The sequence below is a fragment of the Periplaneta americana genome, chromosome 1, assembly GCF_040183065.1.
Source record: "Periplaneta americana isolate PAMFEO1 chromosome 1, P.americana_PAMFEO1_priV1, whole genome shotgun sequence".
Lineage (NCBI taxonomy): Eukaryota > Metazoa > Arthropoda > Insecta > Blattodea > Blattidae > Periplaneta > Periplaneta americana.
In genome coordinates, this window is record NC_091117.1 from 58,686,307 (window position 1) to 58,747,500 (window position 61,194).

Consider the following 61,194-nt stretch of genomic DNA (forward strand, 5'->3'; position numbering starts at 1 on the left):
ACGAACTTAATTTATATTCCAATTTTCATATAAATCGGTTCAGCCATTATCGCGTCAAAAGGTAACAAACATCCAGACAGACAGACAGACAGATATAGGAACAAAAATTTCAAAAAGGGATTTTCGGTCACAGGATGGTTACATGTGAACACAGGCCTTACATGTGAACACCAATGTTTTAGAAAAGCGAAAAGTACTAGAAAAATTTTGGTTATCTATTAATTTTTTATGTATTTATTTATTTATTTGTTTATTTATTTATTTATTTATTCTGGTGTAGTTAAGGCCATCAGGCCTTCTCTTCCACACCACCAGAAATACAAATACAATAACAGAAATAAAAAGGGGGAAAACACTATAAACAAATATATTACTGTATTTTAATGTACCGAAATACACATGATATTTCCATTCAGATATTCTGCGTCATCATACGATGAAAGAGTACTGGAACGGAGAAAAATTCTCTCCAGCGCCGGGATTTGATCCCGGGTTGGACGCCGGGGTGGGTATCCGTTGTGGCTTAGTGGATAAAGCATCAGCACGTAGAGCTGAAAACCTGGGTTCAAATCCCGGCGCCGGAGAGAATTTTTCTACGTTCCATTACTCTCTCATATTAGGCCTATAAACAAAGTAAGGCCACACAATTATTATTAGTATAGATGATATTTACCTTCACTTTCTCCAAATAGATACGTATTTTCTCATTCTCGGTTAAAATACAGCTACTGATGTGGAAACCGCTCCTTTATTCACAACTCTACTTCCTTTCGTCATAATTGCAATACTGCGCTGCGACTTCACCTGCCCCGCCACGCAAGAGAAAGTCCGGTTTGGTTACACCACAGTCCGGTATATGCAGTCACGAAGCTTGAATTGTGAGGGTGTTAGGAACAATACACTGTGATGGTACTATTTCGCATTGTCTGTAATGAGGCGATATTAGCGATCCTAGTGGTGAGCAACTATCTGTGGATGCATATTTACTACGTATTGAGCTTCGTGGCTATAACTTATATACTAGACTACGGTTGCATTGAACATAGGTTCCACATTGGAGGAACTGAGTGCCCTTCCTAAATATCAGTAAGGTGTCCAATGCTGCTTTAAGGTATTGTCCTCCTTCAAAGACATGGGCAGCTAAAATTATCTCATATGACGAACTATTACATGGAAGATGTTATTCTTCTGTACGTAATGCTGTTCCGAAGAGTAGATCTTTTGCTCGTTGATGAAATTAAATATTAAAAATATTCTACTTATCTTGCTATATACTATGAACAACAGTCAAGGTTGCCTTATATGTTCACGAAATATGTATTTTACTCGTATATTGCCAACCTTATGATTTTGTGTTAGTCGTTTGTCCCTTTAAAATTATTATTGATTGTGAAATACCAAACATCAGTATGGGAAAATCCAGTTACATACCAGAAAGAATTTTAATGAAATTTATTAGAATATCATAAGTCAGAAATAGAGATCTAAATGATTTCAGCAACAGAGTAATGATACAGTTTTGAATCATGAATAAAGAAATAGTTTGAACGAATAAGTAAATGAAGGTACAGATGCATAATATTTGTTAGATTTAGATGTAACCAAATATGTCGCCTTTCTCACGAATCAACGCAGGTTCCATAGACCATGAACCCTAAGTGAAATCTTCAACTTTTCTACATACTTTGTTTCCGTTCATAACAAGGCTGAATTAGTTACCAGCTTCACTTACTCCCTCCTGCAGTAAAGAATTAAATTTGGGTTAGCAATGTACTATAAAATGGAAAAGAACTTGGTCAGTTATAAACAAATGAAAATATTTAATTCAGTGCAATCACTTTGAATGTACACACAATATTGCCTATTACAATAATCACACATAGACTATAAAAAAACTATAGATATATGTCAAAATTGATCAAGGATTGATAATAAATTCTAAATGTATGGATCTTTTCAGCAAACAATGGTGTCTTATACTAGAGCGAGATTATAATATTTATACACAGAAAAGTATACATTCACTCTTACATACAGTAAGGCATTGTAACTATCACTTGTATGCTGACGACCTTCAATGCTACATCTCTTCACGCTTAGATCGAATAAATGACGCTATAGATAAATTGAACAAAGACATTGACTCGATTGTGACATGGACAAAGAAATTCCATCTTAATATCAATCCTGGAAAGACACAAGCAATCATATTAGGACACAAACGGCAAACCGACGCTGTAAAGCACCTCGACATTTCCCCCGTTAAAGTAAGTACAGTGCATATCCCTTTCAGTTCTTCGGTAAAAAATCTTGGCATTCACATGGATAATAATCTCAACTGGGACATGCAAATCACAGAAACCTGCAGAAAAGTATATTCTATTATTCATGTGCTAAAAAGGATAAATGTTCATCTTCCCTCTTGCTTAAAAAAATCCCTTGTGCAGACCCTTGTATTTCCCCATTTTGACTATGCTGACATTTTACTGACTGACCTTTCCAGCGACAACAAAATGAAACTTCAACGTGCTCATAATTTGTGTGTACGTTTTGTAAGCAATGTTCGTAAATATGATCATATTACCCCATCCCTGGAAGCAATAGGTTGGCTTAAACTAGATAAGAAAAGAAATTTACATTCACTTCTCTTTCTCTTCGAAATCTTGAACTCTTCTATTCCTTCGTACCTGTCGTCTCGCTTCACTTACCTTTCTTCCCACCACAATCTGAACACACGCTCTCGCCATGAAACAATACTAACAATACCATCCCATCGCACCTCCTCATACTCATCCTCTTTCACAATAGCCCTGCCAAGACTCTGGAATTCGTTACCTGCTAGCATCAGGGACTGTCGAAATAAAATTCAATTCAAACGCAAACTTACTAGGCACTTGGTCAGTAATTGAGACTCGTTCAGACATGGTTTCTTGTAAATAGTTCTTTTAATCTACCACAAAATATCTCAATATCCGGTAATTTCATCACTATAGAATTTTGTTATTGTAGGTTTAATTTGTAATTTAGTAAATACAAAAATATTCTTTGTTCTTAACTTCTATGATAAAATGTCTAGCTTTCATTAATCAGGTATTCTTGTCGTACTTTAATTTTTATTGTAATTGTAATTGTAAATTTAATATTAATTGTAATCTTATTGTTCATGTTATAGTTGTAATCCCCTGGTAGAGGGGCAGAGAAGGCCTGACGGCCTTATCTCTACCAGGTTAAATAAATAAATCTAATCTAATCTAATCTAATCTAATATAGGCTATAATATTAATATTTTCTTAGGTTTGCTGTTATACCTAACTTGATTCTGAATATTGTGACAGCGACGTGAGAATCGAACTCACAACCAGCGTCCCGCAAGAAAGCAGATCGCACAGGCTCCACGGAACATTCAGTGACGTCGCGCGGTGGAGAGAGGGTGTATTACGTCACGCGACGAGTCTGCGCGCGCAGCTGCTACGCAGTGGATGTGGAACGACCTTCCCGATTATTCCAGACGTCTGTCGATGTAGAGATATTGAGATAATTCTCTACACACCTGTAGAAGGTTCTCGCAACTATGATTTTGCTATAAAAGAGCAGGCGCCAGCGAACTAGACAGAGTTTCAGAGTTTTCAGTTATTCAGTCAGTGAGAAAGCCAGAGCAAGCAAGCCAGCCGGAGTTCGACTCGAGTGTGCGTCCGCATCTGCGTCAGCATCCGAAGGCCTGAGTTCGAGTGCAGTGGACCGCAGTTGGAGGGACCTGAGTTCGAGTGCAGTGGACCGCAGTTGGAGGGACCCGAGTTCGAGTACAGTGAACTGTCTCTGAAGGTCTGTGGTTCGAGATATTGTGAACTCGAGTGACTGAGATAGAAGAACTGTGAACTGAGAACTGGTAGTTGTGATTTGTAAATAGTGCTTTGTAAATATTAGTTAAGATTAACAGTTCATTGTTGTGCGTAATAGTCCAAGTAAATTGTCATTGTCGTCGGTGGAGTGCTATAACGAATACTGTGTTGAGTGAAGATCCAATTGTTGCCGAGAGCGTTTAAGGCGAATTGTAGAAAGGAATTATTGTTGTGAGGAATAAATTACATTGTTGTAACTAATAAAAATCACACTGGTGTCAGAACCGGGATATTATCGACAATGGAGAACCTACAGCAAATCCTGCAAGCCATCGCGGAAATGAAAGCTGAAATGAAAAACGACATAAGTGCAGTAAAAGCAGAAATGAAGAACGATATCAGTGAAGTAAAAGATAACATGAACGACATGAACAGGCACATCAGTGAGGTTAAGAACGACATAAGTGATGTTAAAACGGAGATGAAAAGTGACATAAGCGAAGTGAAAACAGAGATGAAAAGTGACATAAGCGAAGTGAAAACAGAGATGAAAAGTGACATAAGCGGAGTGAAAGGCGACATAAGCGGAGTGAAAGATGACGTCACTACACAAATCGAAAGTGTTTCGGCCCACGTAGATGGAATTGTCGCCATTGTGAAAGACGAACTTAAGGCCGATCTGGATAAATTAAACCAGAATTTTACAACTATAAACGAGACAGTAGCCGAGTTGAGACAGGATGTAGACCATTTCGACGGAAAAATCCGCGATCTCGAGCGTCGTCAAGAGGAAACGTGTGTGCTGATGGACCAACATGCTGTAGAAAACAAGCACATCCTCGCGTTGGTGGATCGCCAGGCTAGAGAACAGAAACAGGTAATTGCCGAGGAAGTTCAACGGGCCGTGGAAAGATCGACGTCAGAATTGAGGACCTCATGTAGTGGCCATGTGGAACCATCGCCCTCAGCCAGACATCACAACGTCAAGACGCCAAAGTTCGACGGTACGACGTCTTGGGCGATATTCCGTCGCCAGTTCGAGGCCATCGCAGAGCACAATGGGTGGACGCCAGCAGAGAAAACCACTCAGCTGCTGGCTGCGCTTCAGGGACAGGCGTCGGAGATTCTTCACAGCGTTCCAGAAGACGGGACAGCCGCTGAGATAATGGCGGCCTTGGAGGGACGTTATGGTGACCATCAACTTGCTGCAGCATTTAGGACCCAACTAAAAACGAGGGTCCAACAGTCAGGCGAGTCCCTGCAAGAATTCGCGATGGCGGTGGAACAACTGGCCCATAAGGCGCTCAGGGGCCTACCTAATGACTTCATCGCTGGAGAGGCGGCCTACACCTTCGGCAGCGGAGTTCGAGACCCGGAAATAAAGCAACAGCTACTCCTGGCAGAGCATCGCACCATCAATGCAGCTCTGGCGGCGGCCCTCAGGATGGAGGCAGCCAAGTTGACGGCGAACGTCTCGGCATCGCACCGGATTAGGAGCGTCGCGGCGGCCGACGTCGAGGAACGTCAACCGAAATCACCCGAGCGACGAAGACGAGGAGTGCCCACCTGCTGGTCCTGCGGCGAGCCTGGACACCTGAGGAGGGACTGTGACCGATCTGGTCACAAACAGGAAAACTAAAAGGGGCCGATGCGATGAGGGGCACGTCGGCGCCGTCATCACCATCCCCTCGGCTGATCTTGAAGACGGTTAACAGAAGATGCGACGATGGGCTGATTGCTGACGGATGGATAAGAGGCCGCCCATGCAGAGTACTGGTAGACACCGGGGCGTCGCTCACTATCGCCAGACCGGAAGTCGTGCGTGGACTACCTGGGAGGACGCCGCTGCGCCGGTATGAGCTACGTACTGCCTCAGGCGAGAACCTGCCCATCCAAAAAGAGGTTTTCCTGGACTTGACCTTGGGAAAGAGGAGACTGGAGATGTGGGTGTTCGTCGCCAACATCACTGAAGACGTCATCCTGGGACTCGACGCCATGCGGATCTTCGATGCAACGGTGGACGTCCGGCGCCGTATCCTCCGTTTTGGTCAGGATGAAGTGTTCCTGAGGGACGTCGAAGACCAACCCATGGCCGGCAGACTCACCTTGGAGAATCAAGTGACAATCCCAGCAGGCTGCGAGATGGTGGTGACGGCAAGACTGGACGGACAACCTAAGAGAAACCTGCTCCTCGATTCGCAAACAACTCCGATAGATGGGGTTTATGTGGCCAGATCCCTACTCCCGAATCAGAAGGTGGTACCGGTGAGGGTCCTGAATGTCACCAATCGGGACAAGGAGGTGCCTAGTGGAACTGTACTAGGTAGCGTCGAGCCGGTGGTGTCTGTGACGTCGCTGGCAGAAAACGAGGAGTGTCACCGACCACATCCAGATCTAGACCCATCACTGAAAGAGCTGGCTCGAGAATTGCCGGCGAATTTAAGCAAAAGAGAAAGAAGACAAGTCCACGATCTACTGACAGAATTTCAGGACGTGTTCAGTCTGTCTGAAAATGACTACGGGAGAACGGAGAAAGTTCATCACCGCATCGACACCGGAAATGCTCGCCCAATCAGACAACCTCCTCGACGCGTCCCTCTAGCTAAACAGAGGGAGATTGACAGCCAACTGGAGGGCATGAAAGCAAGAGGGGTCATCGAGGAATCCGACAGCCCTTGGTCATCACCTGTGGTGCTGGTGAAGAAGAAGAATGGGGACCTGCGTTTCTGCGTGGACTACAGAAGACTGAATGACGTCACCAGGAAAGACTGCTTTCCCCTTCCACGAATTGACGACACCTTGGACACCCTGGCCGGAGCAGAGTGGTTCTCGACGTTGGATCTCAAGTCAGGATACTGGCAGGTGGCGCTACATCCGGAGGATAAGGAGAAAACGGCATTCTCTACAGGCCAAGGACTATGGCAGTTCACCGTTATGCCGTTCGGCCTCTGCAACGCCCCGGCTACATTCCAGAGACTAATGGAGTCCGTAATGAGAGGCCTGACATACGACACCTGTTTGCTGTACCTTGATGACGTCATCGTGGTGGGCAAGACTTTCGGCGAACAGCTGTTGAACCTGAGGAAAGTGTTCGAGAGACTGCGACAAGCCAGACTGAAGTTGAACCCGAAGAAATGTCATCTATTCCAGAAGAAGGTCAACTACTTGGGACACGTAGTAGGGACCAACGGAGTGGCCACGGACCCGGAGAAGCTACAAGCCGTCAGAGGATGGCCGAGACCGAGGGACAAGCAGGAGCTGCGCCGCTTTCTCGGCCTCTGCACTTATTACAGAAGGTTCGTAGCTGGGTACGCCAACATCGCTAAGCCTCTAACCCAGCTGACCGAGGAGAAACGACAATTCCAGTGGACGGGCGAGGCGGAGTCATCCTTCCAGTCACTGAAAGAGGCGCTCTGCACTGCTCCTGTACTGGGATATCCCATCCCTGGAAGGAAGTTCACGCTCGACACGGACGCTAGCAACGTAGGCATCGGCGGAGTACTCTCTCAGGAACAGGACGGGCAAGAGAGGGTGATTGCCTACTTCAGCCGAACACTATCCAAGGCTGAGAGAAACTACTGTGTGACGCGTAGAGAACTTCTTGCCATTGTGGAAGCCCTGAAGCATTTCCACAAGTATTTGTATGGCCAGGAATTCCATCTGAGGACAGACCATTCTGCACTCACCTGGCTATTGGGCTTCAAGAATCTGGAGGGGCAGACCGCCCGTTGGGTTCAACGTCTGCAGGAGTACAACTTCACCTCTGAACACCGACAAGGGAAGAAACATTCCAACGCTGATGCACTGTCACGACGTCCGTGCCCGGATGGCTGCAAACACTGCCTGAAAGTAGAAGAGCGGGATGGCGCCCACGCAGTCCGAGCAATTGCCGCCCAGCCGAGCCCAGGATGGGATAACGCCGCCATAAGGAGGGAGCAGCTGGAGGACCCAAACATTGGACAGCTACTACGTGATGTGGAGTCCGGGCAGAGACCAGTATGGGCCGATATCGCCAACCGTAGCACCACTTACAAGAGCTACTGGGCCCAGTGGGAATCCTTCACTGTCAAGGACGGTATCCTGAAGAGGATTTGGGAGTCGGCCGATGGAAGGACCCGCATAGAACAACTTGTCCTGCCCAGGAGCAAGGTGAAGGAAGTGCTGGAGGAGACTCATGCTGGAGTGACTGGAGGCCACCTGGGAGCCAACAGGACGCTGGACAAGTTAAGGCAGAGGTTCTATTGGTTGCATCAGAGAACCGACACGGAACAATGGTGCCGAAGATGCGACACCTGTGCAGCCAGTCGCGGACCAAGGACCCGCAGCAGGGGAGCCATGCAGCAGTACAACGTGGGAGCTCCTTTTGAGAGGATCGCCATCGACGTTGCTGGACCGTTCCCGGTCACGGATCGCGGGAACCGCTACCTGCTAGTCGCCATGGATTACTTCACAAAATGGCCAGAGGTGTACGCGATTCCCAACCAAGAGGCTTCGACGGTGGCCGACGCGCTCCTTGACAACTTCATCTGCCGATTCGGGGTGCCCCGGGAATTGCATAGCGATCAGGGGCGCAACTTCGAATCCAACCTGATGGGAGAATTGCTCGAGCGTCTGGGGGTGCATAAAACCAGGACCACTCCCCTCCACCCACAGTCCGATGGTATGGTGGAACGCTACATCAAAACCTTGGAAGAGCATCTGCGGAAGGTGGTGTCTAACCATCAACGAGACTGGGATGCCAGAGTCCCACTGTTCCTCTTGGCCTACAGAGCTTCGGTCCACGATACAACAGGGATGACACCGGCAAACATGGTCTTCGGGAGAGAGCTGCGCCTTCCCTGTGATCTGCTGTTTGGCACGCCACCCAGCGCCGACCAGCCAGCAACTGACTATGTGGCAGAACTCACCGAGAAGTTGAATGGAGTTCACCAACTGGCCAGAGAACACCTCAAGATGGCCAGCGACAGGATGAAAGTGCGCTACGACAGATTAGCCAACTCTGCAGGATTCCAGGAGGGCGACCTGGTGTGGCTGTATCGACCTACCAGGACCAAAGGGAAATCACCAAAGCTGCAGCGTGCCTGGGATGGACCATACCGCGTGGTGACCCGGATCAACGACGTGGTGTACCGCATCCAGCGACAACCTCGAGGGAAGATGATGGTGGTGCATCTGGACCGATTAGCCGCCTACCAAGGGACTGCCCGGGACGAGCAGCCCTAAGGAGGGGGCAATGTGACAGCGACGTGAGAATCGAACTCACAACCAGCGTCCCGCAAGAAAGCAGATCGCACAGGCTCCACGGAACATTCAGTGACGTCGCGCGGTGGAGAGAAGGGAGAGAGGGTGTATTACGTCACGCGACGAGTCTGCGCGCGCAGCTGCTACGCAGTGGATGTGGAACGACCTTCCCGATTATTCCAGACGTCTGTCGATGTAGAGATATTGAGATAATTCTCTACACACCTGTAGAAGGTTCTCGCAACTATGATTTTGCTATAAAAGAGCAGGCGCCAGCGAACTAGACAGAGTTTCAGAGTTTTCAGTTATTCAGTCAGTGAGAAAGCCAGAGCAAGCAAGCCAGCCGGAGTTCGACTCGAGTGTGCGTCCGCATCTGCGTCAGCATCCGAAGGCCTGAGTTCGAGTGCAGTGGACCGCAGTTGGAGGGACCTGAGTTCGAGTGCAGTGGACCGCAGTTGGAGGGACCCGAGTTCGAGTACAGTGAACTGTCTCTGAAGGTCTGTGGTTCGAGATATTGTGAACTCGAGTGACTGAGATAGAAGAACTGTGAACTGAGAACTGGTAGTTGTGATTTGTAAATAGTGCTTTGTAAATATTAGTTAAGATTAACAGTTCATTGTTGTGCGTAATAGTCCAAGTAAATTGTCATTGTCGTCGGTGGAGTGCTATAACGAATACTGTGTTGAGTGAAGATCCAATTGTTGCCGAGAGCGTTTAAGGCGAATTGTAGAAAGGAATTATTGTTGTGAGGAATAAATTACATTGTTGTAACTAATAAAAATCACAATATGATTATTATAACATTTTATAAAATGTTAATTGTGATGACTATATCCTATGCAGTTTGTTACGTAATATGTCTGACGTCAGCGAAGTATAAAACTACTTTGAACAAGAGACCCGTTTCCATGCAAGTTCTACAAGAAAGACGAAGAAGCATATCATATGCCCAGCAACAAGCAAAACGAACACTGGCATCAAATTAGAAAGCGAGAAAACAAAATATAGTTTGTTTTCGTAAGCACTAGTTCTCTTCTCGCTGGTGAGAATGGCTATGTGTTTTGTCTCCTCCCAAAGCTTATCTACCAGTCCACTTTCCAAAGTTCGTCTAATGTAAATATTTAAACGTGGAAGCAAAGGACTTCCTTTGGGCAACAAAGCAATACCTCCCGCGAATACTAGTCTCTCTTCCAAGAAGCACACAGCTCTAGTTTCATCATTTAGTCCCAAAGTGCTTGCAGTGTAGTGAGCAGCTGTAGGTGCACTTATCGTAGCGACATCTCTCACAAGAATCACTTTCTTCATACAATTCACCATATCATTGCAATCAACTCTTCGTGGCGATGGAATTTTATTGTATTCTGTATAATCTGTGGTGGCTACTATCAATTCCAGAGTGTCAATATACCCGTACTTAAGGTTCGAGCGAAGAAGTTCGTCAAATGTCTCCAGATTCTTCCCGTATCCAGGTTCAACGAGGAAAGTTACAAAATATGCCTGGAATATAATACTCATAACAAAGGAATAGCATACATAAATGAAGAACATTATCCTCCGTTTTGTTGTCTTCGGCATTTTGGGAACAGATACGCTCATGAAAATAGCACAAACATCGTAGAAAGAACGAGAGACAGATATTTCGTTATATGATTCACTTGAATATTTTGAAGCATACAGAGAAGACGTAAACAAGAGAGTAATTAACAATTTTACTAACAAAATAAGCAACCAGACTGGCAGTGAGAACATGGACAAAACCTTCTGTATTCTCCCAGACTGTGATGGACAAGGAACGAACCATTTTATTTCTGTAAATTCATATGGTATCGAGAGATCAAATCTTGAAGCATATAGAACAGGAAATAAAGGAATGATTCCAATGAGAATATCGGAATATCCATCTAAAACACCTCCTATTTCTCGGAAGTATGCATCGATGTTTGTATCTCGAGTGGAGGGAAGGAAAATTGTATCTATATTCATTTTCTTAATTGGAATCACAACTTTGTCAACAAGAATGCCTCCCATTGTATACACTCTCGTGTCATTTTCTAGTGTATAGTTCTCTACGATCGACACATAAGGATCAAATCCTATTGTTGCTACCTTTATTGAACAACCTTTGAAATCTGTGGGAATTTTTTCAGGAAATAAATCGGTGTTTTGAATAAAGCCAGAATGCTCGTCGTAACAGACATGGATTAAAACCACATCTTTCACTTCTCCGCAACTTTTGTTTTGATATGGGAAATATGTGTATAAGTGTATAAGAGATTTCTTCTCATCAACATTGTGGGCACCGTTCTCATGGGAGCTGTGATAAACCTCTTCAACCAGAACTATAACGTTCACTATCTTACAGAAGTTCCACAAAATCTCGACAATATTCTTAGCTAACATCTGAGATGATTCGTCCACATGATCAGTAACAATGATAATGAACCGACCTCGAGGATTCCAGGAAGTAAAGAATTTAAGTGTATTCAACTGATCCTCAAGAACTTCATATATGTCCGCTTCATCGTGTGGCCAAATAAAAATAACGTAATTGCAATCAACATACATCACAAAATTTTCGGGAATTTCAATGTCAGAATACTGTTGAAACAATAGTGTTGACCATGTGGAATTCTCGTTGATCTTCTTCAGCATTAAATTCACTAAATGTGCAGCGTCTCTCTGATCGCTAAGTGGCTGAAGGGACTTCTGATTGTCATTTAATCCTTTGTCTGGAATTGCAAGGTGAAGAGTTTTCGTGTGTGAAAAATATTTGTGCATGATATTCAACACACAAGACGTTGTATGGTGCTCACTGGTGCTGATCTGAGATTGCCATGCTCCTGTCCCTGCTGCCAGAGTACTTCCACATAAAAGAATTAGGAGCACTGTGATCATTTTGTGTATAATATTGCAGATTCTGAAACAATAATAAATACAGTTTTATTTCAGAACGTTTCTTTCTTGTTCTCTACATCTTGCATATTAAAAATTTTGACCATTTTTGGGAATGTATAGAGTAAAGTAACTTTGCACTTGACGTACATAAGAAAATCGCACACAACAAAAGCATATTTCCTAATTTAATATAATTTATCTCTAATCCACTTCGCTTTCATTTGATAAACGAAGTCGAAATGTCAGTTTAACACCTAAAAGTGTTTGAATCGAATATAAGATAATTCAAAATTCATGTAACGATTTCCGAATACGGCGTTCCGAAAAATCTAACAATACTGTTGACAGTGATCATTACTTCGTCAACAAGGACTGAATCTGAAATCTGCGGGATGTAGGTACTATATGAAATTTTCACTGGTTACCTATCAGGAAATATTTGCTGTAAACCACCTTCCTGCAGTACAGGATTTCTTTGTTAGTAAAACTTCAAAGCTAATAATAATAACTCTTCTAGTTATCACGATGATAAACATAATAATCATATTAATAATCATTACTTGAGAGTAATAGGGTAAACTACAGGCAATAGCCATTGGCATCTGTAAAGTGATTGGCAATGTTTTGCTTCCGGGACTTATAATAAGGATTTTATTTTAATGTTGTACAACTGATCAGTGACATGTGCGGATTTTGTTTTTATTTTGATACCGGTACCTGAATCACTTGCGTGCAGCGCTCTGTTTCTTGTCATGGTGGCTTCATATCCTTCAATGTGGCGGACTTCTGATTTGATAGGCCTATGCTATTTCTATAGATGAATGTTAAGGAATTAGTTCCAGTTTTCTTGTTCTGGACTATGTTAAAAACAAACAACGTTTCGATACAAATGCTATAAATAATGTTTACCTCTCCGTTTATAGTAAAAAATTATACTATTCGACCATTGTTTGTGCGAGTAATAGAGGTGCCAATGCTTTTAATATAAAAATAATAATTATCAATTGTTGGAACACGATGCCAGTAACTGAGTTTAGAAGAATTTTGAATATGATCTTTTCGTAGCCATTTAGTCATTATTGTTCAATATACTCATCATATTTTTCCCTTGAATTTACAGTTTAATCAAAATTAATAGTAATTGCCATGGAAACCAATGTTACTTCTGTGCGTGTCTGTGATAGGATAAGATAGTTTTCGGCACTGCCAAGCGTTTCACATTAATTTGTAATTTATTTCTATTCAGATCACTTAGAATGAATAGAAATAGAGGAAGTGAAGACAAAAGGATAACGGAGAAGAAAAGAGAAGGGTAGAATCCAGTTGAAGTTCTGGCAGCCCTTAATGCCATCCTTCATGGAATGTAAAAAAGGCGGTTTCAAAGAATTATGAAATTATGCTCAAACCTGAAAATTAATCTCATAGCACCATATCATAATGCCACAAGAATAAGGCTATTCAGGCAGTCGAAGTAGCTGTATTCAAGTCACTGAAGATGACCTGGAGGACTGCAGTATTAGAATGGCACAGGGGAAATGCTGAGGCGGTATTGACAAAATAATTTTTCGCTTCTGTCCTAGAGGCAGCAACGAGCAAATATAAATTAGAAACTGCAGTTGTTGAATGGTTGAAAACCTGCGGTCTGTACCGTCGAAATTCTAATGACATTGCGTTTTGAAAGTACTTCGTTAAAAAAAAAAACCATCCTGAAACCCAAGAAACAAGAAAATATCTTTCATGTCAAATATTCGAGGCAAGAGTGGCAGTTCCTTACGTAGAAGATCTAAAATCAAGAGAATGGACAAATTGATTATGAAAAATAAAATTTTAAAAGCCCTTATTGTTGTGTGAAGAAAACGTTGCTCAGAAAGGTTAAAGTATAGAAAATAAAGAAGTGTAGAATGAAAATAGTTAAAAGTGAAAGAGTAAAAAGTAAAAATAGTGAAAAAGTTAGATGCCATTCATAATAAACCACTAAAACATGTTTCCTTAAGCATAAATGAGTTAAATGTTAGCACAAGAACAGAAAATTGAATTTCAAAGTTGCAAGAAGCACATGGAGAGGACCGAAAGACAAGTAATGTAAGAAAAGGGAGCAAAGACGTTTCTTCGCCCCTCCAAGAATTTCTGTATTTGTTTTTTTGTAATAATCTGTAAATCTTGAAAAAATGACGCCAATTAATGAGGATAACAAATAAAAACTTATTGGAAACATCTTAATGTTGCCAACGACTGTACAGTTCACCCTATAATATGCAGTATGTATGAAATCTGATGTCGAATATTATAGATACCCATACACATTCCTTCGACGAATTGTTTAACGATGTGCATGTAAACATGTTTCTAGGACTTCCAACTTTTTGAATTAGGAGGAATTTCATTGCAAGATATATACAGGAGGATATACCGTCCCTTACATAGCTTATTTCCGAAGACATTTTGATAAAAAAGTCATATAAACTTGTGTCCTAATCTCAATATTTTCAGAATTACACTAATTTGAAATTGTTTGTAAAATACCATTACTCTTGAGTTTTAAGGGTAAAAGACTATTACAGATAAAGAATGAAATATTCAGGAGTATCATTTCAAGAGTGTTAGAGAAGGCCGTATGGCCTTCAGTCTGTCAGGTTAAATAAACCATTATTATTATTATTATTATTATTATTATTATTATTATTATTATTATTATTATTATTTCTTTAATTAGCTAATATTCTGAAGCAAGAAATGTGTTGTGAATTCCGTAGTTGCTTCGTAAAGAATTTTTTTTTTCGATTTTTAGCTACAAAATTTCATTTTTTTACGCATTTATCACAAGTGTTACAAATGACGCCACTCTTGTAAATTCTTTAAGACTGTACATTAGGATGCAAATTAAACTGTAAATAATCAAGTTCCTGAAGTCGTATTATTTGAAATAATTTTTGTGATAAGTGCGTAAGAATAACGTAATGTTTAGCTAAAAATTGAAAAACAATACTGTATCTCTACAAAGCAATTATACACTATTTTTTTTATTTCTTTTAATACATTCTATATCGCCCTTCAATCTACACAGTTCTATCACTTCCGGCCTGTATAATCGATGAAATAAATTTGTAATACTTTATGAAACACTCGTATAATATACGTAGAATATGTTTATGAGTATGCACTTTAATGTTTTAAGACTGATATGCATTTATATTAACATCGATTCATTGATGTAATATTGTTGTATTGGACGAATTATATTTTAATTCTTATATTTTATAGGAATAAGTTTTCTAATTAGTAACTATTTCCTAATAGACTGATTATTTAAATGTAAAAGTACACAAAAATAATTATTTAACAATTCTCACCTAGAGAAAGATGATCTAAGCAGAAGGCTGATTGGAGTAATTTCTTAAACACGAGTTACTTTTCGATTCAAATGTCCTTAAGCCTAAAATACCCCACGAATTAACAGACTTGCTAGCAGTTCACGTTAAGTGGATGATATCGTTCTGTGGTGTTCACTAGAAGGGGTGTGAGGAAAAATACGTCTTCAGTAAGACCACGCTACTCGACCTATAACGATTTTGTTGTCGTGGTTACGGAAAAAACAGTAAAAATATCACGCAATTTAGTCAGCCCCTCACCTTTATCTAATATATTATTTATGCTGTATTTATTTAACCTTCCCTTGTGTTATTGTTTTAAATATATTTTTGTAATTCACTGCTTCACGGACTACAGATTGTATCGAAACAAACTGATAGGATAGTGACACACGAAATATCGTCGATCAAATGCTATGAAGTGGTAGCTTTGTACACTTTCCAACTGTGATGTCTATCCTAAAGTAGTTGTAACAATATAATAATAAGTAGTAGTATGCCGACATACCCGCAGTTAGAAAATTGTAGTCAATTAAAAGCCTACAGTTGGCTTGATTTACTTTTGCGGACTCGTGGACTTAGACATGGTTGGCCATTGTACGCCCTTATATTCCATGACTGTCGATGTCCGACACGTGGCCTGGGTGACATTCGTGAATCCGAAGCTGACAAGTGGGCCAATCAGTCCCACCCCCTGATAGAGGTAGTTCCCGTCTACATATGATTAGCCTAATGAACCCTCGGAGCTCGGAGCGTCACGCCCTTCCTACATCAGCGTCGGAAACCCGTACTACCCCCAAGACTTCACCCCAACTTATGTTTAGTATTGCGGATGATAAATGAAATGCCGGAGAGTTGGAAAGCGTTGGTGGAATGATAGAGGGAAACAGGAGTTCTCCGAGAAAACCCTGCGCAACGTCTAATTTGTGCACCACAAATTCCATCATGACCTGGCCGGGGATCGAACCCGGGCCGCCAACATGGAAGACCAGCTCACTAGCACTTCAGCCACAGACGCGGCGATAATAGATGTAGGCCTAAAGCCTTAGACAAAAAAATAACGGGCTGCCGTAGCTAATTCTCCTAGGTTGCGAAATTGTTTCTTTTTTAAGAAATATTTACCGAAATTACGAAATCACTGTATAAAAATCACTATAACATCACACCATTAATCATATTATAATCTGCACACATAAGAACAACAGTTTATCACTTAAGGAGATGCTTAAAACAAAAGACACACGGTTATAACATAACAATATAACTATTACATAACTAATTACTTTTTTTATCTTTACTTTCGGTATCCCACTTGTTTGCAGTTGCATCACATACCGACAGAGAGTAGCCTTCGGAATACAGTCCACCCATGAACTCTGAGCTATGCCGGTCGCTAATATCTTCTCTGTTGTTGAGTTGACAAGTACTGGTAAGATTTCTTTTCAGCACTTGTGTCTGCTTGTAATTATCAAGATGAAAGTGTCTGCGTGATTGAGTAGATACGAAATTTCAAGGTCACCTTTACTTTTTAAATAAAACCATATTTTTTACTAACAATATAGCCTACTGGAAAATATTCAACGAATTCAAGGATAGGTACAAAGGATATTTGTATATTTTATGTCATCATAAGAATAGTACTATATAGGTTATGCCTCTACAGTTTATCTTCATAATCTTATATCAATTGCAATTTAATATTCATATTGTTTTATTTATCTTTTCAAATCCGTTCTTGGCTATTTTTAGGAGCGTCCCTAATAATTTCAACATTTGAAATAAATGTACCTGGTAGAATGTTTCTCTCCAAACCTAAAGAGTGATAGCAACAAAGTTACTAGAACTGTCAAGAGCACACTAATAATATACACCAATTATAAATTATAAAAAAAGACTACTATCCTTTCAAAAGGGCGGTGAGCAGGTCCGCGTTAAAGTGCTCCATATCTTTTACAGAGTTTCTTAGCATTTATGCAAACATTCTATATTGTAAGTGGTAATAACAACACTCGGCACCACAAAAAATTTGGACTGCAGTATTTGTATTTGATGTTTAAAAATAAAGTAATTCGAAATCTCGTTTGAATATTGCGTGTATTGAAATATATTTGCATGTTGTAGGCCTAGGTGGCACCGGTTGTATAGCGCTGGCTTTTTGTGTGCTCGAAGTTGAGGGTTGGATCCCGGCCCAGGTCGATGGCATTTAAGTGTGGTACAATGCGACAGGCTCATCTCAGTAGATTTACTGACATGTAAAAGAACTCCTGCGAGACAACATTCCGGCACATCGGCGACGCTGACATAACGTCGTCAGTTGCGAGCGTCGTTAAATAAACCATAATTTATTTTATGTTTGCATGTTAGGATCAAAATTTCGTGCATAAATGCCTATATTTGGGAAAATTAAATTAAAAATTCATGAAGGGAATCAAAATATCATTTGAAAAAGAATGATAAGAAAAAAATTCGTTCTGAAAACAATTTTGCGTTATTTCGCGAGATACTTGGAATGTCTTTAAGAAATCAATATTTCAAATATTCAAACAACTTATCTCAAAGTTTAGACGACAGTTCTGAAAGAGGGAATCGATACAGAACGGTGTGTTGTAATTCTAGGATATGATGATACAACACAACGTACTGAACTGTTTTCCTAGGTGTCTTTTTTTTTCCTCTCTCTGTATTTATACAACCTAATGTAACAATTCCATTGCACGCAATATTTCGTAAGAGTGATATTGACTCAAATATTGCACGCCATTTAACAGTCGTATACATTTATGGTAACTTGCGGTTAGTGCGATACTGTCTGCACATTCATTAATAGATTTCTGCAGATTTTATAACTTGTACTACTAGAAACGGTATCACTGAACGTGCGATGACTCCATATTTCAAATGGATATACATTTTACAATATTAATGATTAAGGATAGTCAACAATTAAAAAAAAAAAACAAACAAACAAACAAAAAAAAAACAAAACAAAAAAAAACCGCATGAGCCCAAAAATATATAGGCCACGGACATACATTTCCAGCCCCACATAAGTTTCGGCATCTTTCCAAATTGAAGCCTTTTGAATCTGAAACTTTGCCTTCTCAGATTTCTTTGGATTCTCTACGCTGAGTTCAAATGATTATCACTCGTACAGTTCACTGCAAAGGCTCGCATCTCTTCTCTTGCGAAAACCGAAGCACTCACGTTCCAAGTTCGATGTGCCATCTTTAACGTCATCGGAGGGAGACCCTGACGTGCTTTCGTGCTTCTCCACCTCTCGTGTGGTAGCTGTTAAGTTACATCCATTTCCGGCTTTCCCTTCAAAATGCTTCAATGGTCGTCCAGTGGAACGGGGAAAATTGGAGTGAGACAAATGGCCAACAGGTTTGCAGCTCACATAGACACTTTCTTTTAACCCCAATATCCCTTGCTGAACACGCGCTTTACGCGGTAAATACTAGTACGGTAATAAATTAATAGCCTATGTTAAATTTTATTTATATTTAATATATATGGGCCAAATTCCCATAAATAGATGTATGAACCCAAAAAATAGTTAATTAATTATACCCATTATTACAACGAAATATGTTACATACTAAAAATAAAAAGCTTTTAAATGTTTCTCTCCCCATTTTCCCATTACATTGACATTGAGGCTTAATGCTGTAATGTTATTATGATACTTCAAAAAATAATAACTAATGACGATGAAATTGCTGACAGCGAGATAGTATTTGCTGAGATGAAGTCGAGTTTTCGCCTTGACATTACATGACATTGGTGTTATAGGCGGAGAAAACCTCGTAAAAGTACAAAGAAGGCAGTTAGCTCAAGCGGGATTCGAAGCCACGCTCCAGTGCAGCCTTAGACTAGCAGGCCAAAGCGCTACTTCCTGTGAATTAATAATTTTTGGACGCAGTTGTTTCTCTATAAAGAGGATGCGATTTGTGGACATGGAATGAGGGGGTTTATCCACACTGCAAAAACGTAGGCCTACCTTCTCCTGCTCGTTTAGTGCCTACAGTGATTTCTGAATAGTCCTCGTACTTTCAAAGTTGTATTTAGAACTATGAATGTAACTGTTATTATCAAGCAATAGTTTCTGGAGTTGTTCGATTAATTCTACTTTTAAGTTTGGTATTATGTTAGACCCAACAGCGTCTGATATAGAATATATTTGTAAGAACTGAAGGTTGTTACTCTCAGCTGGAAGAAGGCTTTGTCACCAAACGATACCATTTGAAATAAGGTATTGTACCGCCCTATATTATTTAAAACGTGTGTTGATAACGGATGTTGGTTGTGGAGGCTCTTGAATCTCAGGAAGAAGAACTATCCCAGCAGCGCAATGTATTCAAGACTATTTACAAACTTGTTAAACGAATTATTCTTACAACGAAAACGACCAAATAGTCTTATTTTAATTATGTAATTACTTCATATTTTCATCTGGTATTGTATGACATAATGACTGAGAAACCTACGTTCTTAATTGTTTTTGTTGTAACATTCGACCATAAATGACCTAGTATATAAGATCTTTCACTCAGAGGGGTGGAGTTCGGAGTTTGAGATGGCCTACAAGCCACAAGTCATGCTAAAGATGTTGGTTTGTTATTATTCAATGTGGAATATTGTTCACTACATAGAACTGTTACCTATTAAGTATACATTACCATAGCTCACTCAAATACGTAATTAAGCAATGTACTGTTATGTTACTGAATAATTAATACTTAATATGTGCTGTATGTATATTTCTAAAATTATTCCATCTCCGACTTTCATTCTTTCATAAAAAAAGAAACACAAATCAGACATCAAATTTCAGTACGGTACCTTCATATAGTATTAAATTTAAGCATAGTACATTAGCTAATTATAGTTTCGACAGTATATTATAAAGTTTTCTGTGCATAAGGTTCTGTTTAATCCAGTGGCGATTTATCAGGGCATGCTATGCTTGCTGCGCAAGCCCAATATTTTCGTAGAATGTGTATTTCTCAAAATGGGATTACGTACATTAAAATTTATTTTGATTTTTGGAATATTGTGTAGGCGTAATACTATCCGCAGGTTGCACACCGCAAGTATCGCAACGCTTGCTCGTTCTCGGAGCTAAAGGAAAGACGTAGAAACAGCGAGAATATGATGCGCCCGCAAGTGCCTTCCTCCTTAGTCCGTTCTAGGTGCACATGCTTCTGTTATGTGTTGTTTGAAGCTCTGGTCCGAGAGCTACACCAACGACTATTTAACGTTACACAGAGCAGTATTGACAGCGGGAATGTGCTGTGATTTGCGAGTGCAATGTAATTGTATGAGCGGAATGCATGTGTTAGCTGCTGCATGTATTATTAATTCTTAAACATTAATTTGAAGTATTGCAATGAACTCGGAATTGTGTGTTATTGAAACCTTATTATTAAATCCATTTTCCCGAAGGACTATTCAAGAGAAGATAGACATTATAGCGAATATGTGCGCTCGTTCAGTGGAGCTCAATACAACAATAACTAAATAAACTGTTTTGTTGGCCATGTTTGTTATATCATATCCAACTTCTACATCTCATAAGCGAATATGATCCATTACTCGTAATGATTTCATAATTATAAAATAAATTATTGATGTCGGTCTGAATACTTTCATTAATTATGAATTATTACATCCTCTGATCTTCTTCTATGAATAAAAGAGCAAGCCTAACTTTCGTGACTAGCATTCGCCCCTGGTTTAGTCCTACCTAATAAGCATTTGTGGCCAGTCCTCGATTCACTACGGAGCTTCTGTAATGACATAACGCCTACGTTCATCTAAAGGAACTACACTTTCCAATGATGAAAGAATTATTCAGATCTATTAAATAGTTTCCTGAGATTGCGTCACAATCACACAAACACTATATCTTTATAATAATATTTAGTATATTATAAACACCTATGAATACCATCATTGTAAAAAGGGTTGTTAAATAAGCATTAATCCGATTGTTGTCCAAGGCCGCCTTAATTAAATAAGGAGTCATTTGTTTTACCTTTATTACTCGTATATTAATCTGAGGCGGCAATGATATAAAAAAAACATTGTTATTTTAAAAAGATATATCTCCCCATATGGTAAAGCAGAATTCCTGCACAGAAATATTATGTACTTCGGTACATCATAGTAATATCAGTCCTATCAAAATTTTGCATAGAATAAAACTTATCGAAATCATTTTAAAGAAACTTTTGTTATGTATTACTTTTCATAAAAATCAATAATAAGCGAGATATTTCGATTTATTTAATTCATGCCTCCTTATGACCCCCCTCCTTTTAAATAAAGTATTTTGAATGAAATGTAGCTTAGAATCTAAGTTAGAATGAACTTAATTTATATTCCAATTTTCATATAAATCGGTTCAGCCATTATCCCATCAAAAGGTAACAAACATCCAGACAGACAGCCATAGAAACAAAAATTTCAAGAAAGGGATTTTCGGTCTCAGTATGGTTAATTGTAGGCCTACATATTAACACCAATTTTTTTGGAAAAGCGAAAATTACTAGAAATATTTTGGTTACACATGTATTATTAGTATAGATGTTATTTACCTTCACTTTCTCCAAATAGATACGTATTTTCTTATTCTCGGTTAAAATATAGCTACTGATGTGGAAACCGCTCCTTTATTCACAACTCTACTTTCTTCCAGTGCTCCTTATGATTAGGTTTTCTCCGGAGCGGTTGTTTGCGCGCTTTCAATCGGAGACCTCCGGTTACCTCCGATTGATGCCGCGCAAGTTGTATATGTGCTGTGGCGCAGACATACACTTTCCGCTGAGGATTCCTTTAATCGGATCAGATAGTCATTCGAGTCCGCTGACGTCCGCGTATCTTTTAAAATAAGTTGCAACTTGTTGTTCATTCTCTCTTTTATGTTTATCTCTCTCTCTTTCTTCGTCCTTTTCTTTCCTTTTTTGCTTGAAGTGCTACGTTAGCTGACAGATTTTTTTCTAGTTTTGAAATTCATAGTAGCCTATATGTGGAAAGGCGTATTAGTTTTATGTAATTGATCAAATTAATAACATTCAATCTAACTGCAAAACTAGCAGAAGTAAAGCTTTTCAGTAGCTAATGTAAACATTTATACTGTAGTTCTCCTAGAAACTCTCGTTTAATCGCAAACAGTGTTTGTCAATTATTATTCTAATCGGTTTAGTTTAACGTAAAATATACTCGTATTAAGGGAGCTTCAGAATGGAACAAAAGAAACGTGGGCTATCAATGAGATAAAGTTTACTGTCCAACATAATGTATTCAGATTCTTCACCGGAAGGGATTGTGATTATTGTGTTAAAGGGTGTCAGTATTTGAACTGCCTCTTCTAAAACGCGCCACTCTTTCTCTGTAATAAAAATATAAGCGGATATCATCTTAAGGATAATTGTAATTATATTATTACCACACGTTTCTTTAGTTTCATACAGAAACTCAATATTTTAATCCAAACAGTAAAATATAACTCAAGTTGTCTAAACAGCAAAATATAACTCAAGTCGTCCTTTAAATATTTCATATGTTTTTTATTGCCTCGATAGTTACGTTTTAGAGAAATTTCAAGACTTTTTCCTATACTGTGGGCCTTCGGGAACAACAGCACTAAAATAATTTGAAAAGAAATCGTAATTATGAAATGTTTTGCGTAATTGTTTTCATCAAGTTCGCGATTGTGCGATCGCTTCAAATGGTCAAACAAATTCGAAGTTCCACCACCCTTAGTGTAAATTCGCCCACAAAGTTTACAGTGTGCGACTTTATTATTACCTTCAACTAAATTAAAGAATTTCCATGCGACGGATATACGATATAGTGCCATTTTAATCCACTCACAACTACCGTCAGTCCTTACGCGCCGGTCGTCCTTGAGCTAACTGTCGCTTCGCTCCGAACCACCGCATCCCTCCGTATATCCCCTGTCCCACCTACGGTAGTACCGGAGATCACCGGTGGAGAGCTTTATTCGTAATCTCCGATTCCTCCACAGTAGTAGTCACTCCGATGAGCAGCACTACTTCCTTCCGTCATAATTGCAATACTGGGCACCGACTTCACCCTGAATCTAACACTGCAGGTACATCACTCATAGTTATAATACCGTCGTCCCTTGTGAAGTTAGATGGCTACACTCTTGTTCGGAATGACAGAGTAGGCAAGGGAAGTGGAGGCGTAGCCGCTTACATTAGAAATGAACTGCAACCTAGGGTTATATGCCAGTCCGCTTCTGAATACTGCGGTCGTCCAGAATTCCTTTTTATTGAAATTCAAACTAGCGTACAGAAATGTCTGATATGTGTTATATATAAAGCCCCTAAAATCGGTTATCTCTGTGATCTTGAAAATGCTCTTATCGACACTCTAACTTGTTATGAACACGTCATTCTTATGGGTGACCTCAACACTGACCTCATTATTAATTCTACCTCTGCCACACAGCTTAAAAATATGTTCCATTCTTGTAATATGTCTGTTCTCCCCCTTCAACCTACACACCATACCAGCACATCAGATACTCTTCTAGACTTAATTGTAACATCGCAGCCACAGAGAATACTGAAACATGGACAGTTACCTGTTCCTGGGTTATCTGCACATGATTTAATCTTTGCTGAATACTCATTGCAGTGCCCGAGAAAAACCTCTAAAATTTTAACGTACAGAGTCCTAAAAAAATATAGATGTCACAAAGCTCACAGACGACGCCATTCAACTTCCCTGGAGTTCTATCTGAAACTTACGCACAGTAGACGAAAAAATCGACACTTTCAATTCTTTAGTATTGCAGTTGTATGATCAACACGCACCTACAAAAACAAAGCGTCTGAAGCGCTGTCATGCACCATGGCTCACCGAATCAATTCGTGATCACATGAGTAGAAGAGATGAAGCCTTTCGTAAATTTAAACGCAATAAAACTGATGAAAACTGGCAAATATACAAGCAATTTAGAAATCAAACCACACAAATGATACGTAACTCCAAACTCCGACACACCCATAGCCTAATCGAGCCGTTCACAAATGCACGTGAACTATGGAACAACTTACGACAAATGGGGATAGGACAGAATAAGACGCCAACGGATCCCATCAACATTCCTCTAGATGTACTTAATGACCATTTTACATCCGCTTCCACTTCACATCCCAATATTGACCTGAAACAACAAGCCATAGATGAACTTTCAACCGCTCCTATCCCAGACCGCGACAAATTTTATTTCACTAATGTCACTGATCTAGACGTAAAAATAGCACTGCAAAGGATTAAAACTGAAGCTCAAGGCACAGATCGCATTAATATTTTGATGTTAAATTTGATTTTAGATACAATTCTCCTTACCTTGTCTCACATTTTCAATGCTTCCCTCATCACATCTACCTACCCACAAAAGTGGAAATACGCCTTCGTTCATCCACTCCCTAAAACCGCCAAACCAATGACTGCAAAAGACTACAGACCAATCAGCATTCTTCCCACACTGTCGAAGGCCCTAGAACGCATTATTTACAAACAGCTGACTGCTTACCTTGGTACACACAATCTATTGGATGCCTGTCAATCAGGTTTTAGAAATAGCCATAGTACGACTACTGCTCTACTCAAGATCTCTGAAGACATTCGTGAAGCTATAGACAGACGTGAAATTACTGTATTGACACTAACTGACTTCAGCCGAGCTTTTGACACTGTCGACATTGACATATTGATTTCAAAGCTAAGACAAATGCATCTTTCTAAGAGTGCAGTCACATGGATGGATTCCTACCTTCCCGACCGCCAGCAATGTGTGTATCATGATAATCGTTCTTCTTCTTGGCGACACGTGAGAGCAGGTGTCCCTCAGGGGTCTGTACTAGGTCCTTTACTTTTCACTCTATATATTAATGACATTTCTTCAGTTCTGGAGCACTGCCGATATCATTTGTATGCGGACGACCTTCAAGTATATATACACTCTCGGCCTGATACTCTTACTGAACGTTTGTCGAGCCTCAATGAGGATCTTTTGTCAATTAATAATTGGGCAAGAAAATTTGGGCTAAATATCAATCCAGTTAAAACCCAAGCCATTCTCTTGGGGCAGCAAAGGCTTTTATCCTCTATTACTATGAACACCCTTCAGCCTGTCTCTCTTAACAACAAAATAATTCCTTTCAGTGCTACTGTAAAAAACCTTGGCATCTATTTCGACTCTAATATGAACTGGAATTCGCAAATCAGATATATCTGTAGAAAAGTTTTCTCTATCATGCATTCTTTGAAACGCCTGAAAAATTTCCTTCCTACTAAACTAAAACAAATTCTAGTACAGACCCTTGTAATGCCTCGCTTTGACTATTGTGATGTTTTATATAGTGACCTAAGTGTTGAACTTTCTCAAAAACTTCAACGTGTACATAATGTCTGCGTCCGATTTATTTTCAATATCCGCCGACATGACCATATATCGGAAAATTTTCTACGACTCTCCTGGCTACGCTTGCAAGATCGACGATTAGTACATTCTCTTTGCCTGCTATATCGAATTATACATGATTCCACACCCAACTACCTTGCCTCTCGGTTTACTCTCCTAGCTTCACATCATAATCGTAATACACGTTCACAGCACAATCTATTGCTATCAATACCACGTCATCAGACATCTCTGTACTCAAGTTCTTTCTCAATAGCCATGGCCCGCTCATGGAATTCACTGCCGCTGGAAATCAGGGGTAGTCTAGGTCCCCAGTTGTTTAAAATTAGGTTGTTTAGAAATATTTTGAATGCACAGAACTAGTTTTTAGGTATAATTTTTATTTATTATTATTATTATTATTATTATTATTATTATTATTATTATTATTATTTTACACAGTCATTACTTTATTTTTCCATTACCACTAACATCTAGGTAATTGTCATTGTCTCAATGTAAAACGTGCTGTGCTGATCACACTAATTGTACTATTCCTTTAGTTGTGAGATTATATTCATATGTATTAATTCTTTGTTTTTCTTTCTTTTAACTTAATACTTGTATACTAGAATGTATTTTTCTGTTTGTGATTATGTATTCAGTATTTTTTTATTACATATATATTTTTTATTATTGTAATTTCAAAGTTATTACTGATTGTGTATATGTATTCAATCTCTCTTTTCTACTTAATTATGTTTATTATTATTTTTAAGTTCATATTTGTATACCGGTATGTATTTTTCTGTATGTGATTTGATCCTGGTTGAGTGGAAGAAAAGGCCTGATGGCCTTAACTCTGCCAGGGAAAATAAAACTGTTATTATTACCCCGCCACGCAAGAGAAAATCCGGTTTGGTTACACCACAGTCCGGTATATGCAGTCACGAAGCTTGAATTGTGAGAGTGCAAGGAACAATAGACTGTGCTGGTACTATTTCGCATTGTCTGTAATGAGGCGATATTAGCGATCCTAGTGGTGAGCAACTATCTATGGATGCATATTTACAACGTATTGAGCTTCATGACTGTATATACAAGACTGTGGTTGCATAGGTTCAACATTGGAGGAAATGAGTGCTCTTCGCAATATCAATAAGATGTCCAATGCTGCTTTAAGGTATTGTCCTCTTTCAAAGACATGGGGGCTAAAATTATCTCATATTACGAGCTATTCCATGGAAGAAGTTATCTTTCTGTACGTAATGCAATTCCATAGTGTAGAAATTTTTCTCATTTTATTAAATTAAGGGCCGTATTCATAGACATTTTTAGCGCGGGCTTCCGATGGATGATCAGCGTTTTTCCTATTCATAAACCAGTGTTAGCGATAGGATATGATTTGAATTCTGTATAAGTAACCAGTGGATACCCGGGGCTACCTTAATACGCTCGTAGCGCATGCTGCGAAATGTCTATGAATACGGCCCTAAATATTTAAAATATTCTATTTATCTTGCTGTATAATATGAACAATAGTCTAGGTTGCCTTGTATGTTCACAAAGTATGTATTTTATATTGCCAACCTAATGATTTTGTGTTAGTCGTCTGTCCCTTTAAAATGATTATTGATTGTCAAATACCAAACATCAGTATGGGAAAATCCAGTTATATACCAGGAAGTATTTTACTGAAATTTATTCGAATAACATAAGTCTGAAATACAGATCTAAATTATTTCAGCAGCAGAGTAATGATACAGTTTTGAATCATGAATAAAGAAATGGTTTGAACGAATTAGTAAATGAAGGTACAGATGTATAATATTTGTTAGATTTAGATGTAAGCAAATATGTCGCCTTTCTCACGAATCAACGCAGGTTCCATAGACCATGAACCATAAGTCAACTCTTCAAATTTTCTACGTACTTTGTTTCGGTTCATAACAAAGCTGAATTAGTTACCAGCTTCACTTACTCCCTCCTGCAGTAAAGAATTACATTTCGGTTAGCAATGTACTCTAAAAAGGAAAAGAACTTGGTGAGTTATAAACAAATGAAAATATTTAATTCAGTGCAATCACTTTGATTGTACACACAATACTGCATATTACAATAGTCACAAATAGACTCTAAAAACTATAAATATACGTCAAGATTGATCAACCATTTATAATGAATTCTATATGTAAGGATCTTTTCAGAAAACAGTGGTGTCTTATTCTAGTGCGAGATTATAATATTTATAGACAGAAAAGTATATATTAACTCTTATATACAGTGCAATATAGGCTATAATATTAATATTTTCTTTGGTTTGCTGTTATCCCTAACTTGACTCTGAACATGTTATAAAATGTTAATTGTGATGACTATATCCTATGCAGTTTGTTACGTAATATGTCTGACGTCAGCGAAGTATAAAACTACTTTGAACAATGTATGATTTGAGGCTTTCTCGGCGTTGGTTCGCTAATATGTTTTCGCGGGATATCAGCCGAGTTAAGATTTTGGAATGCTCCAAGCTTTCGACTGCTATCTCTGCAGCCATCTTCAGGGAAGTGATGTCCGAACAGAAAGTCGAAAGGTTATATAGATGTGGCTGTCTCAGGTGAAACGGGATTGGTTGGCGGATCGGCCAATCCGGGGCCGGAAATTGTCATCGCTCGTAAGCTCCGCCCCTCCCGGGATTACTGCGTGAAGTTTGGCGGGCGGCGAGCCCTGTTCCGCCGGTTGGAATCGGTTGCCGTCCTCGGTCCGTGATCTTCATGACCTTGATTGTAAGAGGGCCTGAGTTGGTCTAAGGCCGGTGTCCATGCCTGACTGAGCTGGAGTCCACTGTCTCTGTTAAAGTTGTTTTTCTCCAGCTTGATCTCTATGGCCTCCTTGATGCTGTTGCATCATCCACGCGAATATCCAGTTCACCATGGAGGTGGAGTCAGAGGGCTCACTGCCGTTCCTGGATATCCACATACACAGGAAAGCAGATGGTACTCTCGGACATGGCGTGTATAGAAAGCCGACGCACACAGATCTGTACCTGAATGCACTCAGCCTCCACCACCCTTCGCAGAAGAAGTCCGTCCTGACTAGTCTACTACATCGCGCCATAGTCATTTCCGATATCAACAACTTGCCTGCAGAAATGGACCATCTTCGTAGAACACTACAGCAAAACAACTACAGCCGGAGAGACATCAGCAAAGCCCTCAAACAAGTTACCACGAGATGTAACACAATAGACTTAGACAGCAAGCAAGAACCGACAAAGAAAGCTTTCATTCCATTCTGCGGGAGCGTGTCACACAAAATAAGCAGAATCCTCCAGAAGGTTAATATCAAAACCATCCATAAACCACAGAGCAAAATCCGGAGTCATCTACGTCAGGTTAAAGACAGTCAGGGCTTAAGGACTCCAGGGATTTACAAGATTCCATGCGAGTGTGGCGAAGTATACATAGGGCAGACTGGCCGCACAATAGAAGACAGAATCAAAGAACATAAGAGGAACCTGAGGCTGTATTACCCGGAAAAATCTGCAGTGGCGCAACACAGCATAGAAAAGGAGCATAAAATACTGTTTGACCACACCAAGGTCATTAACAAATCAAGCCACTACTGGGATCGTACAATCAAGGAGGCCATAGAGATCAAGCTGGAGAAAAACAACTTTAACAGAGACAGTGGACTCCAGCTCAGTCAGGCATGGACACCGGCCTTAGACCAACTCAGGCCCTCTTACAATCAAGGTCATGAAGATCACGGACCGAGGACGGCAACCGATTCCAACCGGCGGAACAGGGCTCGCCGCCCGCCAAACTTCACGCAGTAATCCCGGGAGGGGCGGAGCTTACGAGCGATGACAATTCCCGGCCCCGGATTGGCCGATCCGCCAACCAATCCCGTTTCACCTGAGACAGCCACATCTATATAACCTTTCGACTTTCTGTTCGGACATCACTTCCCTGAAGATGGCTGCAGAGATAGCAGTCGAAAGCTTGGAGCATTCCAAAATCTTAACTCGGCTGATATCCCGCGAAAACATATTAGCGTACTTTGAACAAGTGACCCATTTCCATGTAAGTTCTACAAGAAAGACGACGAAGCATATCATATGCCCAGCAACAAGCAAAACGAACACTGGCATCAAATTAGAAAGCGAGAAAACAAAATATAGTTTGTTTTCGTAAGCACTAGTTCTCTTCTCGCTGGTGAGAATGGCTATGTGTTTTGTTTCTTCCCAAAGTTTATCTACCAGTCCACTTTCCAAAGTTCGTCTAATGTAAGTATTTAGACGTGGAAGCAAATGACTTCCTTTGGACAACAAAGCGGCACTTCCCGCGAATATTAGTCTCTCTTCCAAGAAGCACACAGCTCTAGATTCATCATTTAGTCCCAAAGTGCTTGCAGTGTAGTGCGCAGCTGTTGGTGCACTTATCGTAGCGAAATCTCTCACAAGAATCACTTTCTTCATACAATTCACCATATCATTGCAATCAACTCTTCGTGACGGTGGAATTTTATTGTGTTCTGTATAATCTGTGGTCGTTAGTAGCAATTCCAGAGTGTCAATATACCCGTATTTAAGGTTCGAGCGAAGAAGTTCGTCAAATGTCTCCAGATTCTTCCCGTATCCTGGTTCAACGAGGAAAGTTACAAAATACGCCTGGAGTATAATACTCATAGCAAAGGAGTAGCATACATAAATGAAGAACATTATCCTCCGTTTTGTTGCCTTCGGCATTTTGGGAACAGATACGCTCATGAAAATAGCACAAACATCGTAGAAAGAACGAGAGACTGATATTTCGTTATATGATTCACTGGAATATTTTGAAGCATACAGAGAAGACGTAAACAAGAGAGTAATTAACAATTTTACTAACAAAATAAGCAACCATACTGGCAGTGAGAACATGGACAAAACGTTCTGTATTCTCCCAGACTGTGATGGACAAGGAACGAACCATTTTATTTCCGTTAATTCATACGGTATCGTGAGATCAAATCTTGAAGCATATAGAACAGGAAGTAAGGGAATGATTCCAATGAGAATATCGGAATATCCATCTAAAACACCTCCTATTTCTCGGAAGTATGCATCGATGTTTGTATCTCGAGTGGAGGGAAGGAAAATTGTATCTATATTCATTTTCTTAATTGGAATCACAACTTTGTCAACAAGAATGCCTCCCATTGTATACACTCTCGTGTCATTTTCTAGTGTATAGTTCTCTACGATCGACACATAAGGATCAAATCCTATTGTTGCTACCTTTATTGAACAACCTTTGAAATCTGTGGGAATTTTTTCAGGAAATAAATCGGTGTTTTGAATAAAGCCAGAATGCTCGTCGTAACAGACATGGATTAAAACCACATCTTTCACTTCTCCGCAACTTTGGTTTTGGTATGGGAAATATGTGTATAACTGTATAAGAGATTTCTTTTCATCAGCATTGTGGGCACCGTTCTCATGGGAGCTGTGATAAACCTCTTCAACCAGAACTATAACGTTCACTATCTTACAGAAGTTCCACAAAATCTCGACAATATTCTTAGCTAACATCTGAGATGATTCGTCCACATGATCAGTAACAATGATAATGAACCGACCTCGAGGATTCCAGGAAGTAAAGAATTTAAGTGTAATCAACTGATCCTCAAGAACTTCATATATGTTCGCTTCATCGTGTGGCCAAATAAAAATAACGTAATTGCAATCAACGTACATCACAAAATTTTCGGGAATTTCAATGTCAGAATACTGTTGAAACAATAGTGTTGACCATGTGGAGTTCTCGTTGATCTTCTTCAGCATTAAATTCACTGAATGTGCAACGTCTCTCTGATCGCTAAGTGGCTGAAGGGACCTCTGATTATCATTTAATCCTTTGTCTGGAATTGCAAGGTGAAGAGTTTTCGTGTGTGAAAAATATTTGTGCATGATATTCAACACACAAGACGTTGTATGGTGATAACTGGTGCTGATCTGAGATTGCCATGCTCCTGTCCCTGCTGCCAGAGTACTTCCACATAAAAGAATTAGGAGCACTGTGATCATTTTGTGTATAATATTGCAGATTCTGAAACAAATAATAAATACAGTTTTAATTTAGAACGTTTCTTTCTTGTTCTCTACATCTTGCATACTAAAAATTGTGATCATTTTTGGGAATGTATAGAGTAAAGTAACTTTGCACTTTACGTATTAAAAAAGTCGCACACAAAAAAAGCATGTTTCCTAATTTAATATAATTTATCTCTAATCTACTTCGCTATCATTTTTAAACGAACTCGAAATGTCAATTTAATAACAAAGTGTTTGAATCGAATATAAGATAATTTAAATTCATGTAACGCTTTCATCCTGCCTAAGGTTTTCCGTGGTTTTGCTAAGGCGCTAAGACAAATGTCGGGATGAGCCCTAGGGTACAGTGCTTCCGTTATTCATAGATTTCAAAAAGGTATATGACTGGGTTAAGGGAGAAGTTTTATATGATATTCTTATTGAATTTGATATTCCCAAGAAACTAGTTCGATTAATTACAATATATCTCAGTGAAACGTACAGCAGAGTTCGTATAGGTGAATTTCTGTCAGATACGTTTCCAATTCACTGTGGGCGAAAGCAAGAAGAAGCACTATCACCTTTACTTTTTACCTTTGCTCTAGAGTATGCCATTAGGGAAGTCCAGGAAAACAGAGAGGGTTTGGAATTGAAGGGGTTACATTAACTGCTAGTCTATGCGGATGACGTGAATATGTTAGGAGAAAATAAACAAACGATTAGGGAAAATACGGGAATTTTACTTGAAGCAACTGAAAAGAAATAGGTTTGGAGGTAAATCTCGAAAATACAAAGTATATGATTATGTCTCGTGACAAGAATATTGTACGAAATGGAAATGTAAAAATTAGAAATTTATCCTTTGAAGAGGTGGAAAAATCAAATACCTGGTAGCAACAGTAACTAATATAAATGATACTCGGGAGGAAATTAAACACAGAATAAATATGGGAAATACCTGTTATTATTCGGTTGAGAAGCTTTTATCATCCAGTCTGTTGTCAAAAAATCTGAAAGTTAGCATTTATAAAACAGTTATATTACCGGTTGTTCTTTATGGTTGTGAAACTTGGACACTCACTTTGAGAGAGGAACTAAGGCTAAGGGTGTTTGATAATAAGGTGCTTAGAAGAATATTTGGTACTAAGACGAATGAAGTTACAGGAGGTTGGAGAAAGTTACATAACACAGAACTGCACGCATTGTATTCTTCACCTGACATAATTAGGAACATTAAATCCAGACGTTCGAGATGTACAGGGCATGTGGCAAGTATGGGCGAATCCAGAAATGCATATAGAGTGTTAGTTGGGAGGCCTGAGGGAAAAAGACGTTTGGGGAGGCGGAGACGTAGATGGGAGGATAATATTAAATTGATTTGAGGGAGGTGGGATATGATGATAGAGACTGGACTAATCTTGCTCAGGATGGGGACCAATGGCGAGCTTATGTGAGGGCGGCAATGAACCTCCGGGTTCCTTAAAATCCAGTAAGTAAGTAAGTATTAATAATAATTATTTGAGAGTAATAGTATAAACCATAGGCTATATTTATTGGCATCTGTACAGTGATTGATAAAGTTTTGCTTCCGGGACTTATAATAAGGATTATATTTGAATGTTGCGCAATTGATCGGTGACACATGCGGTGTTGGTCATTTGTTTATGTTTTGATACCTGAATCACTTGCGTGCAGCGCTCTGTTTCCTGTCATGGTGGCTTCATATCCTTCAATGTGTTGGACTTCTGATTTGATATGCTATTTCTATAGATGAGTGTTAAGGAATTAGTTTCGGTTTTCTTTTTCTGGACTACAACAAACAACGTTTTGATACAAATGCTATAAATAATGTGTACCTCACCATTTATAGTAAAAATCATACTATTGGACTATTTTTTGTGCGAGTAACAGAGGTGCCAATAACTGTAATATAAAAATAATAATTATCAATTGTTGGAACACGATGCCGATAACTGGGTTTAGAAGAATTTTGAATACGATCTTTTCGTTCCCGTGTAAATATTATTGTTCATTATAATCATCATATTTTTCCATGAATTTATAATCAAAATTAATAGTAATTGCCATGAGTACCAATGTTACTTTTGTCCGTGCCTATGATAGGATAAGATAGTTACCGGCACTGTCAAGTGTTTCACATTGATTTGTAATTTATTTCTATTCAGATCACTTAGAATGAATAGAAATAGAGGAAGTGAAGACAAAAGGATAACGAGGAAGAAAAGAGAAGGGTACAATCCAGTTGAAGTTCAGGCAGCTCTTAATGCCATTCGTGATGGAATGTAAAAAAGGCAGTTTCAAGGAATTATGATATTATGCTCAGAGCTGAAAATTCACCTCATAGCACTATATCCTAATGCCACAAGAATTAGACTATTCATGCAGTCGAAGTAACTGTATTCAAGTCACTGAAGATGACCTGGAGGACTGCAGTATTAGAATGGCACAGGGGAAATGCTGAGGCGGTATTGACAAAATAATATTTCGCTTCTGTCCTAGAGGCAGCAACGAACAAATATAAATTAGAAACTTCAGTTGTTGAATGGTTCTAAACTTGTGGTCTGTACTGTGGGAATTCTAATGACATTGTGTTTTGAAAGTACTTCGATAAAAAAATCATCCTGAAACCCAAGAAACAAGAAAATAACTTTCATATCAAATATTCGAGGCAATAGTGAGAGTTCCTTACGTAGAAGATCTAAAATCAAGAGAATGGACAAATTGATCAAGAAAAAAAAATTTTTAAAGCCCTTATTGGTGTGTGACGAAAACTCTGCTGAGAAAGATTAAAGTATAGAAAATGAAGAAGTGTAAAATGAAAATAGTTAGAAGTAAAGGAGTACAAAGTAAAAATAGTGAAAATGAAGATGCTATTTATAATAAAAAAACACTAAAACATGTTTCCGTAAGCATAATGAGTTAAATGTTGGCACAACAACAGAAAATTGAATTTCAAAGTTTCAAGAAGCACATGGAGAGGACTAAAAGACAAGTAATGTAAGAAACGGAAGCAAGGACGTTGCTTCGCCCCTCCAAGAATTTCTGTAATAAATTGTCAAGCACACTTAAAAGAAAGTTTTAAAGAAATGCAGAAGGAATGTTTTTTGTAATAGTCTGTAGATCTTGGAAGGATTTGCTTAAAAAAAAAGCGAAAAAAAGAAGAGGAGGAAGCTAAAATGGAAAGAAAACGCAAAAGAGAAGAAAGTAAATTGACAACAAAGAAGCTTAAACAACCAGCTTCTAAGAAAAAATCAGGACCTCCATTTTTGCTTATCACTGATGTTTCCACAATTCAACAGAAAATAAACAGTAACTTAGAAAACGAACATCAATAGTCGTCAGACTGCAAATCATGCATTGGTACCCAAGACAGTTTAAAACCTAAATCACATGTTAAAAAATGAATGTGCTTTGAATGCACGGAAACCATTAAAATACGGATTTCGATTGTTCAATTCTAACGAATGTGGTATTTTATTTCTGTCACAAGTGTATAGACTGTGCAGTTAGCAAACCTGTTATTTGGCAAATGTCAGAAGATCAAGATTGGATTACGTTAGCTTGCTCATGACTGTAATGCTAACAACTATATGTAGGTGCATATAATTTAGTGAAGTTGATATTTTAATGAAAGGTTTCAAACCTGTCATTATAATCCCTGAACTATTCCCTCCAGATTCCAGTAATTAAAATGAAAAAATGACGCTAATTAATGAAGATAACAAATAAAAACTTATTGGAAACATCTTAATGTTGTCAACGATTTTACAGTTCACCCTATATGCAGTATGTATGAAATTTGATGTCGAATAATATACTGTAGATACCGATACACATTCATTCGACGAATCGTTTAAAAAATGCATGCAAACATGTATCTAACAGTTCCAACTTTTCGAATTAGGAGGAATTTTATTGCAAGAAATATACACGAGCATTCACCGTCCCTTACAGAATTTATTTCCGAGGACGTTTAGATCAAAAAATATCATATAAACCTGTGTCCTAATCTCAATATTTTCAGAATTACACTAATTTGAAGTTGTTTGTAAAATACCAGTATTCTTCAGTTTTAAGGGTAAAAGAATATTACAGATAAAGAATGAACTATTCAGGAGTATCATTTCTTTAATTAACTAATATTCTGAAGCCAGAAATGTGTTGTGAATTCCGTAATTGCTTCGTTCAGACTTTTTTTCGATTTTTAACTACAAAATTACAATTTCTCACTCATTTATCACAATTGTTACAAATGACTCCACTCTTGTAAATAAATTCTTTAAGACAGTGCATTAGGATGCAAATTAAACTGTAAATAATCAATTTCCTAACGTCGTATGATTTGTAACAATTTTTGTGATAAGTGCGTAAGAATAATGTAATTTTTAGGTAAAAATTGAAAAACAATATTTGTACAAAGCAATTACACACTATATTTTTTTATTTATTTTAATGTATTCTATGTCGCCCTTCAACCTACACAGTTATATCATTTCCAGCCTGTATAATCGATGAGATAAATTTGTAATACTTTATGAAACACTCGTATAATATAGCGTACTTAATATATGTTTATGAGTATGCTCTTTATTGTTTTTAAGAATGATAGGCATTTATATTAACATCGAATCATTGATGTAATATTATTGTATTGCACTAATTATATTTTAATTCTATTTTTATAGGGATATATCTTCTTCCTATTTCCTAATAGACTGATTATTTAAATGAAAAAAGGACACAAACTTTATTATTTAATAATCCTCACCTAGAGAACGATGGTCAAAGCAGAAGGCTGATTGGAGTAATTTCTTAAACACGAGTTGCTTTTTGATTCAAATGTCCTTACGTCTAAAATACTCCACAATTAACAGTCTTGATAACAGTTTACTGTGGTGCTGTGCGTTAAGTGGCCCATACCGTTCTATGGTGTTTATTAGAAGGGGGTGAGGAAAAATACGTCTTCAGTAAGACCACGCTACTCGACCTATAACTAGTTTGTTGTCATAGTTACGGAAAAACAGCAACATTATCACGACAGTTAATTAAACCCCTCCCCTTTATCTAATATATATTATCAACTTTCCATTGTGTTATTGTTTTAAACATATTTTTGTATTTCACTTCTTCACGGACTACAGATTGTATCGTAACAAAATGAAAACTCGGATAGTGACACGCGAAATATTGTGGACCAAATGCTATGAAGTGGCAGCTTTGTACTCTTTCCAATACTAATGTCTATCCTAAAGTAGTTGTAACAATATAATAATAGGTAGTAGTATGCCGACATACCCGCAGTTATAAAATTGTAGTCAATTAAGTAGCCTACTGTTGGCTTGATTCACGTGGGCGGACTCGTGGACTTAGACATGGTTGACCATTGTACGCCCTTATATTCGATGACTGTCTATGTCCGACAGGTGGCCTGGGTGACATTCGTGATTCCGAAGTTGACAAGTGGGCCAATCTGGCTCAGCCCCTGATAGAGCTTGGTCCCGTCCACTTGCGAGTAGTCTAATGAGCCCCAGGACCCCCGACCGTCACGCCCTTCCCACATGACCGTCGGAAACCCGTACTAACACTAAGACTTCACCTCGGTTTATGTTTACTACTGCCGATGATAAGTGAAATGCCAGGGAGATGGAGAGCGTTGGTGGAATGATAGAGGGAAACAGGTGTTCTCCGAGAAAACCCTGCGCAACGTCTAATTTGTCCACCACAAATTCCATCACGACCTGGACGGGAATCGAACCCAGGCCACCTACATGGAAGACCAGCTCACTAGCACTTCAGTCAGAGACGCGGCGAGGCGCAATGCACACAGAGAAGACGTGGTCAGGACGTGGCTCGGACGTCTGGCGGAGACATGACGCAGACATGACTGAGCAAAGCATACTGAAGAGTCAAAAAACCTTGCGACACTTGCGCGTCGCACAGCTTCCGTAATGTCTTCTTCAGAAGATGAGGATGCCCTGGCTCTCGTACAACTCTCTAATATTCAAACACAGAGAAGATTTTGGGTGCACCCTTTGTGGTTGAAGAAGGGAAGGAAATATGGTATATTCGATGTGATGAAAGAATTGAACATGTATCCGGATCGTTTCCAGACTTTTTACAGAATGTCCCATCAATGCTTCTATACCTTATCACACAAATTAACGGACAGCCTTAAAAAAAAAAGCTACAAATTGGAGACAGCCTATTTGTCCAGAGGAGAGGATTTTGATAACATTGAGGTAAGTTAAACAAAACCCTTAATTTCCAGATATTTTATTTTTATATTACATAATACATTACAATACATTTAAGGGAGATAATGGATGAAATTCCTATTTTCTAGAATTGTTTGTTTAGAAATGGAAATTAGTAAACAAATCATTATATTAGACTTCTATAAGAATTGTGATATTTATGTTACTATCAATATAATATTTATTTTTACTTATTCCATCCTTTTGACAAAAGAAAGTTGCATATTTCAAAATGCATCACTTTCTACAAATTATAAGTCTCATACCATATTTTTTGCAGCATCTCTGAACTCCTAGGAAGAAATAAAGTATTCTGAGGAGTAAACTTTCACACCTCTTAATCGTGATTTGTTTTATTGTTTATAACTTAAAAATTTACATAAGTTGAAACTATTTTCTGTCATATTCTCCCGCATAGAAATCAATGCCTCTTTTGATGACTGACCTGAAGCAGTGCTGTTTGCAGACGATGTTGATAAAGTGGCATATGTTGGAGTTGCGTTGACTGACTCCAAATTTATGACGCCACACCTTGATGGAGCGATCACTTCCTTGCTAAGAGAACCGTTGTCCGTGGAATAGTTAGAAGCATTTTGTTCAAGAATTTGCTCTGCTAATTGCAGGATTTCCATTTTAAATTTCTGTTTTTGATAACAATATTCATGGCTTTCATGTCTGGTAAAACGCTTTGTAAGAATGCCACATCAGAGTCACGTTCGGTAACGTTCTTGTTCAACAAACTCTTTCTTCTTTCTTCAAAGTAGTTACAGGCAGTATCATTTACATCACTCAAAGTTCGTGTTCTTTTCTTCCTATACTTATCACTGGTTACTGGTGGAGACGGCTTTCTAGGAGGGACGATACGAGGAGAAAGAAATGATGTTGTTGGAAGAAGAGATTGAGGCAACGGATCATGTTCATCATTATCATTATCGTCGTCATCGTCATCATCGTCGTCATCGTCATCATCGTCGGAGACTGCATGGTCATCCTCTTCGTTGTTTGGTTTCTCTTGCATTTATTTTGTCATTGTGTTGCCTTTGGAAGGGCGAGATTTCAAAAAGTTTTTCAAATATTGTAGATGTGGTGCCAGATAATACTCTTTTACTGGTTTAACTCTAGAACCTGAGGGCTAAGCTCTTTTCTTATTATACTTGGAGTATCGTCCTCTAATATTTTTCCAACGCTCCTTGCAGTCGCTTACTGAAAACAAAATAAATACACTTATGTATCGAAAAATTAATAATTTAAATACTGATTTGCCAGAATGACACATCAATAAATTTTAAAATTTAAAAATGTATTAATAAATAATTAAATAACATTCTTTGTTCATTTACAGGTACTATGCGACTGGATGTTCATTTAAAGCACTATCATTCTATTTTCTAAAAGGACACTCCACGATACGAAACATTGTGCAAGAAAGCTCTGAGGTTATTTGGGACAAATTACAGCCAGAGTTCATGCCTACACCTACTACAGAGATATGGGTGGACATAGCTCAACGTTTCAACACACTGTGGAATTTACCCAATTGTACTGGGAGTATAGATGGAAAGCACATTCGAATGAAAGCGCCGCCAAATTCAGGTTCTGCCTTTGTGAACTATAAAGGATTCATTTCTATAGTATTACTGGCTGTGGCAGATGCGGATGGCCTATTTGTGACGGTGGATATTGGTGAATACGGACGAAACAGTGATGGACGGGCATTTCAGTGTAATAAGTTTGGAAAAGTTATGCAACAAGAACGTCTCCATTTACCTGAATCAACTCCACTACCTGGAGAAACACAAACTATTCCTTATTATTTTGTTGCAGATGAAGCGTTCCCACTTAAAAGAAATGTAATGAAACCTTTTTCTCGGAAACATTTGACGGACGAACGGAGAATATTTAATATTAGGTTGTCTAGAGGACGAAAATCCATAGAATGTGCATTCAGTATGTTGACATCGAAATTCAGGGCACTGACTAACTCTATTTGTTGTCATCCTTCTAAAGTTGATGTGATCATCCAAGCAATGTGCGTCTTGCACAATGTCATAAGGAAGTGTGATGGAACATTTTCAAGTCCCCGTAATGACAATGTTATAGTAATAACTCCATGAACGTACCAGAACCAAAAAGACTAACTCCGCAATACATCAGGGAATATCTTTGCAAATACTTCAAAGAACGCGCTCCCATCCCATTACAAGATAGATATTACGTGGATTAAACCCTTGCATTTTGTGATGTTTCTGCAAAAAATCACTAATTCATGCTGTGTGTGCAATGAAACTAATAATAAATTGTTAATAAACTAACCTGTTCCGTTTAATTTCCTTCCGATCCTTTGCCGTGCTTTGTCCTGTACACTTCTATTACAATAATCTGAGCGATTGAGGTCATATAATGACGGATACTTTTCAATTTCTTCACGAAATTGAATATTAAATTCAAAATCGTCGCGCATTTTGTTATGTCGCTTTGAAAGGTCGCTCGTGACTGGAAAGAGACGCAGCGCAGGCTTCGGATTGGCGCGCCCCCACCTCGTCCTGTCTGTGTGCATTGATACATTTGTTTACATGGGAGAGACTCGAAAAGGCATCATGCGTCCGCCCGATGTCCGAGCCACGTCTTCTCTGTGTGCATTGCGCCAAGTAGTTACGAAATTTCAAGATCACCTTTACTTTTTAAATAAAACACCATATTTTTTACTAACAATATACTGGAAAATATATAGAAAGAATATTTGTAATTTTATGTCATCAGAAGAATAGTACTATATAGCTTATGCCACTGAAGTTTATCTTTATAATCTCATATCAATTTCAATTTTATATTATATTGTTTTATTTACCTTATCACATCCGTGTTGTTCGGTATTTTTGACCGGTGCAATATTTTTAGAAGCGTCCATAATAACTTCAAGATTTGAAATAAACGTACCTGGTAGAATGTCTCTCTCCAAACCTAAAGAGTGATATCAATAGAACTACTAAGCCTGTCAAGAGCACGCTAATAATACACATCAATTATAAATTATAAAAAAAATACTATCCTTTCAAAAGGGTGGTGAGCAGGTCCGGGTTAGAGTGCTCCATGTCTTTTACAGAGTTTCTTAGCATTTATACAAAACCGCTATGTTGTAAGTCGTAATGAGAACAATGGGCACCACAAAACATTTAGACTACAGTATTTCTACTTGATGTTTAAAAATAAAGTCATTCGAAATCCCGTTTGAATATTGCATGTATTGAAATAAATTTGAATGTTAAGTACAAAATTTTGTGCAAAAATGCCAATATTTGGGAAAATTAAATTAAAATTTCATAAAAGGAATCAAAACATCTTTTGAAAAACAATGATAAGAAAAATAATTCGTTCTGAAAGCAACAATTTTGCGTTATTTCGCGAGATTAAACTTACGATATTTTTAGTCGGAAGGGCTTTAAACATAAAATGTTTGCTTTTATCAGATGAAAGATCGTATTTCGTAAATCCGTGATTTGACAAATCTGGTATCGCTACGTATGATTTCAATCTTTAGGACTTCATTACTAGCAAGAAGTATAAAAGAGCAGCTTTTCTCTGACTTATTAAATATAATTTGACCTCAATATTTGCATACACTTCCAAAAGCTCTCTGTAAGTATATGTGGCCATATAATAATAATAAATAATTTATTCATATTAATACTGAAGAATCAATGAAGTTCATGAGTAAAACTCACCTCATTCACGATAACATCAATTGCAAGTTTTCTAGATTTGGCATATTGAAAAAGTAAAAGTGGATATCTGTCGATCAAGGGTTTTGCGTCCGAATAAAGCCAACTTTAGTTTGGATAAATTAATATTTTTGGGTTTTCCCTTTCATACACATATATATATTTCTATTTTGCCTATATAAATAAATATATTAAGATCTCTTCTTGTTTTGCAGATTTATTATCTGATTGTAGTTACCGATACGTATTCCTTCGATCAATTGCTTAAACATAGTCATATTGTACACATGTATCTATGACCTCTAACTTTTTTAATTAGGAGGAATGCCAATATTAGAAATATATTTTTCATAATAAATTGCGTTTACATCATATGAAACAAACTTGACAAAATTGAACTGCGACAACTGTGGAGAGAAAATCATGATAGTGGAAGTAAAGTTTTGCATATTGTAAGACAATATAGAAAATCAACAAATGTTTAGTAACATGAATAACAAAACTTCATTACAAAATTACAGAAAAGTTAAAATTGTATGGAGTCAAGAAGCATACGGATAATTGTAACGATGTGCGATAGAAATGCTGGAATTAGTTTTGCATTGATCGGTAGTATCGGACATCGGGTAATATCGGACAGTGAGTTTCTTTCATCTACCACCAGATAATAGTACCTGAATGACATGGTTACGTTTCTGTGATGTCGCATACCAGGCATGTCAGAAATCAGATTCTAAATGTGCAGTTATGTGCGCGGATCGCCGGTCTGTGCAGGTTGCATCAATCAAGCGTTGCTCTTACCCGTTCTTAGGTGAATGGGTGTACAATAATCTATTATGCGCTCCTAGGGTTGGATTGAATAGACATTTGGACATTATAAACATAGTTAGCAGAACGAAAAAAACAATTGACAATTGTAATACAAGAACTTTAAGCTTACTCAATTATACTTCACAAAGTAGTGGTTTGTAAAGCATAATTTATTAATATGATTTTTATACAGTATTCGAAGAAAAAAAAATTGCTGTAATTTCTAAACAACAAGAAACGAACAAGTATTTCATTTTACGTAGTAGGTACTAATTATTTTAAAGTAATAGACCCTACTCTTTCATTGTTCGTCGAGCATTATTATTTACTATGACCAATGGTACACAAATGTTGAAGAAAATATTATACTCCCAATTAATTACATGCAGTAGGACATTGTGAAGTTTTTACACTCAAATTATTTCTTTGCTGTATGTCAATTTCAATTAATATTAATATTAATAAATATAAATTATGCTTAGAATTTAAATTCACATATAGTTTATTTTTGAAAACTTCCGAGCATTATCGAAAAATTGGGAGCGTTACTCAAAGAAATTAAAAGTGTAATTCACAAGTTGTGAAGCGACGATATTCTCTTTATGTCAGATTAAAAAATTTATTAATATTAATATATTGAATTAATATTGTGACGTGAGATGGAAAATTTGCCATTATATATTTTTCCAGAAAATTTTTCCGCCTTGCAAATAGTTATTTTCTTCTCTCCTTACAACCTCAAGAGTCTCACATGTATTCCTCACTATATTCTCATCACTTACCAGTTTATGAAATGAAAGACGTAAGTCGTCTAACCTTTGATGGCTGTGTTAGTACAGACTCCAAAACAACGCCATTGTAAAGTACTTTTGCCGTGAGAGTACTGATTGAGAAATAAGTGCTGGCAATATCATATTTTGAGAACTTTACTAATCTGATCTAAATTGTCACCTCACAGTACTATTACCTCGACATAGGCTGATGAAAGCCTTTCATTTTAAAATAATTATTATTGTTGGCTGAGGAAAACATTATAACAATTATGTTATATGATTCGTAATTTCTCTTCTCCGTTATCTGTGAACTCCTCACTTTATTTATCATAACTCATTCACAGACACGGCCAAATCGGCACTCGTACTGAAACTGTGTTACTGAAACAAAAGCTGCTACAGGTATTGTACAGCCCTGTCGCGTTCCTCTCCAAGGCGATTCACTCCCTCCAGGTAGGGGAATAGAGAGTGCACATCGTACAGAGACAGTTGCACAATGTGCGCGACTGCACAATGTGCAGGATTTTGACATGCCTATCGCATACAGACACGTAACCACGCCATTCAGGTACTATCATCTGGTGGTAGATGAAAGAAACGTAATGTCCGATATTACCCGATGTCCGATACTACCCAACTCTCCCCTAGTATTTGTTTATGAGTATGCTCTTTATGTTTTTAGGACTGATAGGCAATTATATTAACATTGATTCACTGATGTAATATTATTGTACTGCACTAATTATATTTCAATTCTATATTTTATAGGAATAAATCTTCTTCTTCTTCTTCCTAATCGACTGATTATTTAAATGTAAACTTTATTATTTTAATAATCCTCTCCTAGAGAACGATGCTCTAAGCAGAAGGTTGATTGGAGTAATTTGTTAAACATGAGTTACTCATCGATTCAAATGTCCTTAAATCTAAAATACTTCACAAATTAACAGTCTTGTTAGCAGTTCACTGTGGTACCGCACGTTAAGTGGATGATATCGTTCTGTGGTGTTTACTAGAAGGGGTGTGAGGAAAAATACGTCTTCAATAAGATCACGTTACTCGAACTACAACGAGTTTGTTGTTATGGTTGCGGAAATACATGACCATTATCATGCAAGTTACTCAACCCCTCACTTTTATCTAATATACTATCAAGGCTATATTTGTTTAAACTTTCCTTGTGTTATTGTTTTAAACATATTTTTATATTTCAATGCTTCACGGACTACAGAATGTTTTCGTAACAAACTGTTAGCTAGGATAGTGACACGCGAAATATCGTGGGCGAATTGAGCTTACATGCAAACGTTCTGATGGGGGCAGATAAAAAAGTTAAATTTTTTTCTTCCACCATGTTAATAATGTCAAAAGAAGTGCTTAAACAAATTTTTTCCCCTCGACCGCAATTACAAGGCTGTCCAGAAAGTGATTTTCCCTGGGGCGTTTATAGAAAAAAAGTACAATTGCATAGAAATATTTATTGAAACTGATACAGCAATTGTTGCGCTATTTTTCAACGTATCCCCCACTGGAATTGATACATTTGTCATACCATGGGATCAATTTTTGTGTCGTAAAAGTCAGCCGTCTGGAGTCGGAACCAGCCTTTGACTGCGTCTGCACCTATCTCTGTCGATCTTATGATATGAGAAATGTCTCAATTCCTTCTTCTTCTTCTTCTTTTCTATAGGCATAAGCCTGTTTGTTTACACACACTACGTCAATGATGATTATTTCTCAATCCATCTCTTGAGAGGTCTGCCCACTTCTCGTTTTCCTCTAGGGGGTAGGTTCTTTGCTGCCTTAATAAGTCTCGTGTTGTCAGCTCTATCCACATGGGAGCTCCATTCCCTTTTTCTCGTTGTGATGAAAGTCTCAACATCTATAATATTACATTCCTTCCTAATATCCTGGTTCCTAACTCTGTCAAATCTTGTTTTGCTTACTATAGTTCTTAAAGTATTCATTTCTGCTGTTCTCATGAGTCGTTTCGCTTGGCTAGTGTCTGCTCTTGTATCCGCTCCATATGTCATTATTGGTCGTATACATGTTTTATAAATTTTTACTTTACTTTCTATGTTTAGATATTTGTTTTTCCAGATGAAATCTCGTAAGTATCCTGATATTCTCGATGCTTTAAAGACCTGCATTCTTACTTCATCAATCAATCTACGAGAACTAGAAATGTGTATCCCAAGATATTTAAAATCTATAACTTGTTGTATAATTTTCCCCTCAACTTCCAGCTTACATCTTATTGGGTTCTTAGATATATACATACATTTAGTTTTATTTGTAGAAATTTCCATATTAAATTTTTCTGCTGCTGTCGCGAATCGATGAAGTAATCGTTGAAATTCATCCTCTGTTCTGGCAATCAGAACTGCGTCATCAGCATAGCATACTATGTTAAAATTTTTATTTCCCATCTGGTAACCTGGAAGACACTTTACATTTTGTATAATTTTATCCATTATCAGATTAAACAATAAAGGACTTAGAGAATCTCCTTGTTTTATTCCTTTTGCACACTTAATGCCTTCCGTAAATTTCCCATTTATAGAAATCTTTGTTGCAGTATTTGTATTTATATCCGTTATCAAATTTATTAGTGTTCTTAGTATTTCTTTCTCTTGCAAGATTTCTACTATATCTTCTAATTTAGCTCTATCAAAGGCTTTTGTCAAATCTATAAAACATAGAAAAGCAGGTGTTGTATATTCAATTGCCTTTTCTACTATTTGCCTTATTATAAATATTGCATCTGTTGTGCTTCTATTCGGTCTGAATCCTTGTTGTTCATCACTAATACATATATATGACAGAAGTTTTCTGTGTAATATTTTCGTTACTAACTTTATCACAGAAGGAAGAAGAGTAATTCCTCTATAGTTCTCTGGGTCGTCCCTATTTCCTTTTTTGTATATAGGTACGGTAACACTTGTTTTCCATTCATTGGGGATTTTCTGATTTTTTCGTATAATATTAAATAATTTAGTTATTTCCTCTATTAGTTTCTTTCCACCATATTTTAGGAATTCGTTTTTTATCTCATCTATTCCTGGTGCCTTTCTTCCTTTTAGTTCCTTCATAACCACTTGAACTTCTTCTTCTGTTATTTGAAATTCTTAATTTTCTTCTTTTATTATTTCTTCTATAATTTTTGTCTCCTGGTTATCATTGTCAAGTATAATGTCATCAGAATAGAGATGTGTGAAATGCTGTTTCCATGTAGATTCATTGATTTTATTTGTTTATTGTATCATTTATCGCAGCTCTTCTATTTTTTAACATTCGCCAAACTTTTTTTTGCGCACCATATAAATCCGACTCCATTCCTTTTGAAAATGCTTCCCAATGGGATTCTTTTATTTGTCTTATTCTTATGTTAGTTTCATTTATAATTTTCTTATATATCTCTCTATCTTCTATTTTTTGTGTACTCCTAAATTTAATAAAAGCTTACTTCTTTTGTTGAGCTAATTGTTTAACTTCTTCTGTAAACCATGGCGTTTTATACCCTTCTGAAGGAGGACAAACTCTCACCTTCCTCTTTCCTAGTGTCTCCTCAGCTGTATTTAAAATGTTGTTTCTTATCTTATTCCGTGCTGTTTCCTCGTTATCCTTAATATCTATTTTATTTCCTTCGATTTTATGTGCTAAACGTCTGGCATATAGATCTCTAATTGACGTATAGTCCATTGATTCTATGTTAAATTTATCCATATATTCTGACTTCTGCCGTTTAATTATTAGGAGATCCCATCTTAGCTTACCAAGCAGTAGCATATGATCAGTGCCTATGTCTGCCGAATTCAGTGTTCTTACATCAATATTTCCGTTGGTTTAAACATTCTGTTGGTTATTATATAATCTATTACCGACTCCGTACCTCGGGAACCTCTAAAAGTATATTTATATTTTAAGTCATGATCGAAGAATGTATTGTTAATCCTTAAATTATTTTGACAACAAAATTTCACTAGCATGTCTCCATTATCATTAATAATTTCTTCATTAAAACGTTGATTAATTCCATTAATAGCCTTGTTTCCTATTCTAGCGTTCAAATCCCCCATTATAAGTATTCGATCATTAGTAGAAATTTTATCTAATTGATCTTGCAGATCTACATAGAATTTTGCACGTTCTAGTTTTGGTTTACTTATGTCAGGAGCATACATACTAAATATATAGAGGAGATTCCCACTGAAATTCAATTTTACTACCATCATGTTTTCATTAATATAATCTATATCTACAATATTTTGTTCATATTTACCATGGAGTAAAATTCCAACTCCGGCTTTCGCTCTCTTGTTTTTGTCTTTACCACTATATGCAAAAATATAATTTCCTATTCTTGTGATGCCTTTCCCTTTCTTTTTTGTTTCTGAAATAGAGCATATATCTATTTTCTCTTCTTCTAACTGCATTAGTATTTCTTGGTCTCTTGTGTTTCAGGATGTTATATTCCATGTTGAGAATCTCACAGTATTATTTTTCCGTATTCGCTTTTTCCTTTGTCATTGCCTAGTAGTCATAAGTAAGTTCAGTCCGGCTATCATCTTGTGTTTCTCGGAACTCTAAAATTACATGTCAGGTGGCTTGCTAGGCCGGTCTGAGTTGGGTTTGATTTTGGGATTTTCTTTCCCTAGACAAGTTGCCTCTCAATTCCAATGGAAAACATGTTGAAAAATAGCTCAACAATTGCTATGTCCGCTCCAATAAATTTGTCCAATGAAAATGTGTCTTTTTTTTCTGTTAGCGACTCCTAGCGAACTTATTTTTTTACGGCCCTCGTAATTGCGGTCGAGTGGCCAAAATTTGTATAAGCACGTCTTTTGACATTATTAACATGGTGGAAGAAAAAAATTTAACTTTTTTATCTGCCTCCGTCAGAACGTTTGCTTGTTAGTGGCAGCTTTGCGCTCTTTCCAGCTGTAATGTTTATCCTAAAGTAGTTGTAACAATATAATAATAAGTAGAATGCCGACATATCCGCAGTTAGAAAATTGTAGTCAATTAAGTACAGTTGGCATTCTTTTCTTGAGCTGGACTCGTAAACTTAGACACGATTTGACCATTGTACGCCCTTATATTCGATGACTGTCGATGTCCGACAGGTGGCCTGGGTGACATTCGTGAATCCGAAGCTGACAAGTGGGCCAATCTGTCCCAGCCCCTGATAGAGCTAGTCCGTCCGCTTGCGAGTAGTCTAATGAGCCCCAGGAGCCCGGAGCGTCACGCCCTTCCTACATCAGCGTCGGAAACCCGTACTACCCCGTACTCTGGCCGCCTGCATAGAAGACCAGTACGCTAGCATTTCAGCCACAGACGCGGCGATAATAGATGTAAATCCTTAGACAAAAAAAATGACCGACTACCGTAGCTAAGTTCCCTAAGGTGCGAAATATATACGAAATTGCTACTTTCTTTAGGAAATATTTACCAAAATTACGAAATCACGGTATAATAATCACCATAAAATCACACCCTAATCATATTAGAATCTGCACATATAAGAACAACAATTTAACACTTAAGGAGATACTTAAAACAAAAGACATACGGTTATAACATAACATAACTAATACATTATAACTAATTACTTTTTCCACCTTTATTTTCGGTATCTCACATGTTTGCAGTTGCATCAGATACCGACAGAGCGTAGCCATCGGGGTACAGTCGACCCATGATCTCTGAGCTATGCCAGTCGCTAATACCTTCTCTGTTGTTGAGTTAACAGGTACCGTAATATTTCTTGACAGCACTTGTGTCTGCTTGTAATTATCAAGATGAAAGTGTCTGAGTGATTAAGTGGTTACGAAATTTCAAGATCACCATTACTTTTTAAATAAAACCATATTTTTTACTAACAATATACTGGAAAATATGCAACGAATTAACGATATTTAGAAAGGATATTTGTATATTTTATGTCATCATAAGAATAGTACTGCATAGGTTAAATTTAAATTTCTAAATTTAATCTTTATAATCTTATATCAATTGCAATTTAATATTATATTGTTTTATTTATCTTATCACATCCGTGTTCTTGGCTATTTTTGACGAGTCCAATATTTTTAGAAACGTTCATAAAAACTTCAACATTTGAAATAAACGTGCCTGGTAGAATGTTTCTCTCCAAACCTAAAGAGTGATATCAACAGAGCTACTAGAACTGTCAAGAGCACACTAATAATACACATCAATTATAAATTATAAAAAAAAAGACTACTATCCTTTCAAAATGACGGTGAGCAGGTCCGGGTTAAAGTGCTCCATGTCTTTTACAGAGTTTCTTAGCATTCACCTATGACCATATATTAATAGTAAATAATTTATTCACCTTAATACTAAAGAATTATTGAAGTTCGTTAGTAGAACCCATCCCTTTCAAGGTAACATCGAGTCTTCCAAGCAAGCAATTTGTCTTTATAAATATAGAGAATGATTTAGGGTAAGTGTATATCGTCAAAGTTTGTCATACTCGCAATATTGATCATGTGTGCCAAGGTTTTGATTTTCTTTAATTTATCAAGCCCTATCTTCTGTTAGGACTCATCCTGATCTTGATCTTAACGCCTCTGGTAACCCATGCTCAGAATGAGTTGTCAAAATTTAGCATCTCCTTGTTAGTAGGCTTTTCAGTAATACGATGAAAGAGTAATGGAACGGAGAAAAATTCCCTCCGGCGCCGGGATTTGAACCCGGGTTTTCAGCTCTACGTGCTGATGCTTTATCCACTAAGCCACACCGGATACAACCCCGACGTCGGACAGAATTGTCTCTGTCAGTAATAGTAAATTAGGGTCAATTAACAGTCAGGTTATAATAGGAGTAAGTTTGAGTATTCTATTCAGATTGTGTGTGAATTGGTAATTCTGGCTTACGGAGTGGTTCGGAGTGTGGTACATTTTCTATCATCGACTTAACAGAACAGTGAATTATTTTATGAAATCAATATTCCAGACATTCAAAAAACTTAGTAATTTCAAAGTTTACTTGTCCGCTCTGGTGAAGAACGAGGGAATCAATACTGGTGTATGTTGATACAACACAACGTACTGTACTCTGTTTCTAGGTGCCTTCTTCTGTCTGTCCGTATTTATCAAACCAGTTCCATTGCACGCAATATTTCGCAAGAGTGTTATTGACTTGAGTACAGCACGCTATTTACCAATTTACAAAGAGAAAATAATAACGCATGACCGCTTAAACAGCATTTCCAGCCCCACATAAGTTTCAGCATTTTTACAAATTCAAACCTTCTGAATCTGAACCTTTGCCTTCTCATATTTCTTTGTATTCTCCGCGCTGATTGTCACTCGTACAGCACAATGCAAGGGCTCGGATCCCTTCGCTCGCGAAAACCGCGGCGCTCACGCGCTCCACGCTCGGTGTACCGGCTTTAACGTCATCGGAGTGAGACCCTGACGTGTTGCTCTTCTTTCGTGTTTCTCCTCCTCTCGTGTGGTAGCTATTAAGTTACATCTAAGTTATTCCCGGCTTTCCCTTCAAAATTCTCCAATTCTCGTCAAATGAAATGGGGAAAATCGGAGTGAGACAAGTGCCCAACAGGCTTAGAGCTCACATAAACATTGTCTCTTAACCTCAATATTTCTTGGTGGAAACGCGTTTTCGTGCGAGAAATGTTAGTAATCAATTAATATCTGTTAAATTAAATTTTATATTTAAGATATATGGACCAAATTCCCACAAATACACTAGATATATGAATACAAATGAAGAGTTAATTATTTGTTCCCATCAACTCAACGATGTACATTAGATACTAAAAGTAAGAAGCTTTTAAATGTCTCTCTTCCCATTTTCCCATTGACATTGATATTTCCGCCTAAGGATAATGTTGTTATGATACTTCAAAAGTAAGAATCCTTTCGTAATAGATTCAACTAATTTTTATGATTATTTTGAAATACACAATCTTTTAATCTGTTATTTAACGGCGCTCTATCAACTATTACTTACTTAGTGACGATGAAATTCGTTACAGTGAGGTAGTATTTTCAGAGTAGAAGCCGAGGGTTCGCCATGAGATTACATGACATTGGTATTATGGGTGTAGAAAACCTCGTAAGATTACAAACAAAGTATTTAGCCCAAGCGGAATTCGAAGCCACAAACCAGTGGAGCCTTGTACCTGGGGGCAAGAGCACTACCTTCTATGAATTAAGAATTTTTGGACGCAGTTGCTTCTCTCTGACGAGGAATCGATTTGTGGACGTGGAATGAGGAGGTTTATCCACACTGCAAAAACGTTGACCTACCTTCTCCTGCTCATACAGTGCCTATCTTAAGCAGAGTTTACAATATTACAGTTGCTCACATAATTTTTTCCCTTAGGAACGAATTTGTGAAAGCACGCATATTTCTGGATATCAGTGAATTCTTCAAATCTTATCATATCTGACTACTAGTGTTTAGTCTTCAGACATTTGTTATTCACTTTTTATTGTGGCATTATATGTTGGGCATTGCGTGTTAATGACTGTGGTAGAGCCCGATCGGAATCTCGTGGCACCAACATCCGCGAGCTTCTTTCTGGGGCTTCGGAGTGGGGGTTCGGTGTGCGAGCGACTGCTTACTCATAGAGCGTACTGTTCAAACACCCCCAGCAAGATTCTTGGGCGAGTCCATGTAAGTGGATGCCCATTCGTCTTTCGCGCAGGTGCCACGAGTTTGTGATTGGTCTCTACTGTGCATTGAATTACATTTTAATTCTGTTTGTATTTCCATTTTCCAACAAATTTTTATTTGTTTTCAATATAATAACCGAATTATTATTATTATTATTATTATTATTATTATTATTATTATTATTATTATTGTAACTATTATTATTATTATTGTAACTATTATTATTATCATTATTATTATTATTATTATTATTATTATTATTATTATTACTGCTATCTAATTTTGATGAAGTAGGTCTACTTCCTGTTGAAGTGTACCGACAAAAAACAGTATTCCGAAGGGAAGTCATTAATCTGCAAGGGATCTTGTATAGGGGTCTATTGGTGACCTTCACATGAATTTGTAGTATTTATGTTTTGTCTCAATATTTAAATAAGTTACTTTTTCCTTTTCAATCTCTCTAAATTTATTTGACTCCTACAAAAAAATGGACTTGGTTTCATTTTGTTGTTTTATGTTTGGAATTTGTTACTTTTATTTAAAAAATGATATAGGGTAAAGGTTGGTAATGTGATACTAATAATAATATGATCGTTCTGTTTGACAATTATTTTAAATTTTACTGAGCGAGAGAAGGACCGGTTTTGTGCAAAAAGTTGCCCACGAAAGTTCACTTAATACAGTAGTACAAAACACTGATCTTCTTCTCCCTTAGTAAGATTATAAAAAATTCTCAAAAAAACTATTATATATATTATTAGTATCACAATATTACCAACCTTTACCCTATAAACCTGACGTCATATAGAAACCTTAAGTAAGAATCATGTTCTTAACGCTTACATTAAATAGATACAGTTACATAAGCTTAGACCTAAGTTACATTATGAATTTAAAATATGTTTAAAAATTCAACTCTCAGCAAGTTTAGAAAAATCTGAGGTGATGCAGAACATCTCAATACAGAATCGGATTCAGAACACTAAAATTAACTGAAAATACCCTAAAGACCAATGGTAACTTCCAGTTAGTCCAAGTCAGACGTCTCCAATAAGCGTATCGTCATTCGTGCTTTCGATGCTGCCCGCCGAACACAGTGTGCTGTAAGGTTAGAGATGGGGGAGAGACTCGTACCTCAACAGATGGGAGCGATCAGTGGGGGATCGTGGCAACGGTCTGCTTATGTTTACAAATAATAACATCAAAAGAATAAGAATTATCATACGTTGTATATTATTTTGACATACTATGAAGCTGGAGCCCCGTCTGTTGCTATTGACACAAGCCATTGCAAATTCAACCTCTTCTGTTCTATGGTGGCTTTCAGTGCCTGGAAAAGATCTTCTCCAGTTGTATTTTGTAATTACATCTAGAATACATTCAGACACAGTAAAATGTTCATTAACTCCTCGGATGAAAATGACAAGGTGAGCTCTGTCATTTCTATCTGTGCTTTCGTCCAATGCAATTGAGTAAGCTACAAACTGGTTAATTGTGGTTTCGACTTCAGATTCAATTACATTTACAATCTTGAAATTCCTTCTCTGAACTGTAATTGGAAACAATTTAATTTTCTTAAACTTTGACTTTATTCTGGACACAGTATTTTAGTAACGTCCTGTATGCACTATTTTGCAAATGATGCTTCTGTGAAGTGCTTCATTGATTTTCCAATATTCCAAGCTAGAACATAGCTAGCAAGAAGCATTTTTCAGTTTAAGACTGAGGACACGTGTGTGATTTGTGTTTGTATTTTCTTGTTTTATATTTATCAAAATATTTGTGGGCCTACGCATTTCACCCAAAATGAAACTACAAACATATGTTTGTCATGCGGAACTGAGTGTAAACGTATTGTAATACACTGATTATTATGTATTGTATGATATTCTGTATGAAGAGTCGAGTATTGTGGTTGCATGTTGAATTTCAACATACGCTCAAGAATTTTCAACAAATTAAGCATTTCACATTCTCCCCACTAACACAAACAATTTGTCTTCCTATTCACCTTGAATGTACTATGTCCATGATTAGAAGACATTGTGAAACGTTGGAACACTCCGACCAACTCAATGATAACGGCAGTCCGCCACTGCTCTTCGTTTGCACATAAATATTGAGTACAGTACAGATGGGGATGGGTGAGGCGGAGCGCGCTCATTACGTACTGGCTTCGGTTCAGTTCAGGGGCTTACTCGCGAGTACGCTCTTGGAGACGTCTGGTCCAAGTGATGCATTATTATCTGTACAGTACCTTCGTTAATAGATTTCTGCAGATTATATAACTTGTTCTACTACAAACGATATTAATGAACGTGTGATGACTGCTTATTATTTCGAATGGAAACACATTTTACAATATTAACGATTAATCATAGCCAACAATTCCTTTAAGGTAATGCCCTCCATCAAAGACAAGAGCGACTAAAATTATCTTATATCACAGTCCACTATATACAGTCACGAAGCTTGAGTTTTGAGGGTGCTAGAAACAATAGACTGTGACGGTACTATTTTGCATTGCCTGTAATGAGGCGATATTAGCGATCCTAGTGGTGAGCAACTATCTAATGTTTGCATATTTACTACGTATTTAGCTTCGGGACTGTATATACTAGACTGTGCTTATATATTAAGCCATTCCATGGAAGATATCATTCTGTACGTAATGCTGTCCCAAAGTTTAGAAATATTGCCCATTGATTAAAATAAATACGGTATGTAAAATATTCTATTTATGTTGGTATACACTATGAACGAAAGTCAAGGTTGCCATCCATGTTTACGAAATGTGTTGTTATTACCAATATTATGTTTTTTTGTTAGTCGTATGTCCCTACAAAATTAATATTGATTGTCGCATACCAAACACTGTAACGGTTACTCCAGTTATATATAAGAACGTATCCTATTTCACTGAAATTATATCCGAATATCTTAAGTCCGGAATAGACATCTAAACGATTCGAGGAGCAATGTAATCTTACTGTGTCGACTCATGAATAGAAAACTGCTTTGAGAGAATAAGTAAATGGTCTATTTGAAGGTACACTATTTCATAGATTAAAATATAACGAAGTACGTTGTCTTTCTCAGAAATCAATGCATGTTCCATAGATCATGAACCCTCAGTCAACACCTCTATTTCTCTACGTACTTTGTTTCCGTTCATAACGAGGCGGAATTATAGTACCGACGCTGTTATTTCCGGCGTGACTCCGCCTCTTTGCTAACGTCTTAGAAAGTGAAGGCTCTATAAAGTCTAGGTAGGTAGTATCGTTCGCCATTTTTGTTCTTACGTTGCCGAGCTACCATACAAAGAATCTATTTGCCACACCGTTAAACATGATCATGTCGTAGCTCCTATGATAATAAATCAAACGAAATGTAATTCAGCAAATAAGTGAGCGGCAAATAACGTCTTCGTGTGCTTTCTGCGAACGCCAACGAAAGAGCTAAAATGGCGGGCGATTATATTAAGTATTTATCGAGCCTTAAGAAATGAATCAGCGAATCACAAGACGCACACGTTTAAATGTAGCCGACCTGCAACGCGATTGGCTGCCGGAAATTAGAGCGACGGGACTATAGTTACCAGATAAAGTTACTCCCTCCTGCAGTCGGCATGGCATAGTTGCGCCCCACGGTAATTGGGAGGTCTAGGCGTGGCATAGTTGCGCCCCGAAGAAATCAGATAGCAGAATGGACATAGCATAGTTGCGCTCCGAAGAAATCAGGTTGCAGGATGGACATGGCATAGTTGCGCCCTATGGGCATAATAAACACGAAAGTGATTGTCATAAAATACGGTACAGGGTTTCGCAAACAGAAACTTAAAACCATTTTGAATTATTACTCTTTACCCTCTTCACTAAACATAACATTCATTTTAAATTAACCTCACTGTACGCCACAAATGGTGTGGAAATCACTAACAAAAATGTCAAGATTGCTAAGGTCCTATTATTCCAACGACTCACTCATTTGGATATGTCAGTTAATAAAGTACTTACAACTTCATGGTGTTCATTTTTAAGGTACGCTACCGATAATCACTGCATAAACAGTATAAAAACAGTTAATAAAGTAGTGCCAACATCATGGTGTTCATTTTTACGGGAGGCTATCGATAATCACTGCATAAACAGTAGAAAAAACAGTTAATAAAGTCCTGCAACTTCATGGTGTTCATTTTAACGGTATCGATAATGAATAATAAATCGAATAAAAAATTAATAAGGTTGGTTGATTACGAGGCTCGAGTTCCCGTAATCTCTCTTTCTCTACCTATTTCATCGGGGCGCAACTATGCCATGTCCCTTTCCTCTACCTCAGCCTAAACGGAGCGGAGCGCTCCACTATAACTCGTTGCGTGCTCCGGTGCTTCCACAGACATAAGCAAGTTCACGCTCCGACTGGACGTCTCTAGCACCACAACCGGTTTCGGAGCTTACAACTCTGACACTACTGCTCTACCTGATAGGAACGCGGCCCAACTATGCCCACAAAACAGGGACCGTCTTTTATCTGCTGCATCTTACCTGTCCGTGGGGCGCAACCATGCCCTGCCCCCCTGCAGTAAAGGATTACATTTCAGTTACCAATGTATTTTAAAAAGAAAACAACTTGGTCACTTCTAGGAAAATGAGGATATTTAATTCAGTTCAATCACTTTGAATGAACACATATTATTGCCTATTACAGTCGTCACAATTGCACTATAAAAAGCTGTGAATATAGTCACGTTGATCAAAGATTCACAATGAATTCTATATGTAAGGCTTTTCCACAAACAATAGTGTATTATTGTAGTGCGAGAATTCTACCATTCATAGTTCCAAAAAAGTAGATTCATTCTTACGTACAGTGCAGAGTGTAATATTAATATATCATTCAGTTTGCTACTAGGCTATTCCAACTTGATTCTCAATATAATTAATATAACATGGCATAACAATTTAATGTGATGACTACATCTATGTTTGCAGTTATTGCACTTCATACTTCAAGGCTAACCTTTTACGAAAAACTTCTGACGTCAGCGAAGTATAAATCTACGACGAACAAGAGACCTATTTCCATGTAAGTTCTACAAGAAAGACGAAGAAACATATCATATGTCCAGCAATAAGTAAAAAGAATACTGGCTTCAGATTAGAAAGAGAGAAAACAAAATATAGTTCGTTTTCGTGAGCACTAATTCTCTTCTCGCTGGTGAGACGAGCTATGTGTTTTGTCTCATCCCAAAGCTTATCTACCAGTGCACCTTCGAAAGTTCGCCTAATGTAAATATTCGGGAGAGGGAGTAGAGGACTGCCTTTGGACAATAAAGAGATTATACCCACAAATACCAGTCTGCTTTCCAAGAAGCATAAATCCTTGCTTCCATAATTCAGTCCCAAAGTGCTTGCAGTGTATTGGGCAGCCAATTGTGAACTTACTGTAGCGACGTCTCTCTCAATAATCACTCTTTTCATACAATTCGCGAAATCACTGCAGTCAACTTTTCGCGAAGTTGGAAATCGCTTATGTTCTCTGTAATCTGCCGTATCTACAGCCAATTCCAGACTGTCAATATATCCGTATTTAAGGTTCGACTGCAGAAGTTCCTCAAATGTCTCCAGTTTATTCTCGTAACCTGGTTCTACGAGAAAAGTTACAAAATACGCCTGGAATATTATACTCATAGCAAAGGAGTAGCATACATAAACAAAAAAGATTATCCTGCGATTTGTTCTTTCCGGCATTTTGGGAACAGAGACGCTCATGAAAATAGCCCAAACATCGTAGAAAGAACGAGAGACTGATATTTTGTTATATGATTCATTTGAATATTTTGAAGCATAAAGAGCAGATGTAAACAACAGAGTTGTTAGTAATTTTACGAGGAAAATAAGAAACCAGACTGGCGGTGAGAACATGGACATAACCTTCTGTATTCTCGTAATCTGTGATGGACAAGGAACGAACCACATTGCTTCTGTAAATGCATGTGGTATTGTTATTTCGAATTCTGAACTATATAGAGCGGGAATTAAGGGAATGAGTCCAATGAGGATATCGGAATTTCCTATTGAAACCTCCTACTTCTCGTAAATAAGATTCCACGTTTAAATCTTGAGTAGGCGGAAGAAAAATAAAATCCATATTCATTTTCTGAATTAGAATCACAAATTCGTCAATAAGCACGCCTCACACCTTATAAATACTGGTGTGATTTTGTAGTGTGTACTTCTGCACGACCGACACATATGGATGAAATCCTATTGTTGCTGCCTTTATTGGACAACCTTTGAAATCTATGGGAATTTTTTCAGGAAATAAATCGATGTTCCGAAGACAGCAAGAGTGTTCATCTGAGCAAAAGTTGATTAAAATCGCATCTGTCATTTCTCCGCAAGTTTGATTTTGGTATGGGAAATATGTGTATAAGTGTATAGGAGTTGTCTTTTCAAGAATACCGTAAACACCATTGTCTTGCGAGCTTTGGTAAACTTCTTGACCAAAACTATAACGTTCACTATCTTACTAAAGTCCCACATCATCTTGAAAATCTTTTTAATTAATATCTGAGACGATTCGTCTACACGATCAGCAACAACGACAATGAACCTACCACGAGGATTCCACGAAGTATGGTATTTGAGTGTACTCAGCTGATTCTCAAGAACTTCATATATGTCTGCTTCATCATGTGGCCAAATCAAGATAACATAATTGTAATCAAGATAGGCCTACACCAAAACTGTGTTCACAATTTCAATGCCTGAATACTGTTGAAACACAAGAGTTGACCACATAGAGTTTTCATTCATCTCCTTCAACATTAAATTCACTGAATGTACAATATCGCTCTGGTCGAGATGTTGCTGAAGGGATCTCAGATTTTCATTTAAACCGTTGTCTGGAATTACGAAAACCAACGTTTTCGTGTATGAGAAATATCCGTGTATGATATTCAACACACATTCTGATATATGACGGTGATTGTTGCTGAACTGAGGTTTCCAGACTCTTGTTTCTGCTGCCAGAGTCCTTCCACACAAAAGAATTAGGAGAATAGAGATCATTATGTTTATAATATCCTTGGCGTCGTTGTCTAAGGCATCCTGCCTAGGACTCGCGTTACGGAATGCGCGCTGGTTCCATTCCTCATGGGGGAAGAAATTTTCTCATGAAATTTCGGCCAGTGTATGGGACCGGAGCTCACCCAGCATCGTGATGCACTTGGGGAGCTACGATAGGTAGCGAAATCCGGTTTAGAATACCAGCTATAACGGCTGGGGGGATCATCATGCTAACCGCACGATACCTCCATTCTGGTTGGATGATCGTCCACCTCTGCTTCGGAATGTGGGCGTGAGGCCAGCAGCCGGCTGGTCGGTCTAGGCCCTTCACGGGCTGTTGCGCCCAGATTATTATTATGTTGATAATATTGTAGATTCTGAAACAAGATAAATTCATTTTTATTAAGAACTTTTCTTCTTGTCTCTTATTTATGTTACATCCTTATAATTCTGAACATCGAGTAAAATAACATAGCACTTGACGTACATACCGGTATAAAAGTTGCACAGATAAAAAGTATGTTTCCAAATTTAATACAGCAAAACCTTGATAAAACGTACCCTCTAGAAAAATGAAACCAACAAAAACGAAAAAGAAATTTGGGAACAGAATAATTTCCTATGTAAAATAATACTTTTAAACGGAAAACTATCTAACGCGAAAACGTAATTATTTTTGGGCACCAATACGGATAATGTTAAGCGTAACTGTTGCTAAATTCTTTCAAACCATTTTTAATTTTGCGATAATACTGTACAAAGCATGACATAATTTTGTGTGACTGTACATGCAATGATCTGGAAGACTTCCGCTATTGTTTGTCAGGCTTCTCTAACCATGTCACTATTCTGTGATTATTGTCAAGGACCCGGGCAGGTTACTGACCTCCTGTACCGTTACTTCTTCCAACCCTCTTGCATTTTCTTTCATTTATTCTCAGTTTTGTGCTAACAAGCCAGTACAGTGATAAAGGACGTGCTAATAGAATAAAACTGTGAACAATAATTGTAGTGTAGTGTCAATTTTAGTTTCACATTTCTGTTTATTTATTCTGAGTTTTGTGTTAATATGCCTATATAGTGTTAAATAACATTGGGAATAAAGTAAAACTTTGCGACTTAATAAAAAAGCCTAGATGACCAGTTCTATCATGGAACGTGGCTTCATAATTTTAATTCAGCAATGAAACGTCAAGGTCGTAAGGTCGTACTGTTTTTAGCCAATGCTACCTGCCATCCAAGGACTGATTTGTCTAACGTGAAATTAAACTTTTTTTTTCACCAAACACAACTTCAGTTACACAACCGATGGATCAGGGCGCAATTTACACTCAGAATTAATTCAGAACGCGAAGGAAATCCTATAACGCTTCCTTAAAAAAAAGTCGCGGCAATGCACTTTAAAAGAAATGTGGGGGCCAAGAAACTAGGGCGCAGAGAGAGGAAGAGAGAGAGGCTGCAATTACGTAAGTTAATAATTACGAAAATAAATTTCACTTTACATGTATTGCAGTAACTTTTATTTCAAATTATTCTTCATTGTGTTCTTCCTACAGTGTGCATATTGCAGTAGTCTATTCTTACTTTTGCCAAAACTTATCCCTTTGTAAAACTAAAACTTGTGAAAACTGGAAAAAAATTCTGGAACGATCGCGTTTCGTTTTAGAGAGGTTTTATTTTATAATTTATCTCTACTCTACTTCGCTTTCATTAGGTAAACCAACTTGAAACTTCAGTTTAGCAACTAAGCAATTTAATCGAATATAAAATAATTTAAAATGCATGTAACTATTTCAAAATACACAAGTTTCGAAAAATCGAATGATACTCTTTAAGTGATGAGGAGACCAAGGAACGTCATGCAGTTGCATGTTTTTATTGGTTTAGCATATTGAAAAAGTAAAAGTGGATCTCTGACGACCAAGAGTTTTACGTGCGAATAAGCCCAACTTTAGTTTGTATAAATTAATATTTTGGGGGTTTTCCTTTTATATGCATATATATTTTTATTTTGCAT

The 61,194-nt window shown here is 37.8% G+C and overlaps 1 pseudogene; it reads left to right on the forward strand.

Annotated features, from left to right (window-relative positions):
* The first annotated feature begins 37,829 nt into the window (after positions 1-37,829).
* On the forward strand, positions 37,830-40,359 carry LOC138696115 (putative nuclease HARBI1; annotated as a pseudogene).
* Positions 40,360-61,194: the final 20,835 nt, after the last annotated feature.